This window comes from Triturus cristatus, chromosome 6 (assembly GCF_964204655.1).
Source record: "Triturus cristatus chromosome 6, aTriCri1.1, whole genome shotgun sequence".
In the NCBI taxonomy this organism is placed as follows: Eukaryota; Metazoa; Chordata; class Amphibia; order Caudata; family Salamandridae; genus Triturus; species Triturus cristatus.
In genome coordinates this window covers 802,984,970-803,057,058 of record NC_140589.1, presented here as the reverse complement: position 1 = coordinate 803,057,058, position 72,089 = coordinate 802,984,970, and positions in this window count along the sequence as shown.

The window sequence follows — 72,089 nt, the reverse complement described above, 5'->3', positions numbered from 1 at the left end:
TCAGATCCATCTCCTTACCCCCGTTTCCGGCGAAAAACTGTCAACAGCCTGCTTGCCTCCTTCATTGAAGAAAACAACATCCTCAACACCTCCCAATCCGGCTTCAGGAAAAACCACAGCACCAAAACTGTCCTCCTCGCTGCTACAGATATCATCCGCTCCTTGCTCGACAGAGGGGAGAATGTGGTGCTCATCCACTTTGACCTCTCCACAGCCTTCGACATAGTCTCTTACCACACCCTGGCCTGCACACTCCACGACGGAGGGATCCGGAACAAGGCCCTCGATTGGGTCTGATCAGTCTTCTCTGGCAGAACGCAGCGGGTCAGACTCCCACCCTTCCTCTCGGATCCCACATCGACCACCTGCGGAGTTCCACAAGGATCCTCCATCAGCCCCACCTTGTTCAATGTCTACATGCCTCTGCTCGCCCCTCCTCAGATCCCACAGACCCAACATTGTATCCTATGCAGATGACACCCAATTCATCCTGTCCCAATCCAACGAATCCAACGTCTCCAAAAACAACTTTCAAGAAGGAATGGAAGCAGTCGCCAGGTGGATGAAGAACAACTGCCTACAACTGAACACGGACAAAACTGAAGTACTCATCAGGGGCCCACACCCTGATGCCTGGCATGACACCTGGTGGCCTCCCCCCGCCCTCGGCAGCTCGCCCTCCCCCCATGGACTACACATGCAACCTCAGAATCATGCTGGACTCCGAACTCAAAATAGACCACCAAATCAATGTTGGCTCATCCTACTGTTTCCACACCCTCCAAGACCTTCAAATGGATCACCCTTGAAAACAGAAAAACTGTCTCCCACGCCCTCATTGGCAGCAGACTAGACTACGGCAATGCCCCCAACAATGGAATTAACAGGAACCTCACCCACAAACTCCAGAACGCCCAGAACGCACCCTTCAGACTAGTCCTCCAAATACAGCACCACTGCCACATCACCCAACACCTGCGGACACTACATTGGCTCCCCATCGAGAAGAGAATCACCTTCATGCTTCTCACCCACTCCCACAAAGCCCTCCACAACACCGGTCCTGCATACTTGAGCTACTGCCTCTCATTCCACACACCCTAAAGATCCCTCCACTCAGCCCAGCTCTGCCATGCTGCGGTGCCTCGCATCAAAAAGACCAGAACAGGAGGTCGCTCCTTTTCCTTCCTTGCGGCCAAAGCATGGAACACCATCCCACTCTACCCCAGACAGACGCCAACACTGTCCAAGTTCACGAAGGACCTCAAGACCTGGCTCTTCAAAGGATCACCTTCAACATCCAGGACCTGCCCTCCCTCCCCTCCAGTGCCATGAGACCCTCTCGGGTGAGTTTTTGTGCTTAACAAACCTATGATTGTTTGATTGTATCACGTGGACTATCACCAGCCTACATACAAGTTTGTTACAGATGTATTCATTTTTCATGGCAGAGTGACTTTGATTAATACTGCTGAAGAACGCCCCAGAATCTAACATCTGGTCCAAGACATGGGCTGAAACATGTCTACCTTTTTTTTTCCTAGGGGAGATACTTTGTTGCCTTCCCTTCACTGTTTTTATTCCATTCCTTGGAGGCACCAGCAAAAACGTCAGAATTAGCCACTAAGAGGTAGTTTTAATTCACTTCACCTACATTTCATTAGCACTCTGTACGTCTCATCCACACCAACTCCTCACCTAGGTTAAGGAATACCATATAAAAAGACTATCTCAAGGGCTCTCTCTCTAGAGGAGAGTTATAACCCACACCTGGTCCTATTTGTACTCTATGCAACTGTACTCTACGTCCCTGCACTCTGCTCCACTGCACTCTACACCACTGCTCTCTACGCCACTCTACTCCATGCCAATGCATTATATGTTCTCTACACCACTGCACTTTACTACACTCTACTCTTCAACACTGCACACTCTACCACTAAACTATATGCCATCTACACTGCATGACTGCACTCTACGCCACTGCACTCCACACCATTATACTCTAATATGCACCACTTTATGCCACTGCACTGTACGCCACTCTACTCTGCACCACTATACGCCATGCACTCTATGCCACTCCATGTCATTCTATGCCACTGCAATTTATGGCACCCTACTCTGCACCACTGCACTTTATGCCAATGCACTCTACTATGCACCCCTCTAATCTACACCTCTGCATTCTGCGGTGAAGCAGTGTAGGCCACTTAAGTGTATTCCCCTTCCCTCTACTCTACTATAATCTTCAACACTCTATGCCAATACACTTTACACTAAATAACTGTATTCTACTCTGGCCACTCCACTTCACTGTACACCACTAGACTATACTTTACACCACACTATGCCACTGCACTTTACGCCACTGCACTCTATGGCACTCTACTCTACACCACACAAAACAGTGAATTATTAATCACATAGGCGAAACCTATCGCATTTACCAATGCTTGTTCTGTGTATAAGAACACTCTTCCGGTTTCGTTCACAAAGAAAGTCATACATATACTTCCATGCGCATAGTCAGATGCAAAGGTGTAAATGTTCATATTTTGGGAATTTACAAATTCCAATAATGCAACTGGAAAGCTGTGGCAGTGAGAGAATTAAGGGCATTCTTTAGGCAATGTCATGTCACATTTGCTGCTTCCCCAATGAGAATTTGTACGCACATGCATTTTAGAATGACACTCTGATGCAAATGCACATTTTCTTTTACTTTTACTTTTCTCCATGGAGGATACCTAGTTTCCCTGTGGAGATAAACCATCCCTTAAGCTGTCGGGAAGTTTGAGGGTTGGTGTTTTTCCCCCTCCTTAGAAGCAGACTCACTCATCCAGAGCAAATCTCTGACTTCTGAACGTCAATTGCCTCACGCGTTTCTAGGCATTCATAAACTCACAAAGCAAATCTTTCCTTCCCCCACCTTTCTGCCCACCCCTAGCATGCAGTTTACTCCTGTATAATTGTGCGCAGTTGTGGCATGCAATTACACAGCAGTAAAAACATTAACGATGGCTAGGTATCCTTCAATGGCTACCTGGCAGGTGTACATGATGTCATTTTGTGCCCTAAAGGTAAGTTAACGAATCTTGTTTAGTATAACATATCTTTGGTGAAAAAAGCCAGTGCCTTTAAAACCAGTGAGTCATTCTGCTAGGATTACATTAAAGAGCAGGAGTGTGAGTTTCTTTGTTTTATGAAATGCCTGAAATTGGCCATCTGTGTAAGACACCCATTCACAGTAGTCTTTATTTGGGTCATTGACTCTGAAGGCCATGCGTTAGTGCTCATTTATTTATTTAGAAATGGTTGCTAATCATTGTAGTTGTTGTGCAGGCTGTAATAGTACAATACACAATTAAAAAAAGAACCAACACATCTTTTCATATTACTATTGAAGCCCGTCTCTTCTTCAAAATAATATGCAAAGCTATGTTCATAATGTCACAGTTCCAATAACTATGGAATGCAAAAATCCAGTTCCATCTCGCAGAGGCACAGGTTTCAGGCATTCATCTATTTCATTGAAATATATTCATGTTCTCTCAAACATTATGGGCATACCAAGCATAGATGTACTATGTCTTGTGAAGTGCTTGTTGACAGGAACCAGCCTTTCGTGCACTGGAGTTCTTTCCCACCCCAATGCCTGCTGTTAGAACTGACAGCCTTAGGGTGGTCTTTCCCAACCTTTTTCATGCATACCTCCACTTTTTGTTGTATTCCATTTGTTGACCTTAGGACACTGAGCACTTAACCACTGCTAACCAGTGCTAATGTGTACGTGCTTCCCCCCTAAACATGGTTCCATTGGCTTATCCACAATTTTAATTTTCTGAATGTCTCAAGTAGAGTGCACTACCTGTGTCCAGGGCCTGTTAATTGAATGGTAGTAGTAGGCCTGCAGCACTGATTGTGCCACCCATACAACCAGCCCTTTAAACATGCCTCAGGCCTGTCACTACACAGCCTGTGTGGGCAATTTACACTGATTTGTTGACTTGAGAATTTAAAACACCTTGAAAATCCTTAAACTCTTCTTTTACTGCATATACGTCACCCCTACGGTAGGCCCTACGTAGCCCATAGGGCAGGGTGCTGTGTTAGTAAAAGGTAGGACATGCACCTTTAATGTTTACATTTTCTGGTAGTGAAAAACACCTAATTTTGTTCTTCACTACTGTGAGATCTATCCCTCTGGGAATTCCTTATTACACTTTAAAGCTGTAATACCTGATTGAGAAGAAGTAGAATCAGAATATATTTTATTGTTTAGTTAATTAAAACCATAACAATATACCAGTAATCTCAATACATAACACCAATAAAATGTCTCTTAAAATATGCATTTTAAAAGATCTTTTTTCATCTGTACCATCACGATTCAGTTAGAGAGTGTGATGTTAACAATGCATAAGTAACAGAAAAAAAGGATGTGTGATGAAGTCTCTAAAGGTGCTGTTGTGCTTCTCCCATAACCAGTTTATAATGTTTCCTGAATACACAGGGCATACAGAATAGATCATTTATACAGAACATTTGATGATACAAAGGAGACAGGCTTTAGTCTCTAAAGTGCTGTTGTGCATGGCCGCTAGTCGTGTTTTGATACGTTCTCCCAATTAATTAAACATTTTATTAAATTACAATTAAGCTGTGGGTCATTTGGATCGAGACATTTTAGTATTGTTTCAGAAGGAGTAAATCTGTCATATTTAATATAATTGGAATAGTAATGATAATTCCTCTTTGTTGGCAAAGTTGGATTTAACTTTACTATTTCAGAAATGACACTTTTATAAAATGGCATTTCTCTGCTCTTAAAGCTCTATGTGCCTGCAGCCTGTCTCCAATACATGACTGGGGTGGGTGACAACTGGACTTCGTGCATTCCCTCTAGACTGCCACACACAAAAGAAAGTTATTTGTTACTTAGTGGCCATCTGCAACCTGATGCGTCATCCTGGGCAGGATAGGAGGGAGGAGCTGAGACACCTGAATAAGCAGTGTCCTCTCCCCACACAAAGGGTTGCTTACTCCCTGTTGTGAATCTGAAGCCATGGCTGGAAAGGGAGGACCTCTGTGCACTTCAAAGCCGCTCTTTGAAGTCACCTCCACGTTAAAGGCACAACTGGGTACAAATACTGGGTCTCTGACCCTACCAAAATAGATAATACTGGACCTGTTAAGAACTCTGCCAGGAGGAACGGCTGCTGTGCTGCTACAAGGAGGGCCACGCTGTTGGACCGCTACTCTGAAAGAACTGCTTTTCTGCTCTGCTCTGCTCTGCTCTGCTGTGCTACCCTCTGCCCTGCTGAGGACCCATCTCACTTGAACCCAGAGTGACTCCGAGGGCATGTTGGCTTGACCCCTGTTATAAAGTCTCAGGAACAGCAAAGACTACCTTTCACTTGCAACAGCACCTGGACTTTGCTTGCTGCAAGTTTTATCCTGCCAAGTGGTGCTAATTCAGTCATGTGTCCTTGTAATGGGGTATAAAGTGCTACAGCTGCCAGAAACCCTGCATTGTCAAATAAATTCAAATCAAATCAAAAGTACTTTATTCAGCTTTTGTGTCAACCATAAAACCATAAAAGTCCGGGTTACAACGTTAGGTTCCCATCCATGAATGTCATTGATCAATGGCTACCATTCATTATTAAAAACACATTCAGAAAGAGACATAAAATAAGTATTCACATGATATATAAAAGTAAAACATTATCACACTTTCAAGCCTACATCATACGCAGAATTTAGTCGCAGCTTGATCTAAGCCTAACTGCAGCCTATAAAAAGCTTAGAACGTGCCAGAAAGCGGACCCTAAGAGCATAGCTAGAAAGGTAAAAGCAGGGCCCTTAAAAAAGAAACGGTATCCTACTTCTATTTAAATTCAGATCAGACCTCTAGTCAGAATAGGTGGGAGGCCTTTAAAGCGGTACTCAGGGGGAAGGTGATTAGTTTGGCAGCACATATAAATAAACGGAACAAGGAGGAGCTCGAAAGCATAGAGAATGAAATTCACAGACTGGAAAAGTGTATTACCAGAGAAACTTTGGCTGTGAGAGTCGATGGTTTCAGGAGAGAACTCAGCAAAGAAAAATCCAACTTGGTGAATATATTAGATGCTCGAATCAAGAAGAAATGGGGGGTTAGTAAACTTGCCCACTACCAATATGGTGAGGGGTGTGGCAAGCTTTTGGCGTGGAAAACAAAAATGGACCTAAATAGGAACAAGATCTTAAATATCCAAGAAGCGAACATGAGTCATCCCCTCACGGAGGAGGCAGATATTAAAAGGTTTTTTTTAACCTTTTTATCAGACCTATATAAAGAAGATATGAATAACTGTGAAGCTTTAACTCAAGAATATCTCAAATATTGGGTCAAGCAAACCTTGTCGGAAGAGCAAAGGAAAGAAATCAACGCTGAATTTACTGTATTGGAAGTTATTGAGGTAATTAAATCCCTAAAGAAAGCCAAGGCGGCAGGCCCTGATGCCTTGCCCAACGAGATCTATAAAGTTCAGAGAGAAGAACTTGTTCCTGAACTTACGAACTTGTTTAATGATATTTTTATAAGAGGTCAGCCACCTCCTAAATCTTGGAATGAAGCCACGATATCCATATTATTAAAAGCAGGGAAAAATCCTAAACATTGTGAATCCTATAGACCAATCTCTATACTAAATTGTGACTATAAAATCTTTACGCAATTGTTAGCAAGGAGATTGGGAAAATGGTTAGGGTTTTTAATTCATAAAGATCAAAAAGGTTTCATAAAGGGCAGACAGATCCAGGAACTTACACATGAGCTAATTGCAGCAATAGATCTGGCGGATGAGGAAAAACTCCCCCTTTCAATCATTACCTATGATGTTGCTAAGGCCTTTGATAGGGTTAATTTATTTTTTTACACAAGGCCCTTGAGGCCTATAAATTGGGGAACAACTTTATTAGAGCAGTAAGAGCACTATATTGCTCCCCGACCTCGTGTGTGTTGGTCAATGGAGCTCTGACAGAGAATTTTCATATAGAAAGAGGTACCAGACAGGGGTGTCCATTATCTCCTATATTGTTCAATCTTTATATAGAGCCCCTGGCCTGTGCTTTAAGATCTAACGTGTCTATACTACCTTTTAGCTGTAGGAATTGGGAGAGAAAAGTCGCTCTTTATGCTGATGACCTAATGGTATTAATTAAGGATTTGATGAGTTCCCTCCCTGAAATAACAGCAACATTACAGCAGTTTGGAAGTTTATCGGGCTATCAAATCAATCAACAAAAAACTGAGATGATGTGCTGGAATTAGGGGTGGGCGGAATTTGCGGAATTGCGTTACGCAAATCTTCGCGAAACGGTAAAAAATCTCCGCGAACACGCAGAAATTCCGCGAACACGCGGAATTGCTTGTTCGCGATGCTTTTTTCCTGTTCGCAATTGCTGTTTGCGTGCTCGAGGAGAAATATCTCGCGAACATGCATTTTGAGAACGCGAACAAGCAAAAATTTCGCGAAATCACGGAAAGCAGACTTTTGAGCAATTTCGCGTTCTCCGCGGAACGCGAAATTAAGCAAATTCCGCAAATTCCGCGAGCGGAACGGAATTTGCCGCCCAGGCCTAGCTGGAATACCCAGAGTAGTGAGCCTTTGGCAAAACATCAAATATGATATCTAGGAGTATTAATTGTGGATGAGGTTAGGAAGATCCCTCAAATAAATTTTAATAAAGTACAATCAGAATCCAAAAAATTGCTTAGTGCATGGAAATGCCTCCCCCTCTCATTTATAGGTCGCTCTAACTTGATTAAAATGACTATCTTGCCTAAATTTACGTTCCTGTTTAACTCGAGACCCTTGGAATTTAAAAAAGAATGGACTAGCAAAATGCAGGGTGAAATTATGTCTTTCATCTGTGCTTCAAAGGGAGTTAGAATTTCTTGGAAGAAATTAAGAAGGAAACAGGAGCATGGAGGGATTGCTAGTCCAGACCTATTTGAGTACTACAGGGCTTTCCATTTTAAGAATGTTAGAATACTTTTTCAAAAACACAGCTCCCTTCCATCTTTTATGCAAGCACTGACAACTCGGGAGGGTGACCATTTTCTGTATAAATTTGGGCATATGAAGTTCTTCAAGAAAATCAAACTAAACATTTTGGGAGCTGCTGTTAAATTGTGGGTCCAGATAAGGCGTTTATGGAAGATCCCTTATTATAGCTACCATGCCCCCATCTGGGACTCGCCTGGCACGCCAGAATGTTTAAAGGATGTGTTATCGGTCCCGCTGAGAGGAAGTGGAGTACTAGAATGGGGACAATTAATATCTGGGTCCAACATTGTTGATTGGGACCGTCTGCTGGACTTGACAAATAGGGGTCTATCCAAATTTAAGTATTATCAGTTGATGAGCTGGATCAAAACAGTAAAAAAAGATGGATTAGGCAATACAGAGATGGAGGCAAAACTCCAATGGAGATTTGAGAAGAAAGAAGTAGCCTTTTTGGTATTGGGCGCTTATTGATGAAGGACGTGAGGATTTCACACTATCAAATGAGATTCGGGGGAAGACACTGCCGTCGCTGGATGCATCAGCATTATGGCAAGTATCTGTGGCTGCATTTGGGGAGGTTATCAAATCTGCGCCGTTGAAGAATTTTTTTTTATTTACCCTGCACAGAGCATACTGGACACCCAAGAGGTTATCGAAAATAAATAAAGGGAGAGTTAGATGCTGCCCCAAATGTGGCGAAGAGCAAGCTGATGACATCCATATGTTTTGGCAGTGCGCTTACCTTCAGTCCTATTGGGAAGATGTAGGTAAGATCCTCTCAGTCGTTTTCCATCAGGAAATTCAGGTAAGCGCCCAACTGATTTTGGTTGGGGTAATATTGGATGATAATGGGAGGTCCAGTCTCATTAAAAGAAAGAGGAATTTGTTATTTTTGTTGATTTTAGTTGCTAGACGTGAGATTTGCATGAAGTGGGTTAAGCAAGTCTCTCCTAGTATAGAAGAGTGGCTGAATTCAGTCCTTAGAATAAACTTACTGGATAGAGCTGGACCACATAGCAAAAGATTAGATTTTTGGAATGATTGGGAACAGTACTGGATACGGAAATCGTAGTATCTCTGAGGTTTGGTGATATTTGAAGTCCAATGATTAAGCGCATCATTAGTTTTGACTGGTGGTAACAGAGAAGGTTACATACGTAAAGAGTGGGCAAACCGCGCTGGAGAGTTTTGACTGGGCTGTTGGGATATTCCTTTGCTGGGTAAGGATCGACCCAAGCGTTGGGTAAGGGCCCTGGAAGATATAGCCGAAGAGCTAAACCTCTCTTTAAAGTGGTTATGTTTGTCATAAAACACTTTATTCTTCAAAACTTTGCGTGATGAGGACAAAAAAAAGAAAAGAAAAACAAAAAAAACAAAAAAAGAAGAAAAAAAAAAAGCAGGGCGCACTAGTGTAAAATTCGCTTGTTTTAAGACAGGGATTAAAATGCTTTTTCTCGGCACTTCAAAGTTACTACAAAATATTTTAAAATGAGCCATATCCTGAGGGCAACAGTGTCTCGCCTTTTCCATTCCCACGTGGGTGGGCAAGGAGAAGATGGAATAAGTCAAAACGGAATCTTGGTAATAAAAAGTGGTCATACGTGTTGGGAAGCCCTAGGAGGTACGGTTCTGTTGTATACACTGGGCTTCACTAACTCACGCGTTGTCATAATTGCGCCTCTCAGAACCTGTGCATCTCCCTCGATGACAGCGCAGCGTGGCCACTGCGAAAACCAATAACATCGCTTCACTGTCAGTGTGACGCATCATCTACCTTTTCAATGCATTCCTCACCATGCGCAGCTCTGATCTTACGCAACGCCTTTAGCTGGAAGCTCAACAATGACGCATCATCCCTTTTGCTGCTCGCATCTCCGCTTCATTAATGACACAACTAGGTGCTTTTTACTGGGTCATGGTTGGTCCCTGTATCTGACCTGTGGTTGGCCTAGTCAAGGACAACCAGATATCCCTGGTTGCCTCTTTAAGTTTTTGAGCACTATATGTTCATTTATTCTTAAAAAAATTCATTATTGGATTTTGTCGTTTTAGTCTTGGTTTTTTCATTTTTTCATAAACTGGTGGGGAGTCTTTTTTGTGATGTTTGCACTGTGTTCATTTTTTAAGTGTTGCACAAACTCTCTAGACACTTCCTCTTAATTTATGCCTAAAGACTAATCTCGATGAACGGTTTGTTCACATCATCTTATATTTCATTTCTTTCTTGTTTTCTGTTTTCCTTGATTTGTTATAAGTTCCGTCCTTTTCTGGATATTCTTTTTTCTTTTTTACTATTTTTTCCTTATTATTTTCATTGTTTCCTTCTTCTGTGTTTGCAGTCTTCATTTTTTTCTTTCTTTCTTTCCTTCTTTGTTTCTTTCTTTGCTTGTTTAATATATCTACCTCCTTTCCGTTTCCGGTGCCCTTGCCTTTTTTTCTGCAACTAACTGCTTTTGCTCCCCTCTCTTTCAACTTCAATATTTATGACTTCCCTGCTCTTTTCTTGACAAGGCCATCTCTTCGTTTTACCTGTTGATCCCTCCTTTTCCTTTTGCTTCTCCTCTCCCATACTGCATTCCTTTTTATTGGGTCTCGTTTTCTTTCCATTTTACCTTCTTTTGTTTACGTAATGCTTTGTGCTGATGGTTTTAATGTTTATGATAGAACAGCAGCTGATAAACACTCAGGTCCTGTGATGTTTCCGTTTACATCTCCAAAGATCAGATGTTTTGATTTTCTTTGTTCAATGAAACAATACATTCTCAAAATGCAATTCTCCAGCAAATAGCCTTTGTATTGGGACATCTTTTATTCATAAAACCTATTTTCCTGCGTGCTGTCTCTGAATCATGAAATCAATGTACATTGAGGTTGACCGTTTGTATGGACGTTGATCGAGTGTTTTCTTTTGTGTAAATTATTTTCAATCTGAAATTCTTCGTGCTCATAGAAATACAGTGAAGGTGGTGTTCTTTTTGTGTACTTTCTTCTTTTAAATAACTATTTGGGACAATTGTCTAGCTGTATCTAGATAGAGGCTTAGGGAATATAGAGTTTGAAGCATTCAGCACATCTTCAGAATTGTGCGCACACAGCTGTTCATCAGAATACCAATGGGATGGACTGTGCTTGAAGATTAGACGTTTGCACAGTTCTTTGGCAAACACTGACCTAAGATGAAGGGAAAGTCGAATTAGATATGTTTACCTAGTATTAAAATGCACCTATCACTTTATAATCTATACATTTAAGCTTTCCTTTTCGATTTAGATGAACGTTTACGTTGTTGTCACAAAGAAGCTCACAGAGAATAGTCTTTTTCTCCCTCCCTCCCTCACTCTTTCTCTCTCTCTCTCACACACACACACACACACACACACTCCCTCCCTACTCTCCCCAAGCAGCAAAATTATTTCACCATCACACCTGCTTTTCAATTTGTGACATACCTCACTGCCTTAGCTGAACCTTCATGTGTTCTATTTCCTGTACCTGAGTGGGAAAACATCCATTACCACGCGCGCATTGCATCGCAGTGCCTTCATATCGCGGGTATTATATCGCAAGTCATTACAACGACTTGCGCTGGATGGCGCTCTATCCTAAGGAATAGTATGAGTATGATTTACTATTCCAACACCTTCCCTACTGTACGTAGACTGGTGTTGGAATAGTAAATCATACTATTCCTAAGTCCAGTGCCCTCAAGCGCAAGTTGTTGTAATGGTTTGCGTTGTAAAAAATGCAATGTTACGTACCGCGATCATTTTGATCGCGTTGTGACGTCACATATTCACCAGTGTGACTTTCGCAAGTGGCACCACACACAGCACATATCCATTGTCGCATGAATCAGTCTGCACAAGAGCTGTTTCTTTTTTTTACCAAGTGGCGGATATGGTGTGGATGATAAAGTTGGCCAGTCATCTTCGTCCATGGTTGTTGCCTTCTTTTTGCTGATAGCTGCACTAATCACCTGTCATGTTAAATAAACTAAATGACAACATTGGAATGTTGGGAGCTCCATTGAACACAATGGTGTGCTCTGTGATTCTAATGGCTTGTAGAAGCCTGGAGCTCAAACATTCCATTGTTTGACTTTGTTCACAGCTGTCGCTGTGAACAAAGCACTCTCGGAACCCCTCCGAGTGGCTCCAAAAGAGGTGTTTGCTTTTACTAATGAGAATTTCCTAATAGCCTTAGAGCCCTACGTAGTGGACTTTACCAGCCATTAAAGGCCCGCTCCCTTGTTAAAGACCTAAGTCTGAAAGGATGATTTCGATTCCAAAGAGTTTTGAATGGTAAATATCAGTTGCATGTCTTCTGCATAATTGTACACTTTGACTTGCATTTTGTTCAGGGCATTCACTAGGGGGCAAATATATAGATTGAAGAGGTAAGGAGAAAGGGATAATCCCTGAGGAACTCTGCATGTCTTCTGCATAATTGTACACTTTGACTTGCATTTTGTTCAGGGCATTCACTAGGGGGCAAATATGTAGATTGAAGAGGTAAGGAGAAAGGGATAGTCCCTGAAGAACTCTGCAGGCTAACTTAACCTTCGGCGAGCCAATAGAAGAGAGTCTAACTGAGTGCAAATGATATTTCTGAAATGAGATGGCCCACTCCTGAGTGGTGCATTGAAAGCCTACCACCCTGAAATGCTCCACCAAGACCATATGGTCGACCATGTGAGAGGGCGCTGAAAGATTGAGAAGTACCAGGGCCTGGGTAGTCCATTTGTTTGCAGCCCCCATGAGTTGTCCACCACCGAAAAGATGACTTACTCCGTGGAGTGAGCCGGCCAAAAACCAGCTTGATGGGAATTGAGGAAGTTTGTTTATTCTATAAAAGTTCAGATACAGCCTGCTACATGTGCCTCAAGTACTGTGGCTACTTTGAAGGCACTGGTAACTGTACCATAGCTCAAAGACTGATTTAGAAGAGCTAAAGCTATATCTGGGAAATGGGTAAATACCGCACCTCTAGCTCTTAGCACCGTGAATAAAAGTAGGAGAGGGTACACTCTTTCCCCCTTTGATTTTCAGCTATCAGAAAGTATACTTGGTGAATAAGAAATTAATTTCCATTTTGCAAAGTACATTTTCTATGCATTTTTAGTGACACAAAGCCTATGATTTTGCTAACGGAATGTTTTTTGCTCCTAAAAATGCTTTGCATATCATGACTAAAATGTCCTATGATGGACATTTTTAACTAACTCCAATAATCACTTTCCTTTTAGTTTAAACAGTGGATGGATGTTTCAGTGGGTGCTAGAGATGGACAAGTAGGCATGTGGCAGCTGTCATGCCAAATATGGTGGCCAACACACTGAATGCTGCAGTATGCACTATGTGAGCTCCAGAGAGGAAGAGATCCCTCCCCAGCATTTTGTTATATGCATTCCATTTTGAAATACTTACCGATGCCCTTGAGAGATGTATAGGCTCTGGCAAAGCCGCTGATGGTTGTAGGAAGCTTTTTTGTACTGGTAGGTGACCACGATATGCTCCAAGCTGCTTAGGAGGGGAGAGTTAGCAGGATTCACACCAGTCATCACAGCAACGATCGCTGCGGAGGATGAGGAGAATGAGAACACTTCTTGGCAAGCCATCTGCAGAGTTTGGCGGGGACAAGTGAAGGTGCCTGTTGGAAAGTGCCCTTTTTGCATGGTCACCTCCTACCTTTTGCTCCAAATGATGATGGTTATGACTCTGATTGTGCACTGGAGTCTGCTGTCCAGACCCCAGAGCCTCTGCTCTCTACCAAAACTGGTATTATTGACTTGGTAATCCCAAATTTGCAAAGACTATACCTCCTTATAAGTCCCTAGTATATGGTTCCAGGAGTACCTAGGGCATAGGTGGTAAAGAATCCCTCAGGGCCTCAACAGGTATTTGTGCCACTCTGTGTGACCCAAGCAAACTACTGTCAGCAAGTCTGCCATTGCAGACTGCAGGAGCAGTGCAAACTGCTTGAACTTATCTGTGCCCTTACCATGTGTGGCACATCCAAATGCACTTTCTTTCATTAATGTCAGGTATCGCTAAGGTAGGCCTCTTCAGTCCAGGAGGCAAAAAGCAGTATATTAAAGGCGAGAGCATATAAGAGCAAGTGTATATGAGCCTATAGTGGCATTCTTCGTCAGAAATTACTGTAAGTGTTAGCGGTCCATAGGACAGCATGGGCTGCCACCCGTGCATTCTCGAAGTTGCAGCTCCATATGGTACCACTGAAATATGTCATGTTTGGTATCAAACAACATGCCTTCTGACCCCTGACATGAATCTGGTGTCCTGGGTCACGTCTCATGCACCCAGGTGGTGACCTTAGAGGTTGCCCACCTGGTTGCCCACGCTTCTCTGTCCTCTGGCAGATCAGCCCGCACTTTCACATGCCTGCTGCTGCCAAGACTGGAGTGTGACCTCCTGCCAGGCTGTGTGATCACTCCAAGAAGTCAGGAACAAAGGCTTGGGAAGGAAGGAGGTCGCACATCCTCCTGCCAAGCAAGCTAGTGAAGTGGAACACCAAGGCGGTGAGCTTTAAATGATGCACTGCCCCTGAAAAGCATCAGGGCTTACAGTGGAGGAAACAGCCCTCCCCCTGCCCCTGGCACGTTTGCACCCGGGCAAGCGAGAAATTAGCCATGCTGGGAGCTGTGCACCACCTGAAGGCTAACCACACCTCCTGGGTGTGCAGTCTGGCCTGTGCACCACAATTTGATTTCTGCCATCTTTAGGAATGGCAAATTAGGGGGTTCTGGGTAGAAAACGTGACCTACACCCCCCGGATGTGGTCACCTCAGGGGAAGACAAGCTGCAGGGACTAGCTTGGCTACTAGCTTCCAAACCTCTGACTCCCCTAAACCTAGGATTGAAGGGACCCGCCTGACACCAGAACCTCAGAACAGAACAACTTGCATCAAGGAAGGACCAAGAGGACTCCCATGTCGCCAACAACAGGACTTTACCCACAGCACCAAATCGAAAGAGGAATACTTTGTTCCTGAAGCAACAGAGATGGGACTGAGTGAACAGCCCTCATCCTTGGCTAAAACATAGTACTCCCAAAGAGAGTGACCCCTGTGGAAGTCAGAAGCACCCTCAAACTCCCCTGGACTAGTGGCACAAGTCCCCTTCAAACTGAAGTAAAAACACTTGCGCGATTCAAAGAATCGCTGGCCATCGGGCCCTCCATGGGATCACCCATGGTCCAGTGCATTGTGGGAGTTGTACTCTTGCCTGCCCCAAAATTTCAGCCCACTACTTCACTCCCTAGTACCCAGTAAGCCTGGGCAAAGCACTACGCTACACTCGCGTAGTTTGCGAAGTTTGCGCTACTTCGCACTACGCAAATTGCACGTAGCACAGTGCGAACATGCGTAGCTTAGTGTTGCGTAGTGCAGTGGTCATTTTTTGCATGCTCGCGGTCCTCTTAGTCAAGTTGGTGACCACGAGCAAGAAAAATGACATCCCGGCGAGACTTTTTCCTCGTTCGCGATCAGCAACATCAAGTTGGCGATCGCGAGCGTGGAAAATAAACCTCCCGGCGAGATTCTCAACGCGAGGAGGTCAGATTTCTCATTGCGATTGTTCGCGTATGCTCGCGACCGCTCGCGATGAGAAACTACCAGTCAACGTTGATAAAGCTGCCGCTCGAGTAAAAATCTACTCGAGCGGTAGAAAACTACAGCTCGCACTGAGCAAGATGCCGTTTTCAATTATTACACAGTGCCGGTTGCTTGTCCGCACTGTGCAATCATTGAAAAAGACATCTTGCACAGTGTGAACAGGGTACTACGCAGTTCACGAAGTGCTACGCGTAGCTCGCGTAGGGCGAAGTGCACTTTGCGTAGCTTCGCGTGGTGCTAATTCGCGAACTACGCCCAGGGTTAGTACCCAGTAAAGTTGCAATACCTTTTCACTGTGCTTACAGCTGCCAAGGCTTGCTGGTCGCCAAGCCAGCACCTAACCTCACACTTGACGCTGCATTTACAGGGAACCTTCATCCAACATTGGCAGTTGTGTATCTGTTGTTTATATGCATTCTGTGTCTTGCAGAACTGTGTAAGTTGTAAAACCAGCAGCCCCTCGGCTCCCGTTCAGCACAAAGGGCAGCCAGGACAACTCTGCACCCGTACTCCACAGGCTAGGTAAAATTGATTTGGCTGTCGTGGCTTGGTCCAGGGACATGCATGATCTTAAACCTGGAAGGTTTCCACATAACTCGACCTGCAAGTGGTTTTTCCCATTGACCGCAATGCTTCAAAAATCTATAACTCTGGTTATATGTATGCTATTCCATTCATTTTGGTGTCTAAATTAAGTTAAACATACACTCCATTTTTATAAATTGGTGTTGGATTTCTCATAAGTCATGTCAATTACTTATCGTGCATTTTGGTACTCTGAAATGCTTAACACATGTTCCTCTAGTAAAGCCTGATTGCTCTTTGCCACACTGCCAGGACTGAGCTAAGGCTTTAATAGTGTGAATCCAAGGACCATCTTTGGGGTATAGTGATGGTATTACATGGTGATGTCCAAAAACCCCCTTGACAAAGTGGATCTCGTTACGGTTGAGAAACGTTGAATCTTGACCATATTCCAATATGCTGCCTTAAACTCTTTTTTTGACGGGAACATTTTATTATCAGGGTCCTCCCACAATCTACTCATCCCCATATCATCTAAAGTAGTTTTTACTTTTTTCAACCAGGAGATCCTATGTAGGCAATCTGCTCCCCATACTTCTTGGAGAGCTTTAGCATACAAGGAAAGCTCTGGATTAATCCAGAGCCTTCTCCAAAATTCGATGGGTCGAAGACGCGCTGTAGCCTCAATGGTAATGCAACCCAGGTCTAGGTATAAGGGTGTGAGTGGCGTAGATTGTGGGAGGCCTACTAGAGCTCTCATAAATTTATTTTGAGCAGCAGTAAGTGTTGATAGATCCTCAAAGCCCCAAAGCTACTTTGAAATCACTCACAGTGGTCTAACCTCAGATTAGTTGGGGTATTAGAAGATGTAGATGTCCTGGCCACTCACCTGAAAGGCAGGACGTTTGCAGGAGTGATAAACGACCCCGAACCTCCCAGGACACATCCTGGCACTGCTGGGTTTACAGGAGCCCCGACATGTGTCCCAAAAGGGAAGTGGCGAGAGAGAGAGAAACACAGCTACGTCTTGCCACCTGGTCCAGCTGAGTTCCCATTCTTGGGGGGGGAGGGCTAGGCAGTGTTCCGTCTATCAGGCCTCTCTGGACATTAAACAGATACACTATGAACTCTGACCACACTGACGGGGGGAACAACCTTTACAACGCAACTTTTACAACGCACTACACTTACAACGCATTTTTTACAACGCACAATCCATTACAACGCATGACATTACAACGCAGGACACTACAGCGCATTTTTAAAAACTACCTTTACAACGCATTCCATTACAACGCATACTACCATTACAACGCATACCATTACAACGCATAATATAGTAATTTTTACCCCTATACTATCCAACACTTACCCTACTGTTGCACTCCCTGGAGTTAGAATAGTAATTTTTACCCCTATACTATCCAACACTTACTCTACTGTTGCACCCCCTGGAGTTAGAATAGTAATTTTTACCCCTATACTATCCAACACTTACTCTACTGTTGCACCCCCTGGAGTTAGAATAGTAATTTTTACCCCTATACTATCCAACACTTACCCTACTGTTGCACCCCCTGGAGTTAGAATAGTAATTTTTACCCCTATACTATCCAACACTTACCCTACTGTTGCACCCCCTGGAGTTAGAATAGTAATTTTTACCCCTATACTATCCAACATTTACCCTACTGTTGCACCCCCTGGAGTTAGAATAGTAATTTTTAACCCTATACTATCCAACACTTACCCTACTGTTGCACCCCCTGGAGTTAGAATAGTAATTTTTACCCCTATACTATCTAATACTTACCTTAAATGCAATTTAATATCATGCGTTGTAATGGTATGCGTTGTAAAGGTAGTATGCGTTGTAATGGAAATGCGTTGTAAAGGTAGTTTTTAAAAATGCTTTGTAGTGTCCTGCGTTGTAATGTCATGCGTTGTAATGGATTGTGCGTTGTAAAAAATGCGTTGTAAGTGCATGCGTTGTAAAAGTGTGCGTTGTAACGACATACATCCCACTGACGGGGATGACACAACACTCAAGGTCATATAATGACAACATACACACATTAATCACCTTAATGAAGACTTTCATTAAATCTGAAGGCGCTAGAGGTCACTTGCATGGAAATTTATGGTTGATGAGCAAGATGCTCTATAGTGGTAGGCATAAACACTATGGAAGACAGTACATGCCCAAGACTGAATGTACAATAACAGTTTGTGCCTAGCTCTTGGCTTGTAGCTCAAAGGGATCAGTATTACGTCTCAAAAGTGTTAAACATAATAAACAACATAAACATAAATTGTGCAATTCTCATCAGCAATATCATATCAATAAGGAATGTTCCACCGACACTAGTAGCAGAAAAGGAAACGTAACTTAAAGTGTACGGCACATAAACACAGCATATCTATTTAGAGGAATGCTCCGTTGAAAGACACAGTGCTGCTTCTAGCCGCTTTCACCAATGCGACACACGTCACGCAAATATTCCCTTCTGGGCAGGCACTTAGCTCAAGGCACTCGACTCTGTGATCTCTGCTGTGTCCGATGAGAATGATCAAAGTATGCGGGCTGCTTCCATGTGCTGGTCCGGTGAAAGGACTTCCTGCGTCCAAGCACATTTACCAGGAAAGCCTAGCAGGAAGACCAAAAGGGACCAAGATGGTCAATCTGGAACGAGAGGAGAGCTCCTCCGGAACCAGGTACAAAGCCCAGCGAGGCATTGCATGGAGTGTGCCCCTCCATAGCCACTCAGAAAGGCTGTTGCAGGAGAATGTAGTACCGGAGGTTGACAGGCAAAATGGGGGTTACCATGGTAATGCTGACAATAATGCTTAAGCACATGAAATAAGCATGCGCAGCATTCAAAAACAAGCATTGTCAGTACCATAGTAAAGCAATTTCAACAAACATTGACAGTAACAAGACCAAAAAACATTGGCAATACCCTGCTAACATTGCTCTGATGGGACAACACCACAAAAAGACAAATACGGGGCCCTGGGGGATGATGGAAAATCACGGTGCAGACTGAAAATTCATGACGCTAGACGGCTCAGATGCAATGGATTTTGCAGCTAAAACAAAAACTCTCTATGTCCTAGAGAACAAGCCGCAGGCCTCAAAATATACACACTCCTCCCTGTCTCGCACAAGAGCACACAGAGTTCCACTGGACCCTTCTAGACCAGAGAGCAAAACTTGTACCATTATCGTCTATTTTCAGGACTTTAATACAGAGGAACATATCTCAACCACCAAGGAGTGGCATAGATTTGCCAACAAGTAGGGATACTCCCTGTCTGCCGGGTCATCCCCAAACCTTCTGCCTTAACCCTAATGTTTTCTGAAACAGTTGTTGTTTGCCTATAGGACTCTGCACACTTTACCACTGCTGATCTGTGCTAAAGTGCTTGTGCTCTCTTTTTCAAACATAGTCATATTGCCTCACATCTAACTGGCATATTTAAGTGACTTGTAAGTCCCTACCAAATTGTCCCACGTGCAACCAGGGCCTGTAAACAAAATGCTACTAGTGAGCCTGCAGCACTCATTGTGCCACCCATTGAAGTAGCCTTTTAAAACACGTCTCAGGCCTGCCATTGCTGCCTGGAGAGAAGTTTTAAACTGTCACTTCTACCTAGCAAAATAAATATTTTGCCAGGCCTAAAGCTTCCTTTTTCATACATATAAGTAATCAAGGTAGGCCCTAAACAGCCCGTAAGTCAGGGTGCAATGTATTTAAAAAGCAGGACATTTGAGTTTATGTATTTCATGTTCTGGTACTGCAAAAACTCCTCACGCATTTTTCACAACTGTAAGACTTACCTCTCCCATTGACTAACATGGGGTTACCTAATTACTTTCAATAAGTAATAACTTTTGATTGGGATCTGATAGAAAGTTGTCATTTGTTTTGCCTAATCATTTAAGCCTTCTGCCAATATCCTGGGTCAAATGACTGCGAATGGCTCTGCTGTTTGTGCATTCCTCCCAGACAGAGATACAAAAAGGGATGAGGTGTGAATAGGATGGGCCATCCTGCCAGGATTGTTGGGGTGGAGCTTAAGCCAGTCCCACTTACATTTCAAAGAGCTTTGCCTCCTGAACACACAAGGGAACATGACACTAGTCCTTTATCACTCCAGACTTCTTGAAACCTTGTCAGGGGAAGGTAAGAAAGTTCCAGAACTGGATGTGGGAGTACTATAGGTAATCCCCCCACTTTGACTTTAAAGTTTGGAACCATATATAAATCCAGAGCCACCTTCAAGTACACTCCTGGACCTGTGGACATTACAAAAAGAATACCTTGTTCCTCAATGGACTGTCTGGTTGCTTGAGGCCTGGCTTGTTTCCCAGAGGGCTGCTCTGCTGGTATCAGAGAACTGTCCTGCTGCTTGAGGACTGCCTTGACCCCCACAGGGCTGCTGTTCTGCTAGACACCAGCCCTGCTCTCTGAGAAGGAAGACTGGACCTGCTCCCTTCATCCCCATCTACCCGAGTGACTGAGCTACAGGGACACAACAAGCTCCAGAGGCCTTTTGCAACTGCTGCACTGGACTTTCCTGGACCTGCAACAGGAGCTGCTGGAGCCCTGCTGGCCACTGCTCTCCATGTCCTAGACCACTGGCTGGCATCAGTTGAGCTTCTCCTGTGAAAGCAGGTAAAAAAATGAGGTTTTGGGCTTTTCTAAACAGCAAACAGGCCTGATCATGCTGAGACTCTGTTGCCCGCTACAACTGCCAAGCTGAAGCTCCATTGAACCTTGATCTTCGCACTACAGTGACCACCAACAGTGACCGACAATGTGAGATCTGCGTTTCACTCTACAGCAATCCACAGCCCAAGGTTACCACCAATGGGAAGCTCCAGCAATGGTGGTTTGCGACACCCGAACTCGATCTTTTCCATACAACGATGACTGTCCGCAGCACCAGGCCTGCTCATTGCGTCCTCCATTTCCGAGCTGGACTTTGAGAAGGTAGCTTTTTCAGAAAGACCATCCTGACCCCTGTGTCCTACCTGAACTCCATTGCGGTTGGCCTGAACTTGTGACTGTCCCCAGACTAGCACGACCAGTTGAGCATGAGTGGCTTTGTGTACTTTTAGACACCATACTGACCTAAAACATTCGAATTGCAGTCTTCCGGTTCTACTGATTGCATTTTTGTCATTCTGGTTTCATTTATTTGTGAAAGTTGACTCTCTTTTTCCAAACTGTTTTGGGATTTTTCATGTTCTGTGTTTTTGCTTTATTACTGTTTGTGTGCTGCATAAATACTTTGCACTTTGCATTTTAGCTAAACCTGACTTCTTTGTGTCAAGCTACGATAGTATTAATCACAGGTTAATGTAATGCCTACTGTAGTTCACCCTGACAAGTATTGTGATTGTTGCTTGAGTGGGGCTTCCACCCCCCTCAACCAATAACCCAATTTCTTATACTAACATTCCTAAATTAGATGAATTTTGGAACTCAGGCAGATTTACCCGCCCCTTGTGCCACTTTTGCATCCCTTTTCCCATGTTAAAAATGATGGAAAAGTGGCGCAAGAGGCTTGTGAATATGCCCCTCAGTGTCTTGTAGAATTGAACATATGCAGGTATCAGTGCCCATTCTCACTCCCAGCATTATTTTGCTCTGGGGAATAGTACAAGACTGGATTTTTATGCAATGGCTTCAGCACGATTGTTATTTGCTAAAAAAAATGGAAATCTGTGAAAGTATCCACACTTGATAAATGGTAGATGGGACTCATGGCAGTATATGAATTAGAAAACCAGATCACCAAAAGGAGAGTGCCAATTAGTATGTTTAATTGGATATGGGGAAAAAACAGCAAATATTTAATGGAATTTTCTATTCAATTAAATGTTCTACCCCTTTCATAAATGTTGAGGCCGTCTTACTCTTCCCTCCCTTCTTTTTTAATTTTTCATTTTTTCTGTCTTGCACTCTGTTGTGATGTTTGACAACTATATCGACTCCTTCTTAAACTAAAAAAAAAGGGAACCCAAAGAAAAAACAAATAGAGACAAGGACAGTTAGCAATTTCATAGAGCGTTTTGAGCCAGAGTCGAATCAGAGATCTGGCTTGGCTCTTAAAGCCAAAGCACAAGCTGATACAGTATAGTCAGGCAACAAACGCCATGTAAAAATATTTGAAAACTCGAAAACCTGGACCCGCGAACAAAACACCGGAAAGCTACACAGCCCACAAGAACACCACCCGCAGACACCACCACCTCATCAGACCCACCAAAAGGACCTCCTTCAAAGACTGCCTAGACAACAACGCACACAACTGCAAAGAGCTCTTCAGCATCGTGAAGGAACTCTCCAACCCCAGCTCCAACACCAACGACATCCCACCATCACAAAACCTGTGTGACTCGCTGGCCACCTTCTTCCATCGCAAGATCGCAGACATCCACGACAGCTTCGACGCCGTCACCCCCCGGCAACCGCCAAGACTCCTGCTCCCACGAAGACCACCACCCGCACCAACCGCCTGCTCGCCTGGACAAACATCAATGACCACAACACCATCAAGATCATGAACACCATCCACTCCGGATCCTCGGAAGACCCCTGCCCACACCACATCTTCAACAAAGCCAGCAGCACCATCGCACCCCATCTCCGGAAAACCATCAGCATCTCCTTCGAGACAGCGACCTTCCCGGAGAGCTGGAAGCACGCAGAGATCAACACCTTACTCAAGAAACCCAAGGCGGACCCCAAGGACCTCAAGAACTTCCGAACCATCTCCCTGCTCCCGTTCCCGGTGAAGGTAATCAAAAAGGCCGTCAACAAACAACTGACCAGCTTCCTCGAAGAAAACAACATCCTGGACCCATCCCAGTCCGGGTTCCGCAGCAACCACAGCACCGAAACTGCCCTCATCGCCACCAACAATGACATCAGGACCCTGCTTGACAATGGAGAAACCACGGCCCTCATCCTCCTGGACCTGCCAGCCGCCTTCAACACGGTCTGCCACCACACACTAAGAACACGCCTCCACGAAGCCAGAATCCAAGAGAAGGCCTTGGACTGGACCACCTCTTTTCTCTCCGGCAGAACTCAGAGCGTCCGCCTCCCCCCCCTTCCGCTCCAAAACCACCGAGATCATCTGTGGCGTACCCCAAGGCTCATCTCTCAGCCCAACGTTGTTCAACGTCTACATGGCACCGCTCGCCCACGTCGCACGACGGCACGACCTCAACATCATCTCTTATGCCGACGACACCCAGCTGATCCTCTCCCTCACCAAAGACCCCCACAACACCAAAACCAACCTCCACGAAGGAATGAAGGCCGTCGCCGACTGGATGAGAAACAGCCGACTGAAGCTGAGCTCAGACAAGACGGAGGTCCTCATCCACGGACCCACCCCCTTGGCCTGGGACAACTCCTGGTGGCCGACCGTACTAAGAGCACCCCCTACACCCACCGACCACGCATGCAACCTAGGGGTCATCCTCGACTCCTCCCTCTCCATGACGAAGCAGGTCAACGCCATCTCCTCCTCCTGCTTCAACACCCTCCGCATGCTTCGCAGGATTTTCAAATGGATCCCCACTGAACCCAGAAGGACAGTCACCCAAGCCCTTGTCAGCAGCAGCCAGGACTACGGCAACGCACTCTATGCAGGAGCCCCAGCCAAACTCCTGAAATGGCTCCAACGCATCCAGAACACCTCAGCATGCCTGGTCCTCGACATCCCTCGCTGCAGCCTCATCACACCCCACCTAAGAGACCTACACTGGCTCCCCATCAACAAGAGGATAACCTTCAAGCTCCTCACCCACGCACACAAGGCACTCCACAACACTGGACCAGCGTATCTCAACAGCCGACTCAGCCTCTACAACCCCACCCGCCAGCTCCGATCCGCAGACCGCGCCCTCGCCACCGTCCCCCGCATCCGAAGAGTGACCGCTGGTGGCAGATCATTCTCCCACCTCGCCACCAAGACATGGAACACCCTCTCCATCCGCCTACGGCAGACCGAAGACCTTCTGACCTTCAGAAAACTTCTCCAGACTTGGCTCTTCGAACAGTAGCAGCATCCCCCCCAGCGCCTTGAGACCCTCACAGGTATGTAGTGCGCTTTACAAATACTATGATTGATTGATTGATTGAAATATGGTAAACACTCTTTCAAACAAAAGTTATTTCTTTAACATTTTCACACATTATATTAAAGGACTGAACAGAGCAATATTTATTGAAAATAATAGTTTCTAAACCTGAACGTATAACCATGCAACAATACCCTTATGCCAAGACTATGTTGCTATGAGTGAACCAAAAACATATTTCTCACATATACTAACAATGTTGTGTTATAAATGATGCAATCGAATGTTAACGAAGAAATAACACCTTTGTAGAACACATATGGTAAACTGAATTCCTGTAAGGTACTCTTGTGTCACTCACTCAAACACAATATGGCATTGTGAAAAAATAAAGATTTGCCTAGGATCGCAGAGTTTGGTCAAGTGAGGAAGCTGACATTTGAGTTGCCATTGTCATCTACATTAGTACATTATATTCAATCTGACTCAACATATGTAGCAAATAATATATGGAAAAACACAATGTAAAATATAGGGGAGGACATTTTATTTTATTTTAAGGCGTTATTTTATCACTGGCTTCATCTGCCTCAATGACAGACAACAGCACAGCCAATAGGTCTCAGCTCGAAGATGACAAGTCATTGTCTTTGTCAATGTTTTTTTTAATTGTATGCATGCACATGCAGCAAGACATATATCTATAGATATATTTTTTCAATCTATCTAGAATGTTTTCAATTCTATCTATAGCTATTTCTTTTCAATAACACAATGTAAATAGTTTATGCATATATACCTATAGCTATATGTTTATATACATGTGTGTGTGTATCTATCACTGTGGCAATCCCCACTGGGTAGTTATAGTTAGGACCAGGTTTCAATAGGAAAAGCATTTTTGGATTTGCTTATAAATTTAGCGCCATTTCATGAATAACCACAACATTTTCCCCAAAAAGTCTCATCCATCTCAGTTCCTTCCTGGGAAGTTTCAGGGTGATCTGTCAAGCGGCAGCCGTCATCAAATAGGGAGTGTCCCAAAATGCGTTTTGTCCATTCAATTTTCATAGGAAACTTGAACAACAATACCACAAAAACGGCTGAACTGAATAAAACTTGGCAGAAAGCTAGATCTTGGTCCAGAATATGAGCTTTCTGTGATTTGGTGTAAATCTGTTCATTAATGTTTGAGAAATTAAGGTTCAGAATTTCTGTGTATTTCATGCCTTGGAGGATCTGCAGTTGATAGATCTCAAGAAAGGATCTGATTGTGTGCCACCACATCAACAAAGATAGGGCAACAGCCATTTTAGGACTCAGGAACTCAATCCACTGACCTGTAAAAAGGTTAAAAGAATATACAGTGAAGAGGTTTAGGGAATACCCTTCCACCATATGCTTGGGGAGGTTTCGGAAGGCACTCTCCCATGGACCAAAGTCTAAAATTTGTAAAAGTGTTACTGCAAATTTGCTGATAATCTGTGGATCTACAGTAAACTTACCACTTACCAAAAACAAAAGCAGGCTCCCGCTCTTTTATAAAGAGAAAAAAAAACAGGTGGGCTGGAGCATGAGAGTTTGAGGCAATTTTCTTTTAGGGAGGGGAGCGTGCAGCCATTTCAGGCCCCAGTATCCCATCTCCTGGTGCCAACTCCTTTTTTGGGGAGGAGGGCACGCCACCTCTCTTCCCTGATCCAACGTCGAGCCCTGGGGTCCCCATCTTCCTTCTTTTTTGGGGGTCAGGGGTGTGGGGCCTACTCCATAACCTGCAGTTTGGCACCAGAGACCCCATTACCTGGAGCTGGAGCTGGAGCTGGAGCTTGAGCTCGGTCTCCCACCTTGGGCTGGGACAGTAATGGTGGGAGAAAACATTTTTATTTGTTCGTTGTTTGTATCCGCCGACAGGGAAGAATGTTCACTCCTGCTGCGGAGCAGAGTAAAAATCTGCTACCACAGGGTGGGAGCATAGTTGTTGCCAGCTCCCATCAGCACCCAGGATCTTTTCTGGTTGGGCAGTCTGCAGGGTCAGTGGAATTATGCGGGTCCCCACAGCCACCAACTTCCTATGAAGATGTGGGTGCCCCATGGGGGCACCGGGGAACTCACAAAAACAAAAAGCATCCCACTCCCATCTGCACCTAGGATGGATGCTGCCCAGGGACCTGCTGGGGCCTTTGGACACCCTGTTTATCCCCCAACTTCCTTTAAAGATGTGGGTGTCCCAGGTGGGAACTGGGGCACCCACAAAAACAAAAAGTGGCCGGCCGCCACAAGGGGAGCTGGCAGGTGCCACAGGTGCCCTTGGGCTCTCCCAAGGACCCCAAAATATTTAGGAAATGTGGATGTCCCAGGGTGGGCAAAGGGATAACCACCGAAAACAAAGTGGCCAGCTCCCACTAGCACCCACAGTGAGTGCTGATTAGGGATTCAGCCAGGGCTGCAGGAACCCTGGGACTCTCCAAATGGCTCCCACCAAAACAAGCTATGGATTTCCCGGGTGGGACTATAATAGGACACCCACAAACAAAATATTAAAACAACAAAAAGAATAATAAATGACTACCCAGAGCTGCTCATTTATTGTTTACTGCTCTGGGAAAGAGCACCCCAAAATGCCTTAGTGGGCTAATTTATACATGGTTGTGGGCATGGTGGTGCCCCAATCTTGACAGGGTCATCACCAGCACATTTATTAAGTGCTGTGTGGGGCTACAGGGACTACAGTAGCTCCAAGAAATACTTACAAAATTAGCCCTATGTTTCCTAGGGTCTATAGAACATAACCCCAGAAAATTGTGATGACTTTTTTCAAGCACTTCCAGAGCTGTATCTTTTACTCTTTATCTTGGGAATGCAGGGACTTTTGTGGTTGGTCTTATGGCTGTATTATATAGCTTGAGGGATGAAAAAGAATGAGTCTGACACATGCTTGATGTTGTTTGTAATATAAGCGCCTTGTTGAAATGTTTATTGACAGGCATTGCAATGATCTCTTAACAAAACCTGTAAATTTGACTTTTGTACGCTGATAGTGACCGACATTACAAAAAACCCTAGACATTCACTGAAAAACAAAAGTTAAAGTTATTGTTATGTATTCAAAAAAACCTTATGAAGTTACTGAAAAAAACACATTTTAAAGTGACGTTATATTTAAGTAACAAAGCCAGTTACAATATAACATTTTAAGCGAAATAAAAACACTGAAATTGTCCAGTAATAGTTAACTAAAGTAACTATATCTGGAGCCCTGAAAGTAACTATGACTTGCACCCTCTCTTGCACTGTTTTAATCTAACATAATACATCCCTGATGATATGTATAAACAAATCGATAACATCATTGATGAAATCTGAAATTGCATTTATGACAACACTAAATAGACATATACATGCACAGAATGTTAATCATACACAAAGAGTAAGTAACAAGTAGAAATAACAGTTTTTCTCCTAGTTCTGTCTCTCCTCACTATTTTGGTATAAACCCAGGTTGACTGACTTTAGATATTCTTGGTTTGCATTGAAATGCATAGGTTTATGCATGGCAATGACCATGCTTCACGCATGTAATGCCTTCCTAATGCAGTAGGTAACACAAAACAGCGCAAAGTGCTGCCTTGAATTATTCTGTGGCTGAAGAGACACAAAGGTGCGCAAATCTGAATTTGCATGGCTTTGTAAATGTCACTTCAGCACTTGCATCAACTTGCATGACTCAAGGCAAAGCAAGTGAACAAATAAATCTGGGCCTCAATGATTCTATAGCCGATGTGTTATTCAGTGTATTGTCGGTGCAGTGGCTGACAGCTAAACCTATGTCTCTTTCAAGAAGGTGAATTTCATTTGTATCCTTCTGCAGGTTCACGTAATTTCCGGTGAGGTCATCCTGCATCCTGCTTGCTAACCAGTGGTTGTATTGCTTGTGAGAAGGCAACTTTTACTGGATGCACAAAACGAGATCAGGGACATAGCTTATTTTGTTTAGGCACCACCTATGTAGTAAGATGCTGAGGCACAGTAGTTCAACGTTGACTGACCCATCCGCACTTCACGGAGACTTTGAGTATAGAGCAAGCGGGACTATTGCTGTGCTGCATTACTGTGCCCTGGGAAGGTGTTCCATGGCTGTTGCATGGGTGTTCCTCCCATGGTTTTTGATGCATTTTCAGATTTGCAAGACCTTGAATGCCTGGGAATGCGCCAAAAAGACATGCCACCTGAGGCGTAACGAGGAGAAATATCTTAATTTCTCCTCATTACTTCCTCTTTCTGTGTGTGCTGCATTTGGCAGCATACATAGTTACAGGAATATGCCTCTCAGGATTGTTTTTGTGCATGAAGATGTCCCTTCCTGCACAAAAACAATCCTACATGCAACACAGGCACCCATGCACCATGGTGCAAGGATGCCTGCGTTGTTGCTAGGCAGCCCATTGTGCACCAGTGCAGGGGGAAAAGTCAGGAATGCACCATATGCCTTAAATTTGGTGCATTCCTGCACTTTCACAATAACGCAGTGCAGTACAGCAAGGTGACTTGCTGCACTGCACTGACACACTATTTCAGAAACATGGCCACAGTGTCTACTTATCCTCCTCCCAAAATCTGGGGTCAGTGCCCTGAACCTTACCAAGTCTGGCTATAGTGCTTTGTCCCATTTACTACTAATTTTATTGCCCCTTCTCTTTGTTCCCAATTCTGACTTTAGAGCATAGTAGTTCCTCACAGTGGTAAAGAGTCTGTTACTGAGGAGCTTAACCATGCCTTGTCTCTAAACAGAAAATGTGTATAGAGGAAGAAGAGACACAGAAAAAAGGTGGTCTGTTGCAGTCAGTGGGGAGGGGTACATTGTGATTACATAGTCCTCTTGTTGGGGAAGTCATCAACAGTTAAACTCTCATACTCTCCCTACTGCAATCATTGGGCCACATCATAGTACTGTGCGCACCAGATGAAGAAGTTGTTCTACCCACAGTGTATGCGGTGCTTTAAAGGGCACCATTCAACAACAAATGGAAAAGGAATCTTGATGTTGATTTGTTTTTTAGAAATGTCTCTTCAACAATACAGAACAACATGCACAACTACAATTCCTTCAGACATTTTCCTCTTTCTATGTGTGCCACAGAATGCAACATACTTAGAAGGAGGAAATATAAGGAGAAATTAACATATTTCTCCTCGTAACGCCTCACCAGTGGCTGCGTAGCAGTTTTGGACCAGGTCTACAATTTATGGTAAATCTGGGAATGCTTCAAAATCCATGGGTTTTGCGTGGGAATACCCATGCACAACCCATAGAACGCCTCGCCAGGGCAGAGTAACACAAAGCAGCAATTTGCACTGCATTGCATAACTCTGGATTTCTCAAGCCACTCAGGGCCACGCAAGCCCGACTTGCGTGTCTTTATAAATCGCACCTTAAGCTTAAGGGTTGCATCACATTTGCACCTCATTTTCTGATGCAAAAGCGATGCAAAAGCGATGCAACCATTTGATAAATATGGCCCTATGCCTTTATTTTTAAGGTACTTTTAAGACCCATGAGCAAGCAGACTTTTATGTTCTTACTTAGTACAGTGATTGCCATTCTTGCATTCATGAATTACTACAGAGATAGCAAACCAGTAGAGAATGCTAATCTCACCAGACTGGGTCAGTTTTAAACAGAACATGCTGTTCTAGATTTCAAGACATACTGTTAAATCTACAACAGAAGTTCCTGTCCTGTTGTGTCCTCAAGTTCCCTTAGCAATTTGTTCTTATAAAAATAAAAAGCCATGCAGACCCTCTTAAACTTACAACAGAACACTTTATTTTTTTTTAACTCACATTGAATCAAATGCATTGTCTTCCATCACAATTTGCATGCAGAGCGAATGATTTAACAACAGGGTAAAACAAAATACAAATAAATCTACGCGGTTCTCATTAAAATCTCATCAATTGTCATTACTAGCAAATACATATTCATGAATCAATATAATGAAACCGTCTGTTCATTACACAGTGTTTTCCAGGTTACATTCAATTTATTGTTTTGTATTCTCCACTAAAACTGGGCGACTGCATATTGATTTGTCTTTTTCGTACAATGTGGACTGCCTCTGCTCTTGCTTTGCTTTCAAGGGGATTAACATATGCATTTCCACTTGTTACCAGACGAAATCAATAGAAATGCACCATAGTGTCATGGGTCACATTATTCCAGTGGCAGCATGGCGAGGAATTGATTTTCGTCTGCACAGGAGAATGTTGTGACTGCAAACTCTCAATATGTGGTGAAGTCATCTCACCATACTAGAGTGCATCATGTCCATGTGGTCTTCCAAAGGCCAAAAGCCTTGGTGTGATTGTGAAGCTTTTATTTTGCAAAGTGCAGCAAGATGATCTTTCTTTTTGCACTTTGAACAGAGTACATTAAGTTCTGGACACCTCTTGTCATTAGCGAAATGTCCTGTCCAATCACAACAATAGCATCTATGCCCAGAAGTAGATCTACTCTTGCTTTCACTCCTATTGCCAGTTGTGCTATCTCTTCTTTAACAACACTGACCCCCTGATCCTTTTCTTTTTCCTTTTTGATGACGTTTAGCAACAATGAGAGCTTCATCCAGGGTAGGTTCATCCCTTACCCAGAGTTCATCCCTAACTTTCTACATACCACACCCCACAATTAACTGATCCTTAATTCTTTCATCTGTCATACGACCAGATTTACATAATGAAGCAAGTCAGCACAAATCAGTAGCAAATCTTTCTACAGGCTCACCACTTCTCTGAAATTTTCTGGAAAATTGTATCACTCAAGAATAGTGCTAACCTTCAGTAGAAAGTGACCCGCCAGTTTCTTTATGCACACTTCATATTCATTCATACCTTCTAAGTCTGACAGCGAAGGTCGAGGGAGATGGTCAAACATTTCCTGACCTTCTGAACCCAAGAGTGCAAAAATGAAGAAGACTTCCTTTCCACACCTAAAGACGCTCCACAAACCTTAGCATACCTTTCAAAGACTTTCTTCCATTTTTACCATTTTAATGGAGAAGAAATTGGGGATATCAGAAAGAACGGTGGGTGTGTACAGTTTTGCATAGTAGCTTAGTAGTAGTAAAGAAGTACTCCATGTACTAGGAATATCATTTAGCCAACACACTTGGCTACTACACTTTGCCGGAGGTGTCAAGGAGATTACTGCATAAGCCAAACAAGTTTATTGTTGAACGAGTGTGTGCAACACTGTCGAATAGTGTTAGTTCGAGGTGATGGGGCAATTGCACCAAGCTGAAGTGGTGGCGGTACGCAGTCCGTCGCATCGATCTCTGGCGGCAAAGTCTAGTTCTGAAGGGATGCATCAATTTTACTCCTGCAACTTGGTCGATGCACTGGCTCTGCTACACGCAGACAAGATATGCGTTGAAATCCATGTTGCAAGTACCCGGGCCATTTCCAATGAACAGCCAGACATAGGAGCAGGTGTGAAATTGAATACCTGAGTCTCAAGCAACAGAAGGCAAGCCAACAAGCACGTGGAGATCACTTGGAAGAAGGCAGAGTCCACCACTCCGTCAGCAGAGTCAGAGAGCAGCAGTACAACAAACCGAAAAGCAGGCTTTCCAGATCAGCAGTCCAGTTGAGTCCTTTCAGCAGAACATCACTGCTTCTGGCAGAGGTTCAGGTGTAGGTCCAGAAGTGTCTGATTTGGTGGGGTCAGAGACCCAGTCCTTATACCCAAATATGCCTTTAAAGTGGGGGAGACTTCGAAGAATGCCATTGAAGTGCACCAGTATCCCTTTCAACTCTTCTGTTGGGGGTAATCAATTCTTTGTGTGGGGTCAGGCAGCTACCCTTTGAAGTGTAAGTGTGAGCCCCTTCCTCCCCAGAAAGGGCAATCAGAATGCAGATTATGTAAAGAGCCTTCCTGTGTTTGTGGCTGTTTGAAGAGAATGCACAAAGTGCAAGTTTCACTAAGCCCAGATGTGTAATGGAGACAGGCTGCAAGACATACAGAGCAGTAAGAGCAGAGAAATGCCCACTTTCTAAAAGTGTCATTCGGTAAAATTGTAATGTTAAATTTGATTTTACCAGGAAAGAGGATTTATTATTACCATTTCAAAGATATGAAACATGATCCAGCTACTCCTTTCCAATGAGGAATTACAGCTTAAAGGTATTTTGGGAATTCCCAATGTTAGCCTATGAGACGAGTAGGCATCACAGCAGTGAAAAATGAATGTAATCTTTATCATTACCAGGACATGTAGAACATAAAAGTACATTTCCAGCCTTTTACTTACACAGCACCCTGCCCATAGGGCTTCCTGGGACCTACCTTAGGGTTGACTTAGGTATCAGAAAAGGGGAGTTTAAGGCTTAGCAAGTAGTTTTAAATGCCAAGTCAAAGTTGCAGTAAACTGCACACACAGGCCCCGCAGTGGCAGGCCTGGGAGATTGTTAGGGGCTACTTAGGTGGGTGGCACAGGCAGTGCTGCAGGCCCACTAGTAGCGTTTAATTTCCAAACCTGGGCACATGTAGTGCACTGTACTAGGGAATTATAAGTAAATTAGTAAATTAGGTATGCCAATTGGGTATGAGGCAATGTTACCATGTTTTAAGGAGAAAGCACATGCACTTTAGCACTGGTTCGCCATGGTAATGTGCAAAGAGTCCTAAAGCCAGCAAAAACTAGGTCAGAAAAAGGGGATGAGGAAGGCATAAAGCTAGGGGGTGACCTTGTAAAAAGGGCCCAGTACAACATGACCCATAAGTGAAAATTGAGAATTGTTGCTTGTAGTATGGTTGGCAGGTAGGACAGTATTCTGCCTCTGAAACTGTGTGTAAAGCGAGAGATCCCTTAAGTATGTGCTTCTGATTTCATGGAGGATTTCAGTGCCTGTGGTTTCCAGGAGACCGAAGCAGCAAAGGTTATGCCCAGTTAGGTAAAGGTATGTACTCTTTTTTAGGTCGAGCATTCGAGACCTCTTGTATATACTTTAGTATATACTTATATACTTTATTATATACTTATTTGTATGTACTTTGTGGTCTCTAGAGATCAGCCCTAGGACTTGTTTGCTTCCGCTTAGGGACTTGTTTTCCATTCACGTGCCTCTATTTAACTGTCTTGATAGAAAACAGCCAGAAGAATTGAGTAAAATACCAGAATTGATTTCTGCTGAGGGACTTTCCTTTTTTATTTTTCTGGCAACTGCCTCTGTTTAATTTTCTTGATAGAAACCGACCAGCAGGGGTCAGTAAAATACCAGAATCACTTTAGCATTCTCTAGATTCCAGTCCAGAGAAATTGTCTTTCACGAGCACCCGTAGACAATAATATTTTTTTCAAATCTTGTATTTTCAGTGATATGACCACCGAAGGCCCTGATTTTATATTAAAAACAGAGCTTTGGACTATTCCATTTCCTGCTGAAATGCAATATTTCTCTCCATGTGTTCCCATACCTGGGTTGTCACGCAGTTTGGTGCTTACTTTCCCTCTCTGTTAAAAAACAGTAGATGTTTCAGCACCCAGGCTAATGTGCTGCACAGCCAAATACATATAAGGTCCCAAAGGCGAGAATGATTTCATTGCAAATTCTGGTTTTAGTTCTTCTTATACATAGAATGTATTAGCTCTTATTTCATTGATTGAGAGCCTCAGATCATGATCTTACTTTTCCCTTTGTTGATCATGACGCTGTTTTCTTAACAATAGTCTTTCAGATAAAAGAATAATTGCTTTAGAGCATTTGCTGGAAGTGTTAGAAGTACTGAATCATCCGCAGAGAAGAGAATGGGAACAGAGATGTTTTGGACTTTTTGTGCACATATTGAAATGTTTGAACCATTCAACTTGAGAAATTCTGGACATGAGGACCAAGAGTCGTTTTAGGACTATATAAGTCATGATCTTGCAGAAGAATTTTGATTCTTTAGCCGCTGCTGCTTGCTGGAGCTTTGTCCACTTTTTATGACATAAGTCATTTCTCTTTCTTTCTCCAAGGATCTTGTATGATTTCCTCAATGTTTTTAGACCGTGATCACCAGGTAATTTTTCTATTTTACCACTTCTTTAGAGCATTCTTCAACAAATCAAGGGAGTGCCATGATTAACATTTCCTTTTGCTTGTGCCTTTGGCCTTGGATTCTCCATGGAGGTTTAGATGTCCATTGGGCAAATATTTCTGCAATCTCCTCGGAGAGGGAACACTTTTCATCTTGAATGGAAATCATTGTCTTAGCATGAAGGTTACTGTTGGCTTCCATTCCCCCCTCAAGGGATTCCTGGTGCCGAGGTAATCAAATTGACCCACTACTTTCAAGGGTGCTCCATTAATCACACAACCAATTCTTATAGCACACTTTGGCCACATATACCATTCACTGTCTATTCTTATGGCAGTAGTTGGTGTAGGTGCCAGGCTTAGTAACAAAGGCAGGTGCCGCAGAATGAGATGTGACATCCTCATCCAGGAACGGCCCATTGTCTCCACCTGTGGTTCAGCCCTGGAACCTCTTGCAAAGTATGTAGATTGTTTTCTAAAACCCTTGGTGAGCAAATTGGAGTCGTACGTGAGAGATACGGGCCACTTTATCTCCAAGATTGAAAACATCTCCTTTGATTCAGACAGGGAACTTTTGGTGACCCTTGATCTGGAATCTCTATACACCAACATACCGCAGGAGGGAGCACTTGCGGTAATTCATGAAATACTTACCAATGACAATCCAACCAGCAACTCTTCATTTGTCATCCAGTGTCTTCAGGTTGTCCTCTACGACAACTATTTTGAATTTAACGGTGATTTCTTTCATCAAGTCCAGGGAGTCAGTATGGGGGCATCTTGCGCCCCTAGTATTGCATGCCTCTATATGGGCAAATTTGAGGAATTTAACATCTACAATGACATGGCCCCATTTTACGAGAACGTCCGAGCGTGGTCACGCTTCATAGATGATATATTTTTCATCTGGAGCGGTGACCATGACTCTTTGGGTGAATTCGTATCCTGGTTGAATGCAGCTGATACGAACCTAAAATTCACTGTTCACTCCAGCAACATCAAGGTTGAATTTTTAGATGTTTGGGTTGAACATCACGACAGTAAAATAAGTGTGTCTCTATACACCAAGCCAACTGCTAGAAACACACTGCTTCAATATGACAGTTTCCATCCAAGGAGTCAGAGGGATAGTATCCCTTTTAGTCAATTTCTACGCCTCCGTAGGAATTGTTCTCAAATGAAAGACTTCTTGATTCAAGCAGACATTCTGAAATCTAAATTCCTCAAAAGAGGCTATCCCCACAAGCTCATCAAAGACTCCTTCAAAAGAGCACGTTATTTTAACAGAGATAGCATGTTTCAACAAAAAGAATCTGACCCGATGGACAAACTAGTTTTTGTAACAAAACATTCCAACATTAACCATAAGGTCAGGCAAACCATCAACTCTTTGTGGTATCTGCTCAACATTGACAATGAGGAGATGGGGATTCCGAAACCTCTTTTTGCGTTTAAACGGAATAAGAACTTGAGAAACTACTTGATCAGAGGCAAGACATCGCACAAAAAGAATCAACACCTAATACAAACTGCAATTGTCGGCACCAAACCTGTAGAAGGGAACCATAGGTGCGGCACGTGCCAAGCATGCCCTCAGGCGATTGTTGGCAGCACCATTTCCATCAACAATCGAATGATTACGCTCCAGGGAATGACCAACTGCCGGTCATCCAATGTGATATACGCCATCATCTGTCCCTGCAACCTCCCCTATATTGGGGAAACCAGTCGGGAGGTTAGATTACGTATATGCGAACACAAATCTAACATTCGCACCAACAGAACTACAGCCCCCCTAGTCGGTCATTGGCTCAGCAAAAATCACAAAGATACTGAGCTAAGATGGACCATTTTGGAGAGGATACATACCCCCACTGGAAGAAATCCAACCTCCATTAGGAAGAAAAGGGAAACCTTTTGGATTTTTTACATCAACTCGGTCCAGAGGGGGCTGAATGAAATTATCTCCTGGGAAAATGCCATTATATAACACTCTTTCCTTGACAGTGGGGAAAAAAAACCCCTCCCCCTCCCCACCTCCATCCCAGCACATATCCATACCTGGACTGCACCCTTGCCGGTGAAGTCCCATCTTCGCATATGTATTGCCTTTAATACTCTTTAATGCTTGTTTGGACCGGACTATGTTATTCGGTTCTCTGACCAACATCACTGTTCTTAGCATTCACACCTTTCAATTATCCCGCTACTTGATGATTGCCGTCAGTACTTCAAATCTGATTCTAGCAACCCGTTTCAAAATGGCGCTGTGTCTGCCGATCTTTCGACAGGGCACCAGTCCCCTCTCTATGAGTAGTCCCTTTCCTTCAACCTCGTACCTCATTGGCCAAGTTCCATTGGTGACGCGTATTTAACATGGCGGGACATTTAGACCCCGCAGCGAGGTAATCCTGACACGTCCCCCGATGCTGTGCGTGGAATACTGAGAGACCGTGGGAATTGAATCCTTGATCTTGTTACTGGTAAGTCGGGAGAATGCGCGTCTTCCCCTTGACCTGTACATATTGTGATAAACAGCGGCCCATGTCCCATTCCGGTTCTTTTCACCTCTGGGGTGGTGGGTCCTCTCCCATTTCGTGATGACAAGTAACATCTACGCATCTCCAATGAGACCATGCCATGAGATCGTATAATGGGTTTTTGCTTTGGTCTGTCTATGGCGAATGCGTAATCCAGCGTTTTAGTATCGATCATCTTTCTTTTCTTCGCAGATGCTGGCGCGTGTAAATACAACCCCTGTCATCTCCCTTATCACGGTCAAGCATCCTTCGATACATACCCGGACCTCCTATTACACGTTGGCTTGACTTTACCCGCATTACAGTTTTGGCCACCCGTCGCATTTTTCTGATACAAGTATGTTGTCCACCCCTGTTTTCTACTCATGCAGTAACCGTTCATTTGACCTGAGCGGTTCGCTTCAAATTCTTTTCTCTCTTTTCTTATAGTTTTTATCCTTTTCATTTCAGGGTTTTCAGTAACCCATGCAATCCTATTCGGTTTAGAGGAGACTGGATGTCTCTTCCCGTTTCCTGACGGCGTCCTGAATATTGGTGTGATTAACTGGCACCTACGTTTTATCAAGTACTCTGTGTTTTGTATGTATTAGCCAGAATTGATGCCCTTATCACTTACGGGTGGACATTTTCATTCCCTCACCATCTTACCGTGAAGTCTTATATAGGCTTTTCTTTTCTTGTTATTATCCTATGCTTATTTGTTCAACAACTTTGCTGAAGGTTTCTATTTTCTATAATTCTTTTTCATTTTGATTCTGGTGCTGGGTCCTATCTATTTTTATAATGTTTTCTTCTTCTCAACTTTAATCTTCTGATGATTGTTCGATTGAGCCACCTTTTGGACCCATCGGGCCTTGCTTAATAATTTTGAGATTTATTTGTACCCATTTGCAACTGGAATATGTCTGTGTACTATACTACATGTATGCCCTTTTTGTAAGATACTTATGTTCAACATATTCTATCGCTGTTAGAACTTTATAACGTTATACTTTTTGTTTCAGTATGTTCATTTATTTATTTGTTTACACCACCTAGGTTGTGTTCTTGCCCCCCATTATCTTTGGTCCGCCCTGATGAAGGTGGGATCCCCTTGTGGGTCCGATACCGAAACGCGCGTTGGCGCTTGATTTGGCGACCTCCTTCTTTGAATACCACCTGGCTTTCGTTGGAAGACATACCAACGACCATATCCACCTAAATACCAAGGATAATCCAGACTAAATGTGATGTGCATTGATGAATGTGATTTTGATTGAATGTGTTAATGTATGTATCTGAGTGTGTATGTACGGGGCCTTGAACCTTGGTTGTTTACATTCCCTCACGACTGTAAATATATATACACTGATGATTTTCACATGTATGTTTTTCTCATTTATATGTATATTTCTCTGACAAAAAAAACGTGTTGTGTATTAACTTTAATGAATCATTGTATTTTTAAAAAAAACCTAAAGGTAAAAATAAATAAATTAAGATATACCATTGGGCATTATTGATGTACATTTTTCTATTTTCCTTTTCCAGCTCTGTCTTGTCTTATAACAGGGACCTTTCTTAGGCCCAAGAATATATATGTCCTCAACCGGTTTTGGTTCCTCTCCCTAGTTGATTGTCTCCTACCCCGCAATAACCGGTTCAGTTTTGTGTATTTGGGGTCCCCCTTTCGCAATTGGTTTTTAGATGTCCATTGGGCAAATATTTCTGCAATCTCCTCGGAGAGGGAACACTTTTCATCTTGAATGGAAATCATTGTCTTAGCATGAAGGTTACTGTTGGCTTCCATTCCCCCCTCAAGGGATTCCTGGTGCCGAGGTAATCAAATTGACCCACTACTTTCAAGGGTGCTCCATTAATCACACAACCAATTCTTATAGCACACTTTGGCCACATATACCATTCACTGTCTATTCTTATGGCAGTAGTTGGTGTAGGTGCCAGGCTTAGTAACAAAGGCAGGTGCCGCAGAATGAGATGTGACCTCCTCATCCAGGAAGGGCACCAAAAGGCGAGCTTCAATTTGGAGGCCCCAAATGAAGGGTCGCCAGTGACAACACTCCTGAGCATGTTGCCTTTTGTTCACTCAAACAAGTTGGAGACAGGGACCAAGAGGCAAACCCCATCCCCAAACAGTTTTTTCTGTGGGTGTTTAGCCCTTAGGTTGCCACACCTCTGGGGTGGGTCACCAAGCTCCTCACATTTCAGGGAAGGTTCAGACATCTTGAAAGTGGCAAGACTATTGTACTCTGGGATTGCCAAATGCCACACATCACCAGAATGTTGTCAGCAAAAAGGAGAGGACCTACTAGCCCATTGGCTAGTAACGGCGTTGTCCCTTCAGAGCACTTTCCCGGGATAAAATGGGCATCCCTGGCACCCTGTACCTTAGTACACATTGAATTTATAGACAGGACCAAAAAAGGACTGCCCTCTCTTGAAACTGCACAAAGAGAGGCTGCACCATCAGAAGGACTGCACCTGCTGTCCAAAAGTTGCAAATAAGTCTGCTGCTATCAAAGTGTGGATTTGTCACCAAAGAGGGACACGCCCCACCAAGGATATTTGCTGTGACTGCTGTGTTGCAAGATCAGTAGCCCAGTCACAGCTGGCCGTCTAGTGTTGCAAAGAGAAGTTCCATGGCCAAAGTTTCCACACTTCACCTGTGGACCAAGGAGTCACCCGCAATTCAGCCCTGTTGACCGGACAGCTCCAGGAACATCATTGAGCATCTTTTCTGCCTGCATCCTGAGAATAAGGACCACTGTATTTTTGTCCATGGGCTTTGTTTCCTAAAGGCTGTATCTGGACTGGAAAACACCCTGTTGGCCGGGTAACTGTCCAAAGTCACTTTACTGCACTCCTAGACTTCCACCCTTTTGGATTGGTTGTCCAAGCCAGGTGGGGGTCGCTGAACTAACTGTTCAAAACTATTCAAAAGTTTTCAAAGTTTTTGTTGACCAATGCTTGTTTGTGGTTGCATTTAAATGTATTTATGTCTTCAAAACTCTGTATCTCTAGAACCCTCTAGTGGAGATTTAATGATCATGTCCTCTAAAAATTCATAAAAAAGATGTTCTATTATTAAAATTGTTGTTGTGTCTCTTTCTTGTTCTATGTATTTCCTATTCCATTGCTTGGTGCTGTTAAATGCTTTACACTAAGTTCCTTTGTCAAGCCTTGCTACTCAAAGCCATAGCTATGCAGGGTTGAGCAAAAGTGATAATAACAAGCCTGACTGGACCCATGATAGTTTTTGTGAGTGTTTTACACAATAAAGCACCACAGTCATATCTTATAATTCACCCAAATTCTCTCATTGACAATAACACTTCTATGTCTTAAAAGGGAGCAGAAATCCAGGTCAGTGTAAACATACCCAGGCTGCAAAGCAGGATTGGAGAATGAGAAATTGGCCTACCCAAGTCCTTTGCACAACTGACTTAGTCCATTTTTCTGTAGCTACTTGGTGTCTCTGACTATGCCTTGTGATGTTGTCTTCTTGTTCATATTTCATGTACCTATGGCAGTCTCCCAAAGTCATTGTGTGCTAGATTTGGAATACCAGTACCATTATCCCCATGGTGCTTTGTCCCCATGCCTCAGAATCAGTGTCATGTTAGTGCTCAATTTCATTGTCCCCATGATAGTGTCTTTGTTTCACCTAGTTCCATGTGCTTGTACTACAATGCCTTTGTCACTGAGTCAGTGGACCAATGTTATCACCCCATCTCAATGTCACAGTGGGCATGACCCTACTTCAATGTTCTTTGGTCATGTTCCCAATTCATTGTTCCCAGACCAGTCTTTACAACAGTTTGTCTGGGTGGGTGTCCCTATTACAGTGCTAGTGTACACTATGAAAATGCCATGATATAAGTGTGCATGTACTACGTCCCATTGCCAGATTCCCATGTTAATTCCTGTATAATTCATAGATTTAAACAACCAGTGTTAGTGTTCTAGTGCCAGGGCAGCCATGTCCCAGTTTCAACATTGGTTTCTAATTCAATTCAATTCAAGAAATCGTTATTTGGCCCCATATGACCATAAAATATAAAGCAAACACAATCAAAATATACAACTCACAACATAAAAAGAATAAGACAGACACAATAATTAAAATAGAAAGTCATACACAACATAACGTGTTTTCAATAAAAACAACAAAAACAGCTTTAACTATTAGAACAGCTTCATCGACCGACGCAACCTAAACGGCAGCAAATAAGAACAGATGGTATTGGGGAACATTTGCCTAAGATAGCTATATCAGAGATAAAACAGCAATCATGCAATATAGACAGTAAAAGTTGGGGAGATTTCTAAGGAACACTTAGGATAAAATAATTTTTTAGGACAGTTAAGTAATAGTAAGATTTCTGACACTAGGAGGAGCGGCAAAACAAATGCTCCTGTAGGCAGAAAATGTGCGATCTTTGGACAGTGAATGGCTGGGAAACATATAACAGAGGTGTTCAATAATTGAAAGTGAACCGAGCTTCTCTACACCTACGGTGTCCCAATGTGTTTAAAAGGGGTTTGAGAAAATGTCTGCATGGAAGATTGAAAAGATTACAAAAAACAATGCAGCAGCGATTGCTTGGCAGTGCCATCACAGGGGTTGACCCCTCCCCCAGAAGCCGATTTCACTGCTAAAATACAAAAGCCGCCAACCCGTGCCTGCTCTAGAACAGAAATGGAGGGATCTCTCCCATGTGTGAGATCTAAAGACTTACAGAAATTCAGCACTGATCTTTATATTAATTCAGTTTGCAACATTCTTTCTTCACTAAATTACAGGAAAAGGTGCTTGACCCATAATTTATCCTCTTTTTTAATGTTCCTGAGGGTCGTGAATAAGGAAGTCAAACCCAATGCATGGAATGTTTTTGAGATATAGCTCAACTACGAAATAGCATACCCTTTATCCAAACTGAGACATTCCAGAATGATGTCTCTACAAAGTGTCTCATGAGGATTAACCCATACACTACTCGATAACAGCAAAAGGGTCAAGTGCACCCTATCCGCAATGTATTGCTGTGTTAGCTCCATATGAATGATATAGATGGAGCTAGATGGCAGGATGTGTAAAACCCTACAGCCTATGCGATTTTCCTCAGCTTGGAAAGGGGAGGTGTTATGAAGGCCCCAAAATCTCCCCCCATATGTGGCTGCCGGAACACACTGGGCATTATACATATTTGAAAGAGGGGAGCTGGCACATTCCCCGCAGGACTTGGTAGGTTAAAAATTGCTCCCGAGGTTCTGCAGAGCTTAAGACATGAGTTATTTAGCTGGGACTGCCAGGATAGGGGTGCCAGTATCCAAGGACCTACCGGGCCACTCCCTCATGCAAAAGTCACAGGGTATCCATGTCAGAGTCCCTGCACCATTTCCCACTGCTCTAGTATCCCAGTGTCAGTGACAGTCTTCCAGTATGATTGCTGTTGCCTGAGTTCCATATCCCTGTGTCATTGTCCAAGGACTTGCTTCATATAAGTGTCCATGTCCAAATGTCATTGTCCCAGTCCCAACATCATCACCCTCATCTTAGTGTTCCCTTAGGGCCTTTTATAATAAAAGTGTCTATGAGTATGCAAAGTTTTACTATACTTAACTTGACAGATGTACCTTACCGTATATATATCTTCAAGATGTGGAGTTAAGAACAGTGCATCTATTTGCGCTTAGCATTTTGATATTTTGATCTTTGATATTTTTCACACAATATTCTGTCCACACAATATCTTTGTCCTCGATATTCTGTCAATGATTCCTCAATTTGGTGGTTCATTCATTCATATTTATTAATTCCTTATATAGCAGACATTGTTAAGAGTTTTCATCAGTCACCATACAATCACATATATAACTTAACACAGCAAAAAAATCGTTTGTGATAATTGACATCAAAGATAATCCAAGCTTTAGTTTACTATGGGGAATAGATGTGTGAAGGTTCCATAAAAACCTCATTTCTTTCATATACATTTTATTCAAATCACTAATTAACTCTCCCTGAATAGCTATTGACCCATATAAGAAAGTTGATACCAATATAGAGTGTATTGCCTTAATAGATTGACAAATGACTCGTCCTCCATAAACATTTGAGAACCTTTGAGTTATTGTGCAATAACATGGGCCTTAGTTTTCATATTTGATATATGGTTTGACCATGTTAAATTGTTATTCACAGTTAAGTTTAAAATATTGTAACTTTTGACTACTTCCAAGATGTTATCTTCCATCTTTTAGACTCAGGCGGTTTTGAGCTATGCCAAAGGCAATGTTTTTCTGTTCCCAAAACTGATTTTTAAATAATTTTCATAGCTGAATTTCTCTAAATTTGATAACTTGAGTTGTAGAACAGATGAAGTCAGTGAGAAGATAATAACATTGTTTGCATAAGCCAAGTAATTCATTGATTTGCCTCCTAACGCTGATGAGAGACCTTCACTGCAGTCTAGAAGTGATGACAAATCTGCTACCTACATTAAGCAAAGTAAAAGTGCTAACAATCAGCCCTGCTGAAGGCCATTTGCTATTTTAATCTTAACAGACAATACCCATCTTGTCAACCTAATTTGAAGCCAGGTTTTGTCATGCAGAGATATCAGAAAATGCAATCTTGTCTGATTAATTCCCCAGTTTGGTCATTTCTACCAAAGCTTTTTCCAACTTACCTTGTTAAATGCTGAAGAATACTCGTTATAACATACATATTGGGTAAGAGCCCTTTTCAAGGTTTTGTTTACTAAAGGTATGAGGTCTGTAATATTTTCAACAATTGAGTAGCCAGGCCTAAGGCAGTTTGATTTAGTGGAAATATATTGGAATTGTTAGCCCAGGTATACAGTTTGTCAGATGTGAATTTTGCAAAACGTTCTTCTTCTACATAGAGGAAAGCAATAAAGGGATAGGTTTTTGGTGCTTTCATCAAGCCTTGTTTATGTAAGGGATGTATAATGGCCACTTTCCCCAATAATGGATTAATACCTGATTCAAGAAGCCGTGTAACAGATTGTGGAGTAAAACGCTGCAGAAATTAGAGTCAGCGTTTAGCACATCAATTGGTATGCCATTTGGGTTCGGCGCCTTTGAAGAACATGACTTCCAGATCAAAGTTTCGATTTCCATTCAGGAAATTTGCAGATCATTATTTAAGTCGTTAGATGGATCATGCTTAGTGGAAGTACCACTGGCATATAGATCATCTATATACAATTTCAAAATATCATATGATATAAAATAATCGTCGGCAGCTCTGTGGGATCCAGTGCCCCAACCAATTAAGGACCAAAACTATTTTACTTTGCAAGTTTTATTTGCAAATTATAATTTCTTCCTGGCACTCTCTTGATTCCGACTGCGTCTATATCACATATCTCTTCTGAAGTGTTTTTTTCATACTTCATTATTGTACCTTTGTGCGGAGGTGGCTGATTCCTTAGTAATATCCTCATCTGCTTCTGATGCTTCATTTTTGCCATTAATATTGATTGATCAATACTTAAGATAAGAGTTTGATCTGTTGGTAGGTGTAGTTGAGATGAAATTGAATATTTTGTATAGCAGTTCTTCTCAATCATTACACCAGTTAGTTGATGACAAATTGCAGGCCTGAGAGTCTAAATGTGAGATGATGAAGAATTGTTTTCCTAATGATAAAAATTTTTTAGTTAAGAGAAATATTCCACATAATAATTATTTGGTTTATTGAGGTTGAATTACCATTTAGATGCAGATTGTCAGTCATCCATCTATCATAATTAATGGATAGTATAATTTGTTGCGGATCGTGATCACTTTCCTTCCTTCCTACAATTTGATAATTATTGCATAGAGGAATGGTGGTAAATATAATAAGGTGAAATCAATGATACTCTTTGAGTAAAAGGAGATGAAGTTTGGTCTTGTTGGTTGGTTGGCAAAGAATCCCCCATTTAAAGTACGAAAGCATAGATTGTAAAGAAGTTTCCACATATAAATGCTTTTTGGCTTTGTATTGTTCCACTAATTGGCAGTCAGAAGAGAAGATATATTTGAAGATGCATAGGGAAATCCTCTGATGGAGGATCCTTCCAGTGAATAAATAATAGATTGTTAATTAATGTCTCCTGTAAGGATCACTGTACTGGTTGAGTTGTGGTACAAGATGGGTCCAGGTTCATCAAGAACCTCCTGGAGACCCAATTTATTCTTTACTAATAGCAAAGGGAAATAGACATTTAATACTAAAACTTGCTTTTGCCTTTTCTGACCTACTTGGGTTCTTAATATGTATTCAGATGTAGTCTGAAACACAGCGGTGTTTAGCATGACGCCATTGTGGATTACATTTACCAGTACACCTGCTGGACGTCCCATGGGACTTTGTTTGGCCCAAATTTCATAAGTACAGACATTAGGTAAATTAAAAGGCTGGAATGCCAGCATTCCTTCAACCAGACCAGTTGGTGTTTATCTAGAAAACATATTAAATCTTTACTCCCCAAGTTGGTGTCTCTCTATACCTGCAATATTAAAATTACAGATGAGCAGCCTGTCTGATTTAAAAGCACCCCCATCATTCCCTTGTCTAGAAATTAATTGAAATTATTCCGTTTTGAATAGAGAGTGGGTCTTATCAATTTGAAATGGTAACCTAGTGTCTGGTAGCAGAATCTTTAGTAAATTGAATGCTTTAATTTGTATCAGGTTTTGCGCGAGAGGCATCTCGTAAATGATTCATTTTATTAATAGGTCATTTATAATGGGGTTGTTGGTGAGACCGCTTGCATAATATATGTGGCTATTTTAGTTTGGTCAGTTTTTGATTGTATTATGCCCCAGAAAGCTAATTCGGCTTCCCTGGCCCAGATTCTTAACACTATTACTTCTGTAGACCATATTGTGCAAATGGATTAAGATTTGCAACTAAGTTCATAAGAAAAACTTACACTAATCACATCTCTGGGAGATATATCCCTCAATTCTGGAAAATAGTTTATTATTTTCAGAACGTTTAACGGTTAAGCGAATCATATGCTCATTGTATTATAAAAACCCGAAAAAAATCGAAAGTGGTAATGTCATTCTCAATGTTCTCTGAAGACAAAGGTATCATGTGGTTAAGGTTTGGTACAGTCAGTGGTGACAGGGTGTCTCTTAGACCAGTGGTTGCCTGGTCAAGCAAAGTTGGATCTAGAGTATTTAATTCATCTGTCAAGTATAACATTTTATGAAATTTTCGAGATTAGGTAAAACCGCTTGGTTTTAATTGGGGTTGGTGCAGTTGTGCTAGAAAGTGCCTTAGAGAGAGATGCAGGACCTCCCACTATGGTTTTAGCAAGAGTTATGGAGTCTTAATTTGTACTATGTTTGGAATCAATGGAAACAGAAGAACTATCAGAATCTTGCCTGGAGAGCAGTTCTAGACTGACCATTTTATTAAAGTTATAGGTAATGTCAATTGAATCTGATCCATCTTTGCATGTATATCTATTGAAATTGTTGGTCTACGAACCTTGGTATTCATTGTTTTCCTGTCTCATTTATTGGTGGAGGGGACATGTCCTTGTTTAATTCATCATCTTTTTTCTTATTAAACATTAGGAAGAAATGTGTTTTTTTAGTTAAAATTAGAATCTCATGTGCAGCATTGGATTCCATAAGAACGATTTTCCTTTTTAGTCTCCTTAGCCTTTTTTAGGTGACGTTTGGTGATATGAGTTTGAAACTAATTGTAATATCAATTGAGGCTTAGTTTAATACTGGCATATTCACTATTATCTTGATGTCCTCCAACTGACCTGTTCAACATAAATGTGATGTTATGGCTCATTAGTTTGGCTAAATACATGCACATTGCTTTTGTTGTTGCCTTCAGCAGATCATGGACAAACAATTATGCTGAAATCACATGCAAGGAGAGGTTTTGGTTTAAGAATTTCAGGTTTGACTCACCTTAACTTTTCGGGTAGAAGTTTCAGTAGATTGGCAATATCATTCAGTTGTTGTCCAATTGGATATGTGAGGTTCCACATTTTCCAAGGCCCTCTTTTCTTGGGGAGAATTTTCTGGAGATTACTGCTGGTTAGCTTCAGAATTGATGTGACACTTGGGGTCATAGTTATGACATTGTCACACAGTTGAGCAAGTCACCTTGCTGCGCTGCACTGCATAACAGGGAAGGGCAGTAATGCACTATATTTTAAAGAATATGGGGGCATATCAGCAACAACCGGCGATAATTATCGTTAAGCGCACTTAGCGCTAGGATAATTATCGCCGGCTAGCATGGATTTTTATCGCTTAGATAGCGTGCTATTAGCAACGCTTATCTCAAAAGCGATAAAAATCCTAGCGTTAACTGCCAAACGTGTGATTATCGCTGGAAACCCAGCGATAATCCCACGAAGTTTGCCGATAGCTTGCTGATAGGGCCTCACATACGTAGCCATGATATCCACCTTCCATAGGATATCATGGCTAAGTCAGTTTCAAAGCAGGCATAAGGAAAGTAGCGGTAACAGAGGTTATCGCTACTTTTCTTGTCTCTATGCTGCTTTGCGTGAGGCTTGATAATAGGAGAAATGTCACTTAGCGACATTTCTCCCGTTATCCTGGAGAGGAACACTCACTTTGCATCTCATTAGAGATGCAAAGATGGGTGTTAGGAATTCAGGCGCTAAGGCAAGGTTTCACGCGATAGCGTGACCTTGCTGATATAGCAATAAAATGATTGCCGCTTTTCAGCCGAAAACGGCCACAAAAGCGGCGGCGCCGCCTTGTAGATATGCCCCATGGTCCATTCCTGCCTTTTCCCCTGCACTGACACCATTTTGGCTGCCTAGCACCAACGCAGGCACCCTTGCACCATGGTGGTGCAAGAGGGCCTGTGCTGCATGCAGGATTGTTTCGTGCAGGAAGGTGAACCTTCCTGCACAAAAACAATCCATAGAAGATATTCCTCTATGTGTGCTGCATAATGAGGCACACATAGAAGGAGGTACAAACAAGGAGAAACAAAGATTTTTCTCCTTGTTACGCCTCTCCTGGGAAGGTGCATTCCCAGGTGCATCAGTTCTGGTAAATCTGGAAATGTGTCAAAAACCATTCATTGCTCATGGAATGACTCTCTAGCGCCGAGGAAGGCATCTTAGTGATTTGCGCTGTGTTGCTGTACTCAAGATTTATGAAGCCACTCAGGGTCACACAAGGTAGCCTTGTGTGGCTTCATAAATCCCTTTTCTGAGTAGCGTCGCTCTTGCACCACATTCCTAAAAGGCTGCACCAAATTGCCATTAATAAAAAAAAAAAGTAAACTTGTCTGTTAATAATACATTTCATGCAAAAATAATTTGAGTCTGGCAACCCTGTTTAACTATGTAAAAATCTGCTTGTCTTCACAATATTCTAGTGCACGCATTGCAACAGATTTGAAGAGTACTGTGCATGTTAACACTATTCATATCCATTCAGTGTTTCCTCACTGACTTCGGGTTTTATGCATAGGAGGCCTGAAAGGTTAAGTCGACCTCATCAGGATTTCAACTTGCAAGCCTCAGGCTGTGCAGGTTTTAGATGCTTTGCACCTGAGACACTCACGTTCTCTTTGGAGACTTAATCTGTTCATTCATAGATGATTAACAATTAACTTAAAAGTAAAAAACACAATTAAAAAGGAATCCCCTAGCCCTTTTCCAGAGGGCAGTGAAGTGGTCTATCATAGGTCCCTTGAGCTAAACATTACAATTATGAAAGCAAGAGATTAACAGCATTCAGCATAGCAAGTGATTTAATTAGAAGAATGTCCTCTGGCAAATAATGTGTGCTTATATCAGCACTGAATAAAAATAGCTGAGTGCTCAACTTTATACCTTTGAGTACTGCCACGCTTGCTCACATCCCGGTTTATCATAATGAAATATTCTGATTTATTTTAGACACCTGTGTGTGATATGTTCAGTCCTGGGGCTGCACAAACATGTCATATACTCCTAATAATATTCTTTCCGGCAGAGAAGATGCATGGCGGGCAGAACGTAATTTAAAAGAAACTTGCATAGAGAAGCAACATTTCTTGAAATTATTGTATCTTTTTAATAGGGTATCATTCTAAAGTCTGTTTTCATACATTTTTCTGCATTGCAGCTTTACATTAAAAGTGAGAATGTTTTGAAATTGGGTTTCTGGTTGGCAGAGTTATGTGCCCCGTCCAAGCAGGAACCAAAATCCTAGTCAGGGTAAGTCACAAACACACCCTAAATTAACCTGTGCTCACTCTCTGGTACCTTGGCACAAAAGCAGGCATGCTTAACTTAAGAGGAAATGTGTAAAGTATTTGTGCAATACTTCTAACAGTAAAACATTGAAAACACCATGCAACTTTTGGGGTTGATAATAGGTACTTCTTTAAGTACCTTCAGATCAGAGACTTCCTAGGGAAGAAAACTGGAGGTAAGAGGGGATTCAATCAAGTGGTGCTGGTTGAGGGATTACTTAAGGAGCCAGGCATGCTAGGCGGGATTTATAAAAAACTAATAGAGTCTATGGCGGATGACTTATCCAAACATGTGGGACGGTGATAGGAGCGGCTTCCGGTTGAAGCGAGGGAAGCAGAAGATTCTTTAAATCTATCCCAAACTCTCTTGTATTGCTGCAAACCTTCAACTTCAATGTTTTAAGACGTGGTTTAACCTCTATAAAACACCTGAGAAGATTGCCACTTTCCTGCGGCTGACATTGTCCACATGTTTGCTTCCTGTCCTGAGCTGGGCCTGATTAAGAGGGACGTTGGTGCTATTCTTGCATCCTATTTGGGACAGCAAGTAGAGATGACCCCTCCAATTGATAGTTTTGGGGGTGAGCAGGTCTCAATTACCCGCCCGGATTCAAAGTTTTTTATATGTTGCTATGATAGTGTTTCGACTTTGTCTAGCCACTCATTGGCTGGATCCTATACCACCTACGGGCCAACAATGGCTGGGGAGACTCCTAGCCGTTTATAGGCTAGAAACAGCAGTATATGCTAGAAAGGGGCATGGATCTAGAGCCAAGGGGATGGGTATATGGGCTACTTTGACAAGATGGCTGAAGAATAACTAAGCGACGGGTCAGGGAAATTAGCCTATATGTGTGGCTGCCGGGGTATTAAGCCGGTGCCTTTAATAACAGCTTGCCCTCTACCCATGTCAGAGGTGGACGATTTCACGGCAATATTACTGCTCCTTTTTCTGTTTTGATTGTTCTTGTCATCTTTACTATTGTCTTTGCTTACTTTTTGTTTTTGTTTTCTATCATAAGGACCAGCCAGGGTGAGGTGGGTGGCATGGTCTTTGGGTGGGTGGGAATATTTTGGATATACTGATATGTCGTTAAATGCTGTATACTTTTGGATGTCAAAATCAATAAAGGATTGTTAAAAAAAACAAAAAACACCATGCAAGAAGATTCCACACCAGGTTAGAAAAACAGAGCCTAATTGAATAAATAAAACAAGAGCAACATGAAAAAAAAACAATAAGTAGAACATGAGATATGAATTTTAAAATAATAAAGTATAACATAGAGTTTAGAAGCAATAAGCACCAATTTAGGATATCTGATCGCGCTGGACCGGTGCAACGTTAAAAGTTTAGGCCGACCTCACTGGAGTGCGGGCCGGATACAGAGACCCACTTGGGCGTGCTGAAGAAAAATGTACCTTGATACTGGTTTTCTTCAACGTCAAGGAGGATGCGGGTGCAGCCGAGGCGATGCGTCGGTAACAATCCTGCAACAGTAGGAGGTTTGTTGGTTTTCTCCACACAAATTCAGCGATGTGTTGGAACTGAGGGCGATGCATTGGTCCCAAATGCAATGGGTCAGTTCTCCTTCTATAGCAGAGGATGCGTTGATTTCGAAGGGAATAACGTTTTTTTCAAACTAAACGACATGCGTGAAGCCGATATCGTTGCTGTCATCATAAAAAAGGAGCAGCTGGCTGCATTGGAGGTGCTGGCCGCGAAACGGTGCGTTTTCAAAAATTAGAAGCGTGAGGTAAGAACAGATTGGCTACTCGAGTAGTGGCACTTTGGTATTGCTTGCCAGACAGTATGCGAGACATTGACGGTTCAAATTTCTCGTCTTCTCTGCATATTCTAGATTGATAATCATGCATGGTTGCGTGACGGTGACAAAGAGTATGGATTCAATCTTGGGCCACCACATCATATCTTGAGGTATGTTGTCTTGTGTGCATAGAGCAGACATCTCTATTTAGAGGTAACTAATGTCGGATGAGTTTTGGTCTTAAGTCCTGCTTTTCTGCTCTTTCTTGCAAGGTTGTCCATTGGAGTTCGTCCTTGCTGTTTTGATCTAAACCATCCTTAAAGATCCATGTTCAATCTCTAAGTAAGTCAGAGAAAGCGTTTGCCGTTTTACTTTGAGGATGCTCAGGTTAAAAAATGTACAGTTTTTCCTTTTACTTTTTGGTATAGACAGTGACAGTTGTATTGACATTGGCAGTCATGATATTGTCGAGTGGCACAGTTGGTGCCAGGATAAAGTCTACACAAGGTAAACTGGTTAAACCTTAAAAATAGCTGAAGCATGTTGGAGTGTTTGAAGATTGATCTGATGGTAACACGTGCACCTTTTTCTTTTTTTGTTTTCCAGCACTCTTTCCATGTCCTGAGGATAACCCCGTTAAAACACAATTGAGGTTTGAAACGCGTAGACCTTTTGGTTTGTTGTGTGTAGATTTAGATTCCGTATGTAGGTTTCCCAATTTATGCCCTTATATAGGTACAATTCATATTGCCCTTATTTAGGCATAGAAAATCGAGCCCTTATTTAGGCATTGTCCATGCTAACCAAATACAGGCATGGTCTCCTACATCCGTCAATCCACGTCACAACGAGTTCTTGGGAAACTAGACTCTTAAGCCTTTAGGAATTTCCCTTGCTTGGATATTGATTTCTCCAAGAACTCATTTATTATGCATGAACATCTTTTCCTTAGGGGTTCATTCATGATGTTCCGATGCCCAACTTTTACGTCAATGCAGGCATTCCTAAACACCTTCAAGGTATAAATATACCTGCACTTGCCCTGGAAAATCACGGTTCCAGTACGGTCCAGTTCGACTGCATACTTGCGTTTCGCCACGACAAGTTCGGAAGGAGATCGAGTTCCCGTCTGATGCACTGACCAGACGCTGTCACCCTCCTCACAGGGAATCCAGCTCCAGTGTTTCTGACTCCTCTTGCGGGGTGTTAGATATCGAGTCCTGGAAAGAGATTCCAACCTCACACATTCTAAGGTATGGAGCAGACTAGAACTTAGAGAAACTTTTGGCAACTCTTGGGAAATCTAAAACTATAGCTAGCTATACTTTAGAAAACAGTACCTACTTCTTACCTCTTACTACACTTAGGTTAGGTACAATGGGGTAGAACTATTTAGAAGCATCAGATGAGTATTCACATTTTAGCCTGTGTTATTTATGTCTGTATGTTATGAATATATGTCATAGCTACAAACCAGGCTATTGCAGTATTATTTTATCTTACTGCTAACCCTGTACGTATTGTACTTCGCATCCTGTCTTACGATTGTAGCAGTTCATATCTCTTACATGAGAAATAAGACTGTTCAATAAACCCCTTTTTATTGAAACACCCGTCTCTCTATTTCTGTGCAACTCTGTATAAACGAAGCATGCACGATTGACTGAGTGAAACTGTTATCTATTGTTTCCACGGTTCTGAGATTGTTCCGACTCTAAGGGAAACAAAGTTGTCATGTTTATGCGGTTGTCAGAAACTAATCCCTTCTTGTATATTCGAGAAGTTTCTAGTGACCTCTGAGTTTGCTGGCACACACAAGTAATTACGTTTAATGTACTCGATAGAGAGATACTGACCTCAGTCCTATGTCAAAACTATAGTGTATATTATTCCAATGCGCAGAGCCTATCAGGTATATAGGAACTACACTACATGGCGCCCAACAGTTTGGTAAGGCACTAATTTAACGCTAGATACTGCAGTAACTCAGTCGTGCTTTTCTCAGAGACCCCTACCCATAATACTCCATAAGACGTCTGGAGTGGGTAGGGATAATATCCGCCATAGCTGAGTAGGACAAAAATCCTATGTATTAGCTGTTCGGTTTGTTCAACATTGAAGGATACAGTGTTCCAAAATATTGTGCACCTAATCTTTGTTCCCTTGAAACTTGCTCTGAAACTTTCATTAAACAATGACTGAAATGGCACAAACACCGATACTGGTGGAGCTGTACCCGACGAAGTCGCAGCAGTTTTTGATTATACAGGTTTTGATGAAACTCATCGCTCCAAATTTAAGGAGAGCCATCACTCTAAAATGATAAAACATGGTCTAACACCAAGAGGTGGTAGGGCAGTTTTTGGGATAGAGGCAAATTAATCTCACCAGACAGAGGTATTCTATTCATGGATAGTATTCCCAGAATCAAATCCAGTAACTAAAACGTTTCACTTCTACAAAGAAGATAAACCACCTGAGGAATATATTCGTTTCGAGGATATTGAAATTCCACTCACATACCAGGAGCATGATCTCTGGTTTAAAGGTGCCCTAAAACATTACAATCACATTACCAGGCTCGGTCCACTAGGTAGACCACGAGCAACATGGCCGATTTTAGCTGGCTTCACACCTCATCCTGACATTGAAGAATTGACAGATGTAGAATTACTTGCTCAACTCAAAGAGTTCATCAAACTTTATAGACAATTGGTTCAATATATCATGAGGGCTTTCACAGTCCAACCAACAATAGCAATTCCAAGACAAACCTCTCACAAGGGGAATGCGCTAAAAATCACTCCACAAACTTTACACGCAGTCATGGGTAAAATGCCCACAAAACGTGAACAAATTCCATTCTGGATAGCTCAAAAAAGTACTCAAATCGAAGCAGTATTTCCTAATACTAGCCCCTATGAGAAACACAGAATTCTAACAATCTGTTTACCAATGGGAATCACACCACATTGGGAAGACTGTACCACTTGAGGCACAGTTTTTGCTGCAATCTACACAAAAACACATGGTGTTGCATCTATGGCAGAATTGTCTGATGCCCTGAAACAGATTCAAAACGAATACGGGGCAGAGCCTGCTCTGAATTTAGGTATGAATTTACTTAAAAATTTCGACCAGGTCACAATAATAATATTATCTAATATTAAAGGAGAAGCAGCATCAGTGGCAATCTGCCAGAAATTAAGGGAATTTGATGTAACAGAACAACCACAAGAACTAGCCAGAATAATTGAAAAATCCTATGAAGAATTAGGTAGAGACAGTTTGGGAGGGAAACCAGTTAAACCACAACTGTCTGAAAGTCCTGATAAGGTCTTTCCTAAAAACACTCCTACCTCTTCTAAAAAGAAGTGGGAAAATAACAAACAACATTCAAAAGAAAAAGATTCTCAATCCCGAGGTAGGTCTCCTCAAAAGGAGCCCTCTGAAAGAGGTATAACCTCAACAATAGGGATCATTTGAGAAAACCTGACAGGTATCAAGATACTGATACACGTTCCTCTCGTACCTTTCAGATATCATTACAGACATGCGAAAGAAGAGGGCGGTCAGAGAACAAAGAAGAACACGTAAAGTCCAAAGACGATCAACACGTTCAGAAAAAGAAACCAAAACCTCAATTCTCCAAAAAGAAGGTAGCAGGTCTGAAGATCAGACATGCCGAGGATTCTGAGAACACAACTCAAGAACGGAGAATGGTCTCAGACAATGTTGGACAGCGCAGCAGAAGTTACAGTAGCTCGCCAGAACCTGAAGGGGCTTCTGGAGACAGTGGACCTGAATAAGGACATTCAAGTTGAAACTGCAGATATCAGGGTTAGTTCTCCGCATAGGTTATATGAAATAACACTACTGATGGAGGGAGACATACCAAGAAAAGTGACAGCACTCTTTTGGGAGCGACTTTCAAAAGGTTATGATATACTTCTAGCAGAACAAGACTGGCCACCAGAATTTGTCAGGGAGTGCCCACATGGCGAAGACATCATTATGCCAGCCTTCTCCAACGATGTTCCAGTACACTTAAAATATACGTATGCCAGGATGTGGGCAAGGGCCCAGGCCCCAGCATTATATAAGAATCATGTAGGATGGGATGAGGACTCACCGCACCACAAAATCAAGTTCAAGAGTCAACCAACTGCACAAAGGCAGTAACCGGTTAAACAAGAAGCTAAAAAACAAGTCAAGGGGTGATTGAAACATGCACCTCATCAATGAACAATCCTTTGTTTCCTGTCTCCAAACCAGACAATACATATCGTCTAGTTTTGGATTACAGACACCTAAACTCTTGTTGTAAAACATTTGCACACAGTACAGCATTAATGAATAACATTGTGCGTAAAAAGTACAAAACCACATTATACATTTCAAATGGTTTCTTTTGTCACAATATTGCACCTGAAAGTAGATATTTGACAGCTTTCTCAATAATGGAGACCCAGCATCAATCTTGTTGACTACCACAGGGGTTCAAAAACAGCCCGGGGTTATTCTCAGCAAGAGTAACAGAGTTACTACAAATGTATGATTATGGGGCATTGTCATATGTCGATGATATATATCTGACAGACGATGACCTGGACAGACACTTGAACAGTGTGAACACCATTATATTGGGCTTCGCATCTGAGGGTCACAAATTCAACTTTAAAAAGTCCAGAATTGCCCATCTCAACGTCCTTTCCTTAGGATATGAACTTTCAAGTGGAGGCAAAAGCCTGGAAGCCAACTTTTTAGAAAAGTGTGCGCTGCTCCAACCTCCAAAAACGCTGAAAAACTTACAGTTGATTCTAGGTTTCTTGAATTTTGGAAGAACATACATTCTAAACTACACAGAGAGGGTTAAACCTCTCTGCGAATTAATCAAACCTGATTTCAAATGCACAACTTGGACACAAGAACACACAGAAATTCTGCGTTCTCTTCAAACACACATGTTAGCAACTAAACACTTGCAAACACGTGTAAATGTACGCAACTTAGTGATCCAAATCATTCCGGGTCAATGCGGATTCACCTACTTAACTTTTAACGAAGGTGAAAAAGTACCAATAGCATACAAATCACACTTGTATACACAAGCAGAAATGGAATTCACTTCTACAGAAAAGATTCTAACAACAGTTCAAACCGCTGTAGCAAAAGAAAGAGCCCTAGCACAGGGGAAACGTATTATGGTCGTGACTCCTGTACCAGCCTTAGAGGCAGTTACTAAAGCTAGTAGTCCAAATGCAAGAGCTTTACATCCAAGATGGATACAATGGGTTAATTCTCTTGCTGCAACTGATGTTGAATATGTTTTTGATCCTTATTTAAAAACACAACCATTCCTGCAATACGAACATGAATGTCCTCTGCCTACTGAAATTCTCCCTCTTGATCAGTACAAATTAATAAATTTTACTGACGGATCTGCACAACCCGCTACGGAGAGTAAACGAGCTTACAGTGCAGCATGCGCGACCGTTAAAGGTCGTATGCGCGATGGCAAATTCAGACCAATGGTCACAAAACGCAATCTCTAGGAGATTGTACAGCTCAGCGAGCTAAACTACAAACATTCAAGATGGCACTTGAAAACACGGATCGCGAATTCCCCACACTCATAGTGTGCGATTCATTTTACTGTGTTCAATCTTACAATGAATATTTACAGAATTGGCTTCAAAATGGCTTGAAAGATGCAAAAGGTGGCACAATCAAGCATAAAATGCTTTGGGAACAAGTAGTTCAGTTGTGAAACGGACTACAAAACACTCACGTGATACGCTGAGTCATCAATGTGATGGCATTCACATTGAAGGGAATTCATTGGCTGATGAAGCCGCGAAAGGGGCTGTGCAAACGGCTTCCATAGCTGCAATCACTCGTTCAAAAACAAAAATAGACAGTGAAATAATGCTGGCTGTCAATGCTTCAAGCAAAGGCAGCAATGCAGCGTTACCTAACAAATTTCCACTCAAATACTCATATATAATTGATGCGAACAATGTTCCGTTTGCTCGAATCCCTGGAGTGGGGAATAGGGTAATGCCAAACATGGAACGAAGAGCAGCTTTGATTTATGAAGCACATCTGGGAGAGGGTCTGACACATCAGGGGATCTCTAAAACAGTTTTAAAATTAAAAGAGATGTACTGCTGGCCAGGAATTAATACACTGATTCATATCCTCATCAATCACTGCATAGACTGCAGTAGAGATCGCAGTACAGAACGCCACCAGATACCTAACTACAACATAGCCAGCCCAGTTCAGACACCATTATTAGACAGCATTAGACTATCTACGTGCAGGCGTCCTATTGGATAAATGCAATCCCACAAGCACTAAATCTAGGTTCCTATGGATGTGGCCTCAGCGCACGGCTGAAACTCGAACTGTTATAAAAGATTTGCGAGTCTTTATCGGCACATACGCAATTGGCACACTACATTCTGACCAGGGTCCTGTGTTAAGCTCTCGAGCTTACAAGGAAGCCATGGCCAGTTTGGGCATAGCATTGCGGTATTCTTCTCCATTCCATCCTGAGGGAAATTCTGTTGTGGAAAGGAAAAACTGGGACATAAAGCAGTCTATAACAGCTAGGGTATTAGGTTTGGGTGATGGGTGGGCCAAACATCTTTATGGGGTCCATCGCTCATTAAACAATTTGCCAAAAAGTTCTCTAGGGGGTGTCACTCCATATGAAGTTCTATTTGGAACTAGAATGTTGGTACCGGACCTTGATATGCAAGGCACAGTGATAGAAAATAAGAAATTTGATATCAAAGATCGTTTGGCTGTTTTATAGGACTTGAATGAACTAAGAACGAAACAAAGCAACGTGCTCCTGAAGCCAACCATCACTGGGGAAAAACCGGCCGTCCCAGCAGGGCCTGCCTGGATCCCAAAGCTTGGTGATCTAGTCAGAGAAAAGATTGCGGACAAGAAGGAATTTGGGCCTCTTCCAGACAATCAGTACCTGTCCTAGCAATCCACGGATCAAGAACAGTACTTTTGCTGCCCCTTGCTGGTAAAAAGGAGAAAACATTTGTGTCCATCGACCTGATCAAACCACACTATGTGGCCGATACTAAGCAGTAGGCCAAGTGGACTCCGACAATGTAGCAGGCGCACTCCGCTAGCTACAATCCAAGAGATTCAAACTGAAAGACTCATCACCTTTGAAGATTCTGCAGTGAGAAATGAAGGAGTAAGCAACAGAGCTATGGAACTCGTCCCTCTTGAAACCCAAATAACAGTTCGTCCTGATACACCTGTCTACAACGAAGTAACAAGTGATCAACTGCTTCCAGCTAATTCAACAAATCCTGATGCAATTTCAACCATTGACAGAATTGCCTCTGACTATTTCATGAACTTTGATACATTTCTTAAGGATCCCAGCGAACCTGAAACCCCACTAGCACAAAGAACTTTCAAGGAACAAGCAACAGACTTTTTTCATCTCCTGAAAAAGACTTATCTGGTTTCACCATGGATTGAACTATGGATTGTTTTGGGAATATTCTTCTTTCTACTATGGTTAGCTCTGGTAATAACTCTGGGTATGCTGATAAGTGGAAGATATATTCAAATGGACACAGCAAGTAAAAGAGTGAACTTACTTCTCCACTCACACAAATCATCCCATCGTGAAGCAAGAGACTTGTCAGCAGTGAACATCACAGCCGTACCTATACATGATGGTATAGTTTGGGACAGAACTGAATATGACATTTTTGGCCCATCGTAACATTTGAAGATTCCACACTTATTTAAAATTTCATTAAGTGACTTTATGACCTGTAGTAACTTTTCTGATGTTTGGGACTTCGAGACTGTTAATAACATGATGTCTTATGTAGAGATGTCTACAGTATTCACAAATCATGAATATTTAGAGGGTTCATCAGACTATGAACAAATGTATTGTTATAACCACTATGGTCATCATTTCTTGCATAAATCTGCAACACCTAGAAATGTATTTATGTATAACCAATGGGAACATTGTCCTAAACCTCCAAAGGGTAGTTCGAAAACTTTTGCAATGAAATTTCCACATTTTTCAGGCTACAATTTGTCTAACCCAGAAACGTTTTACTTTAAAAATGTGAACAAGACAGGAGCAAAAAATATGTTAAACTATACGAAACAGATTTATTCTGCAGCCTTTATTGCCCAACTGTCTAGACAGGGTTTCGACTTTTGGAAATACAATATTGAGACAAAATCTGTCAGGGGTACAAAAGATTGGCAAGTGCAGGGGGTAGAAGCTTTGTTTAGAGCCTGTATCATTCCTGAGCAAATTATGTTTTTGAATGACACTGTCCAGCAAATGTCTTGCCTTGGATTAGCCAAGTTAAAAGACGTGAACACACCGCCCATACATATACCGGCAAGTAATAGCAACACACGGGGGGAGGTCGACGTACATAATATTTTGCATCACAACAGATCAGATCCAGAATGGAAAAAATGGTTGCTCTGGCCCACAGACACGAATAACTGTCAAGATCGATTCCTGAACAAAACACAGGGTTTCGATATCAATAGGCCAGGCCCACGCTATGTTCAAAGACAGCATCCAGGGGTAGTAACAATATACAGTGTAGGGAAACTGCCTTGATTGGCTACAGAAAGCTACACTGAGGGATGTAAAACAACACTTAACTTTACTTCAAGAAGGCGCAGACCTTAGAGAATTCTTGCTAGGACCAAGAAAACCGCATCTAAAATGTTTCATATATGCCGGTATCTACGCTGCTTATAATGAAGCATGGAAGGTTACCCAAGCAGAGACTGCAGAACGAATACGAGAAATTGATCGTATTAATTTAGAGAAAACTCTCTCTGTAGTAGACAATGGGTTAACGACTGTGTCGTCCAGAATATATTCATTGGACAGCATTGTGTCTTCTGTCATAGACATCATGGAACAAGACTTGGTCATGTTGCAACATGGTCAGTCTCAGCTACGTTCTATCATGCTATTGGGCTGGGTGCTACAAAACTTGCCTGCAGGCTATGTGTCCTGGCGTTTAATCAACACTACGTCACTGTTTTCAGAATTCAATCTCACTTGATAAACAGATCAAACTGGCACAAAGCGGAGCAGACTACACTGTGCTGAGCATTGAAAAACTGGAAAAATTATCATTCACAGTGGCAGAAAAACCAGCTCCTGAATGGCTCATACATAGTCAAATTACTCTGCCTGTTACAACTTTCCATTTTCAGTATTGCCTAAAACATATACCAGTAGGCAAATATGAAAAGTTGGGTAAAGGATACATCAAGACATCCTGGGATTTACCTTACACACATAGATGTTGGAGTGGGGAACGGGAAGTGTTTCTTAGCGGTGAAAACTGTGAACACGCACCAAGCGCTTCTCTCCTTTGTCAGGGTATTTACTTACACGGGGCCTGTGATGGTTCCACTGCAAACTTATCCTGTCACCTGCAAGGTGCACCGGCTGCAGTGATTAATCTAATTTTTGGCCAACCTTCTAATGGGAGTTACATTATGTTGAATGATCACAGCTGCTGTGGCATGTTGCCAGGTATTCCATATCTAGTAACGGTTACATCCAGGGTCACTTGCTGTATGCAAGTCTTGTTTCCAATAATAGACACTGTCAGGGAGTCGCCTCTATGGCCTTCACTGAACCTCTCTTCTATATGAATTGATACTCTAAGCAGAATGAAAGCCATTCTTTTACAGAAAACAGTGCCACTGACCTCGGCCAGAGAAACCTATGATCTCCAAGTCGTAAGGACTTCTGCCGAGATACATACCCTTTTGTATACAAACTGCCCTGTACATTTCTCAGAAATGTTAGGTCGTATCTTAAACATGTCTGATACGAGCGGTATTATACATGTATTTAAGAACGTATGTGCAGGACTGTTAGCACCTTTTCAAGCAGTCCTCTGCATATTTCCACACTTCTTGCACTCTGTGTTTGGCCAACTGCCGCTCCTTTTAGCACTCGTTGCAGGGATCCTATTTTTGCTCCTACTGCTACGATATGGCAAGCCAAATCACCAGCGACATCCAATTCACCATGGAGAGAGCTCTATTGGAGATGAAGTGTTGTGAGCGCATCGTCCACATTTTGGGTTTACCTCGTCTACGAGAATTAAACACCACATGGTTTCTGTCATTCAGACCAATCTGGCAAGATTGCATCTTACCTGTTCTACGCTGCCTGCTTTGCGGTGAAGAATGCGTGCTAGACATCTGTCTAATGCTCCCATCAGTCATGCCTACGGATATCGATACTCTGCTGGACCTGGTAACGGCCCATGCTCTGTGTTGTCCCCAGCGTCTACCAATCCTGATGACGTCATTCATTGAGATCTCACAGACGCAATTTGCTACTGCTGAGGTATGAGAAGAAACATCAGGCATGCAGGTAACATTCGATTTGAACATTACTGATGCAACCAATGCTGAAGGCGATAGTTCACATCTATGTGCAGTTAATCTTCTAAACAAGGTATTCCAACATTCACCTACAATGGTAGACGACTTTTTGTCTACAGGATTAGAAGATTTCATGTTTTCTCCAGGCCCACATACTGACTTTGGATTCAGACACACAGTGTTCCGATCAGACTCTGAATTTGGCCTTCATTCTTTTCAGACAAGGGACTATCTTTGGAACTTTTTTCCTATGATTATTTTTTTTCCCAAATTTGTATTTTTTTCATTTTGTGGCACAGTAATCTGCTTATAGTAGAACTATTCATAGAGAACAGAATTCTTTGGAAATCTTCCAGGGACATTATGCCACCTTGTCACATCAACAATTGATTTGTGTTAACCTGATATGAAATGGTTTTGGCCCCTTTTCTTCTGTATTAACAAGCCATTTCATCATGTGTATATGTTTCTGGTTCATTCTTTTTAGCATTTCCAATGCACACATATGCTTAGAATGAAATATTGCTTTTAATATGTACAACACCTTATGCATATCAATGGTTTTGTAATGCATTTTTAGGACATATGTTTTTAGATATGTTTTAGCATGTTTTAGCTAATCATGCGATACTCTCTTTTAGATATGTTTAGTATGTTTGGGATTTAGCAATGCCGTTGATACGAAACTGGAGCGGGTGTTGTGTGTAGATTTAGATTCCGTATATAGGTTTCCCGATTTATGCCCTCTATAGGTACAATTATATTGCCCTTATTTAGGCATAGAAAATCCAGCCCTTATTTAGGCATTGTCCATGCTAACCAAATACTGGCAGGGTCTCCTACATCCATCAATCCACGTCACAACGAGTTCTTGGAAAACCAGACTATTAAGCCTTTAGAAATTTCCCTTGCTTGGATATTGATTTCTCCAAGAACTCATTTATTATGCATGAACATCTATTCCTTAGGGGTTCATTCATGACGTTCCGATGCCCGACTGTTACGTCAATACAGGCATTCCTAAACACCTTCAAAGTATAAATATACCTGCACTTTCCCTGGTAAACCACGGTTCCGGTACGGTCCAGTTCGACTGCCTACTTGCGGTTCGCCACGACAAGTTCGGAAGGAGATCGAGTTCCCGCCTGATGCACTGACCAGACGCTGTCATCCTCCTCGCAGAGAATCCAGCTCCTGTGTTTCTGACTCCCCTTGTGGGGTGTTAGATATCGAGTCCCGGAAAGAGATTCCAACCTCACACATTCTAAGGTATGGAGCAGACTAGAACTTAGAAAAACTTTTAGCAACTCTTGGCAAATCTAAAACTATAGCTAGCTATGCTTTAGAAAACAGCACCTACTTCTTACCTCGTTCTATACTTAGGCTAGGTACACTGGAGTAGAACTATTTAGAAGCATCAGATGAGTATTAACATTTTAGCCTGTGTTCTTTATCTATGTATTTTATGAATATATGTCATAGCTACAAACCATGATATTGCAGTATTATTTTACGTATTGTACTTCGCATCCTGTCTTACGATTGTAGCAGCTTATATCTCTTGCATGAGAAAAAAGACTGTTCAATAAATCCCTTTTTATTGAAACGCCCGTCTCTCTATTTCTGTGCAACTCTGTATAAACGAAGCATGCACGATTGACTAAGTGAAACTGTTATCTATTGTTTCCACGGTTCTGAGATTGTTCCGACTCTAAGGGAAACAAAGTTGTCATGTTTATGCGGTTGTCAGAATCTAATCCCTTCTTCTATAGTCGAGAAGATTCTAGTGACCTCTGAGTTAACTGGCACACACAAGTATGTAAGTTTAATGTACTCGATAGAGACCTATTGTCCACAGTCCTATGTCAAAACTATAGTGTATATTATTCCAATGCTCAGAGCCTATCAGGGATTTAGGAACTACACTACAGTTTGTGACCAAACAAGTGTTTTTTTCAAAAATATTTGAGTATTAGGTCCACATCTGATTGTATCAACTAATGAATATGAGTTTCTTATTGACCTGAATACAGTACTGTTTGGCTAATTTTCTCCCTGGGTTTGAGTTTTATCCTACATACTCCTGATTTATTGGTGTACCCTTCCAACCTTTTCCTTGGGCTTCTTTTCTGCTTTTTCTTTTTCTTTGACGTATTCTTTCTAGTTTCTGTTGGAATTTGAGCTTGCTCACGTCTTAAATGTTTTTAAATATGAAATGTAACGTAGTGTCATATTTGTGATTGTTATATTTTATTATATGGTTGTATTGTTTTGTGGTCCTTAAAATATTTGTAATGTTCATGAAAAGAGTAACATCAACTGGTTTATTTTGAAATAATCCTTTAAAAGACAGATAAAAACACAAAAAGAAAAATAAACATTTATTTGTTTTACAATCACTATGAGTGTCACGTGTGATTGTGATGAATGAAGTGTGAGTAAATATCAATATTGGCATCTGTTTTGGTGTGTTCACTATAGAATTGGTCCAGCCTTACTGATTACGGGCCAGAACCCTTTATTGATTTGACATCTTTCTAAAAGTGGCATTTTCAGACGTGCAACTTAAAATCTGAATGCACCATAAGTTGTGATTTTAAATTGTGAGTCCAGAGACACCAAATCTGAAAAGTCTATCCCTTCACAATTGGGAATTACTCTTAAAAGACCAAGGTAATCCTAATGTTATCTTATGGGAGAAAGAAGCCTTGAAGTAGTGAAAAACGAATTTGGGAGTTTTTCACTGCCAGGGCATGTAAAACTTAAAAGTACATGTCTTGCCTTTTAAATATATTGCATTATGCCCTGTGGATTACTCAGAGCCTGCTTTAGGGGTGACTTATATGTATAAAAAGGGAAGTGTTAGACCTGGCACCTTGGCGTGAGTTTCCCTTCCACTTTTTGATGGTGTGCCTCGACTGTTTTTGCTGGTGTTGTCCGCTCAGGGCACTGCGCCACGGCTAATCCGTGCCGCAGTGCAAGTGCTCCCAAAGTAAAATGTACCTGTAATTGATGTCCATGATTGGTTTATTGGATTCACTGTCAGTCCCCAGTAAAGTGCACCAGGGGTGCCAGGGCTTGTGAATGCCAATGCTGCTGGTGGGCTTGCAGCGCTGGTTGCGCCACCCACGGAAGCGGCCTTGTAAAGTGTGTCTAGGGTCTGCCACCGCAGACCCTGTGCGCGGTCCGGGACCGTCGCGCTGACTGCGCGAGTGCCCCCACTTGCCAGTCCCTAAACCTTCCCTTACCTACATATTAGCCACCCCTCTGGTAGGCCCAAGGGCAGGGTGCATTGTAGGCATAAGGTAGGACATGCCCTGTGTGTGTGGCATGTCTTAGTAGTGAATTACAGCCCTTGTCGCTTTTCACTATTGAAGGCTACCTGCTCTCCATAGGCCAGAATGGGCTGCCGGGATCACGCCAACGCTGTGACCCCAGTGGACTCAGAGAGCATGGTAGAAGTGTCAAGTTTAGTATGCCTGAACTCAGGATGATAAAATACTTCTTGTAGTCAAGTTTATTTTAATATCCTGGGTTTGTAAATACTACTTTTAGAAAGTTAGTATTTACTGACCTGACCATCTCAGTCCGCCTCTGCTGTATGTGTGTGTGTTCTGCCCGGCAACAGTAAGGAGCAGGGTTGGGGAATCCCCAGAGACAGGTTGGCTGCCAGGTGGTGGGTAGAGAGATTACACCTGGATGGGTGGGAGGAGTACACCTTGACTCTTGAATAGACCTGTGCTCTGCCACCACAAAGCCGGCGCCACCCCCTGTGGGGCGGCTGATGTCTCTGCCCTGCTGCTGAAAGGAAAGAGCAGAGTCACCATAACAAAGTGCTCCAGAACTGGACTGAGCCAGGCCTAGGCCCCCTGGCGCTAAAGAACAAAAGAATCATGGTATAAAAGTAGGAGCCTGGCTCCTAAGAAATCAGAATCCTGTTTACCACAAAGAACCTCTGCCCGACTAGAAGGAGAAGAAGACGCTAGAGGAGCTGGCCTGCTGCTTGCCTTGCTGAGAAAGGAGAGGAAGAGACTTACTGAAAAGACTTTGCTACTTTGTGCTTGAACATTCTCCAAGGGCTTGATCTGAGCTTGCCCCCTGAACTGAACCCCAGGAACAGTGGGTTCTCTGTGCTTTTGCTCGTCCTCCAATTCGAGCCGTGTGTGCATCTCGCTGGAAAGAGACTGCGCCCCTCATCGCCCCTCCTAGGGCCGTGGCACTCAGAAGCTCGCCTGCCTCAAACCCGTGAGAGCCCCGCTCCGTCCCGAGCCGCTCTCTGTCCCCGGGCCAGGCCGCCTGCATCCCTGTCACCGCCTGCTACTGGAGCGCGCTGACCGCGCTATCACCCCTCCCGCCGGAAGCCGTCCGACGACTGTGATCTACGCCGGGTCAGCCAGCTGCACTGACCGTGCCCTGTGACCCCGCTTCGCTATCCCCGGACATCTCAGGCCGCGCCGCCCCCGCTGTGGAGACCCCCCTGCACCGCCGTGCTAAAGGGTCGCTGGCCGCGCCTGCCTACTTGCCCACACCTGCTGATTGAGGACCCAAGAACACTTCCCAAGCTGAGAGTCGCACCGACCTGTGCCGACTCTCCACATCACGAAAGAAGTTCCAGTATCGGGCTCGGGGCCCGCAACGCCTTATTTCCCCGTTCGCCGGAACCGATCTCTGTGAGTACTGGAAACTACAAGTAACATTTGCCAGAGACTACGAAGTATCCATTTGAAACTACGAACAAAGGACATTTGCCTGCTTTATAACCTGGTGGCATAGCGAAAACGTTATTGGTCTTGTGTTAAGTCTGCTGAGATATATATACCTATTTTTACATAAAGAAGCGTATTTTTATATATATCCAAGTCTGGTGTCCGTTTCTGGGGGGATTGATGTATTTACTGTGTGTAGGATTGTAAGTGCTTAACCAACAACGCCTGAGGAATCGCCTTGGCTGCTCGCGCCACGCACCTAGAGGGTGAGCAAGGGTCATTCGCGAGGGGTTATCCTGCGCCCTGACGTGGAGGAGAGGGTTCCTGCTTGACACAAGGGCAACCTTGCGCCAACCAGAGATCCCCGACTCTAACATTGTTGGCAGCGGGTGGGATTTCGGATTTGCACTTGTAATTTGCATACAGTGAATTATTAATCACCAGATAGTGAGAGCAGACCAAATAACGCAGCCACAGGTTTGTAATTGTTGAACTTTGTTGAGACATCTGCCATTACTGCAACCATGCCTGGCTCACACTCCGCTGGGAGAGCACTCTCTGTGATTTCTGGAATCGATGAGGTGGATTGGGAGAGACTGGAAGGCTACACGATAGAGCAATTGAAAGGCTACAGTGTAAAATTCCGAGTCCCCCATGCTGGATTCAAGAGGAGAACCCAGTACGCCAAGGCGCTGAGAGCCTGGAAGGAGTCACGAGACCCACGGAATGCGGGGGACATCGTTCCACCCGACAACCTTGAGGAGCTCAGCAGAGTCCGGTCGCCAGAGGAGCTGGCAGACAGGGCAGCAGACAGGGCGCATGCAATGGAGATGGCAAAGTTGGCAGGACAAATGGAAATGGAAAAGCAGAAGTTGGCCCTGGAGGCACAACAACGCCAAATGGATCGTGATATCAGATTGAAGGAGTTGGAGCTGAAGGCGAAAAGTTTGGACACCGCTCCTTCTGGTGGCAGCACTCCACCAGCGCAGGTAGAGTCCAAGGTGTACATCCCCAAAGATGTAGTAAAGGAGTATTTTAGAAAGGATGACATAGGGCAGTGGTTTAGAGCCTACGAGGTGGCCATGTCCTCACACCGGGTCCCTGAGAAAGACTGGGGAGCGGGGTTGTGGGGAAGGTTCCTTGCTGAAGGGCGTGACACACTGTTAGATTTACCCTTAGATCTCCAAACCTCATACCCCCATATGAAGGAAGCTTTAATGACCAGGTATGGGTTAACTCCGGAGCTATATAGACAGAGGTTCAGGGAGACCAAGAAGATCCCTGAGAGTACGTATGTGGAATATGTGACCTTTTTCTGCAGAGCGCTGGATGGTTGGGTGAAGGGTAGCAAAGTGAATGATTCTCAAGGGCTGCTTGATTTAATTGCATGGGAGCACTTGTCCAGTCAATGTTTTCCTGAGCTACGCCAGCACCTGATTGATAGCAAGCTGTCCAACCCGAGGAAGCTTGCTGAGGAGGCGGACCGCTGGCTCAGCACCAGGGTCCACAAGGGTCAAGTGGGAGACTCCGCCAAAGGTGGGCAGGGTCCCCAGCAGAAGAGTGGGGGGGACAAGGGTAAACAGAAGGGGTTCCAAAAAGGCCCCCAAAGTAATTCCCAAGGGAACCAGCAGAAGGGTTCTCAGCCTCCCCCACCCCCGCAGCAGAACGGGGCCCCGACAGGTAGACCTGTTCCAAAGGGGCCCTTCAATTGTTATAAGTGTGGTGACCCGGGTCACATTGCCTCTGATCCTAAGTGTCGCCTGTTTGGTAAGACCGCACCCACTGGTGCTCCCCCCCGGCAAGTAGCTAGTGTTAACTTTGGGGAGGAAGTAGCAGTCCAGGAGGGTGGGGGTCCCGGGCAGATGACCCTAGTCTCGCTAGGAGACAGTGAGATGGTCCCTGTAACCTACCTGCCCTCTAACACTAAGAAATATGGGCAGGTGGTGACCATCAATGGAAAGAAGGTTGAGGCTCTTAGAGATACAGGAGCCAGCGTGACCTCGGTGAGGCAACACCTGGTGTCTCAAGAGCAGATTGTACCCAATGCCTACTGTAGGGTTGTCAATGCTGACAACGTAGAGAGTCGTTGTCCAATGGCTCAAGTTCCCTTTGAGTGGGGGGAGGTCTCTGGTACTCTACAAGTCGCTGTGAGAACTGACATGCCTGTAGACTGTCTGCTGGGGAACGACCTGGAGAGTTCCCCTTGGGAAAAGGTGGAGAAGACCACACATCTGAGGATGGTGGGTCTACCCGACTGGGCGTGCGTGACCACCCGGTCCATGGCAGCCAGTAGGGGTGTTGAGAGGGTCCTGGAGCCTGAGGGAGAGGTCCAGGAACCGGCCTTAGGGAGAAGGCGCAGGAGGCGCGGGAAACCGGCCCCCAAAGTTCCCACGGCCCAGGAGGAAGTAGACCCTGAGGAGGATGCTCTGGAGCCTACCGGGGAACAGATTGCCGAACTGGGAGACTTGCCTGAGCTGACCCATTGGCAGCAAGAAGGAGGTCCCTCCAGGGAGGAATTCTGCAGGGAGCAGAAAGAATGCCCTTCTCTCGTGGGTATGCGGCAACAGGCTGCAGACCAGGCCAATGGTGTTCAGGCCAAAACACACTACGTGTACTGGGAGAGTGACCTCCTGTATTCCGAGCCTAAGGCTGCTGAACCTGGGTCAGCCCGTGTGCTGGTGGTACCCCAGAAGTTCAGAACCTTCCTACTGGGGCTGGCTCACGATGTGCCTTTAGCAGGACATTTGGGGATGGACAAGACCTATGACAGGCTTGTCACCCACTTTTACTGGCCCCAAATGCACAAGAATTCCGATTCCTACTGCAGAACCTGTCAGACTTGCCAGGCAAGTGGTAAGAGCGGAGGGAAGCACAAGGCTCCTCTGCAACCTTTCCCTGTGGTCGGTACGCCATTCCAACGAGTGGGTATTGATATTGTGGGGCCTCTGGACCCCAAGACAGCCCTGGGCAACAGGTTCATCCTGGTCTTGGTGGACCATGCCACCCGGTACCCTGAAGCCATCCCTCTGAGGACAGTGACGGCCCCCGTGGTGGGACGGGCACTGATGGGAATTTTCTCCCGAGTGGGATTCCCTCTAGAGGTGGTGAGCGACAGGGGGACCAATTTCATATCCACATATATGAAATCCCTGTGGAAGGAGTGTGGGGTAACGTACAAGTTCACCACTCCTTACCATCCCCAAGGAAATGGGTTGGTTGAGAGATTCAACCGAACCCTCAAAGGCATGATCATGGGCCTGGACGGTCCGATGAGGCGTAAGTGGGACGTCCTCTTGCCATGCCTGCTCTTCGCTTACCGAGAGGTGCCACAGAAGTCTCTAGGATTCAGCCCCTTTGAGCTTCTGTATGGTCACCCGGTAAGAGGACCTCTGAGTTTGGTAAAGGAAGGCTGGGAGCAATCTCCCAGGAAACCTCCCCAGAATGTATATAGTTACATGCTGGCCTTCCGAAACCAGACTCGGCGTTTCAGGCAACTTGCTGAGGCAAATCTGGAAGCCAGCCAGGAGGAGATGAAGCGGTGGTACGACCGGAATGCCACTCTGGTAGAGCTTCAACCTGGGCAAAAGGTGTGGGTCTTGGCCCCAGTGGAGCCGTGTGCACTTCAGGATAAGTGGACAGGTCCATTTGAGGTTGTGGAGCGCAAAAGTCCTATCACCTACTTGGTGGACATGCAGACTCCCAGGAACCCTTTGAGGGTCCTACATGTTAACCGCCTTAAGCCCCACTTAGAGAGGACCGAAGTGGGCATGCTGCTGGCCACTGATGATGGAATGGAAGAGGAGACCGAGCCTCTTCCTGACCTCTTAGTGGCCTCGGAGAAAGATGGGTCAGTGGATGGAGTTAACCTCTCACCCACCCTGACGCCCGAACAACAGGAAGACTGCCGCCACTTGCTGGGCCAATTTTCCGACCGATTCTCCCTGGTTCCTGGTGTCACAGATTGGTGCGTCCATGATGTGGACACAGGAGACAGCTTACCTGTGAAGCACAAGGCTTACAGGGTAACTGACAGGGTCAGAGCTTGCATCAAGGAGGAGGTCTCCAAAATGCTTGCGCTAGGGGTGGTTGAGTCCTCCAGCAGTCCTTGGTCCAGCCCCGTGGTCTTGGTCCCAAAGGCTGCTGCGCCGGGAGCCACACCTGAACTCCGGTTCTGTGTGGACTACAGAGGACTCAATTCAGTCACGAAGACTGACGCGCACCCCATCCCCAGAGCTGATGAGCTCATTGATCGGCTGGGGGCTGCCCGGTTCCTCAGCACGTTTGATTTAACGTCTGGGTACTGGCAGATCGCCTTGACCGATGGGGCCAAAGAGAGGTCAGCATTCTCTACACCAGATGGGCACTTCCAGTTCCGAGTCATGCCATTTGGGATGAAGAATGCCCCTGCCACCTTTCAGAGGTTGGTCAACCAGGTACTGGTTGGGCTGGATGCGTTCAGTGCCGCCTACCTGGATGACATCGCCGTGTTCAGTGCCACCTGGCCCGAACACCTGCGCCACCTCTGGGAAGTGTTGATGGCGCTGCGCCGAGCAGGCCTCACGATCAAGGCAAGCAAGTGCCAGATCGGGCAGGGTTCCGTGGTGTACTTGGGACACCAAGTGGGGAGTGGCAAGGTGGCACCCTTGCAACCCAAAATTGAGACCATCCTGGCTTGGGAACCCCCCAAGACGCAGACCGCAGTGAGGGCCTTCCTGGGGCTCACTGGGTACTACAGGAGGTTTGTCAAGGGCTATGGAACGATCGTTGCCCCCTTGACAGAGCTGACTTCGAAGAAGCAGCCCAGGAACGTGATTTGGACTGACACCTGTCAGAAAGCTTTCGACACCCTGAAGACTGCCATGTGCACGGCGCCCGTGCTCTTGGCCCCTGACTTCTCCAAGGAGTTCCTAGTGCAGACAGACGCTTCAGAGCATGGTGTAGGGGCTGTTCTTTCACAGATGACTGAGGAGGGCTGGGACCAACCCGTAGCCTTCATCAGTAGGAGGTTACTTCCACGGGAAAGTAGGTGGAGTGCAATTGAGCGAGAAGCATTTGCTGTGGTCTGGGCGCTGAAGAAGCTAAGACCCTACTTGTTTGGGTCTCACTTCCGGGTTCAGACGGACCACAGGCCCCTCAGATGGTTGATGCAAATGAGGGGTGAAAACCCGAAGCTGTTGAGGTGGTCCATCTCCCTACAGGGTATGGACTTTACGGTGGAACACCGTCCTGGTACAGATCACGCCAACGCTGACGGTCTGTCCAGGTATTTCCGCCTTAGTGACGAGGAACCCCCTGGGCAAGGGTAGTTCTCCCCACATTTCAGCTGGAGGGGACACGTGTTAGACCTGGCACCTTGGCGTGAGTTTCCCTTCCACTTTTTGATGGTGTGCCTCGACTGTTTTTGCTGGTGTTGTCCGCTCAGGGCACTGCGCCACGGCTAATCCGTGCCGCAGTGCAAGTGCTCCCAAAGTAAAATGTACCTGTAATTGATGTCCATGATTGGTTTATTGGATTCACTGTCAGTCCCCAGTAAAGTGCACCAGGGGTGCCAGGGCTTGTGAATGCCAATGCTGCTGGTGGGCTTGCAGCGCTGGTTGCGCCACCCACGGAAGCGGCCTTGTAAAGTGTGTCTAGGGTCTGCCACCGCAGACCCTGTGCGCGGTCCGGGACCGTCGCGCTGACTGCGCGAGTGCCCCCACTTGCCAGTCCCTAAACCTTCCCTTACCTACATATTAGCCACCCCTCTGGTAGGCCCAAGGGCAGGGTGCATTGTAGGCATAAGGTAGGACATGCCCTGTGTGTGTGGCATGTCTTAGTAGTGAATTACAGCCCTTGTCGCTTTTCACTATTGAAGGCTACCTGCTCTCCATAGGCCAGAATGGGCTGCCGGGATCACGCCAACGCTGTGACCCCAGTGGACTCAGAGAGCATGGTAGAAGTGTCAAGTTTAGTATGCCTGAA